The sequence below is a fragment of the Brienomyrus brachyistius genome, chromosome 11 (assembly GCF_023856365.1).
Source record: "Brienomyrus brachyistius isolate T26 chromosome 11, BBRACH_0.4, whole genome shotgun sequence".
NCBI classification, from domain to species: Eukaryota; Metazoa; Chordata; class Actinopteri; order Osteoglossiformes; family Mormyridae; genus Brienomyrus; species Brienomyrus brachyistius.
Genome location: NC_064543.1, coordinates 12,273,637 through 12,345,725, shown reverse-complemented (window position 1 = coordinate 12,345,725; position 72,089 = coordinate 12,273,637). Strand labels below are relative to the sequence as shown.

The 72,089-nt window shown below is 44.3% G+C and overlaps 1 protein-coding gene across 2 annotated transcripts; it reads right to left on the bottom strand.

Annotated features, from left to right (window-relative positions):
* Window positions 1-31,394: 31,394 nt before the first annotated feature.
* LOC125751603 (sal-like protein 1) lies at window positions 31,395-56,879 on the bottom strand. 2 transcript variants are annotated; one of them, XM_049030642.1, is made up of 3 exons: window positions 55,718-56,879; window positions 33,196-36,596; window positions 31,395-31,888 (listed from the first exon to the last, which is right to left on the bottom strand). In XM_049030642.1, the coding sequence occupies exons 1-3, from the start codon at window positions 55,785-55,787 to the stop codon at window positions 31,448-31,450; spliced, it is 3,912 nt and encodes a 1,303-aa protein (XP_048886599.1). In that variant the 5' UTR covers window positions 55,788-56,879; the 3' UTR covers window positions 31,395-31,447. The 2 variants fall into 2 exon arrangements, with proteins under 2 accessions (XP_048886599.1, XP_048886598.1); XM_049030641.1 differs by lacking the exon at window positions 55,718-56,879 and adding an exon at window positions 43,616-44,497.
* Window positions 56,880-72,089: the final 15,210 nt, after the last annotated feature.

Sequence of the window (72,089 nt, the reverse complement as noted above, 5' to 3'; positions counted from 1 at the left end):
CGGGGGCTGCACGGGGGCCGGGGAGCGGGCGTGAAATATTACGGAGATTGTTCTTTAAAGTGATCACTTTATCATCATTTGTCTGCAGCCGTGCCGATCTTATCCCGTCCGGGCGTTCCTCCCGGGCCTGCTGTCATAACTCAATCAGCCAAGTAATGGTGCCTGCCCCCCCCATTCCCCCCCGAGCCTTTCATGGCAAAGAGCATCCAGCGAGCCCATCATCACCCCCGCTGACAGTTCCCTGCTCGTGCGTGTGTGTGCAGGGGGGGTGAGCCAGTCATCCTGCCTTGCTGACAGCCTCCATAAGGGGGGTGGGCAGGGGGGCAAAGGGAAGGGGGGGGACTGGTTTATGTCACCAGCTTGGTGTGTAACTGTTGGTAAGTGTTGCTGTCAAAATGCATAACTGCGGGTTTCTGTTACTGTCTCGGTGTGTGGCTAGGTTATGTCACGCTCTGAGTGTGTGTCTGTGTGTGTGTATGTGAGAGAGAGGTGGGGGGGCGGGAGAGAGAGACGGAGAGAGAGAGGCCCGTGGTTACTGGTACTGAATGTGTTACTACTAGTGCATGTCCTAGGTCATGCATGTGTGTATCACTGTCAGATATGTTCTTCTCCTACAAAATGACCACTGTAATTAATTTTGTGGTTGTACAGTCCTTTGCTATACTATACCACTTCAGATCCCAGGGGGGATATTGCAGTTGTACCTTTAGACTGGCCCCTGGGCTTAAAATTCCTGACGGGTGACAATAGAGCATAATTTATCAGTTATGTTCCTGTTTACATGTTTATACCCCACAAAAACTAAAACATCATTTCACTTCCTCATGCCGTGCCACCCCAGGGCGGTCACATGACAGACAGAGCCTCATTGCTCCGGTCCCAGAGAGGTTCCCTGCTGCTCAGAAACACGGCATGTGAGGATGCCTGACTGTGAGCCTGGAAGCGCTCTTCCATCTCTATCGGGGCATCTTTGCCAGACGCTGCCTGCCAGAGGGAGGCTGAGCGCATCACATAAAGGGCATGAGAGCATATCATTAAAGTCAGAGATCCTGGCATCCCACAATCCTCTGTTTTTCAGAGCGTTTGTGCATGTCTAACTGCCGTAGCATGAGTGAGCGTTCCGTAGCGGGGCGTGTTTATCTATCAACAAACCACAGTATTATGCCGACTCAGTCTCCGCAGAGCTGTCCGCTGAATGGACAGACGGATGAAAAGCAAAGCCAGGGACTGCGGCATCACAGAGTGACCACAGACAGACAGACGGATGGTCGGCGGTTACCCAGGACCTGCCCTCTTGCTGCATGCAACGCTACAGCTCGACTGATCATAAAGCTGATTTATGGCCAGCTGACGTCTGAGGGCCCGTGCATTGGAAGATGATGAGGAAAAGAATCCCCAAAATGAGGCAGTGAGAGACAGCGAGAGACACTAAGGTGTTTATGTGTGTTTGACTAGGATGAGAGGCGTGTGTGTGTGTGTGTGTGGTCACATAGTTTTACAGATCCTGAGCACAGACCTTAGCAGGTTAATCCTGAAAACAATGTGAAGCACTTTCCCTGAAGGCGGAGCTGAAATTCTTCCTAAAACAGACTGCATTGCCAGCGTAAATTTCCCAAAAAACAAGCTATCTGCTAAGGACATGACACATATCAGCTGAGCCCTCAGTCCTTCCCCAGCACTAGGATTCATTGGTTACATGTTGTGGTTGGACTGGTCCTATGCAACTCATGATCACCCTGAGCAGAACATGCTGTTACCAGCTGACTTAGGATCAGTTCGTGAATAGCTGCAGCATGGGCCGAGGGAGTTAGAGTGACACTAAATCAGGACAGACACTCAGGCAGACCCATAGGGGGGAGAATCAGCCTTCTGCCTTTTTTGGAGACTCTGCAGCCACCGACAGCCCATCAACTCTCACTTTCCAGTCCTCATAAATCCAACCCCTGATCTTGCTCTGCTATCTAGTCCCTTATTAAACTACACCTTTCAAAGGGAGGGTTTTTATAGCTCTGGTTCCTTTACGTCAAATTGTATCCACATGCCCCTGTGCGTGTACACAAACACACACACACACACACACACACACACACACACACACACACACACACACACGCACGCGCACACACACACACACAGGTTTGTAATTATATCTTTGTGGGGACTCTCCACTCATTTCTATGTGGAAAACTGTAATCCCAACATGACAACTTTAACCCCTACCCAGTCCTAACCTTAACCATAAGTAGCCAAACGAAACATAAATAACCAAATTTCTTTTTTTACTATTTTAATTGCATTCACAGATCTTTGTGGGAACCTGAAAAATGGTCCCCAAAATGTGGAAAAAAAAAACAGTGGGGGACATTTGCTCCCCACAATGCGATATAACCCTAATCCACACAGACATACACACGTGCACGCACATACAAACTGACACGGCCGCGCGCGCATACAAACTGACACGGCCGCGCGCGCATGCAAACTGACACGGCCGCGTATGCAAATCCAGGCCCAGAATCCTCCAGTACTGCATTACAGCTGTTTCGCTTTAGCTCTGGGCTCGGCTGGTTTACTCTGGCAGCCCGTCCGGAAGCAGAGCCAAGCCAAACCGCGGAGCCGACACTCACCAGCCGGAAAGGCGCTATATTTAGTCTCGGACGATCGTCCGGGGCTGAGGCTCTTAAGATAGGCTGCAGTACGCAAGACAGAAATCCCACTCGTTCCAGATGGGCTCTACACAAACAGCTGCCTGGTGCAGGCGACACCTGGGTGGTTTTCCCACCCGGACCAGGTCCTCGGATCCCGTCACAGGAAATACTTTTTAGCATGCCCGTTTCCCTTCTGGGCTGTTCCTCTAATTCCACTGGGCCTCGATCGCTGGAGGAAAGGAGAGCAGTTCAGGTCACAAGCAAAGGGTTTCAGATAAACTATGACAAGCAATCAGAAAATGTCTGTTTGCTTTCCGATATGACTGCGAACCACGAAGATGGTCTCGCCTCATCCTGCCATTTGCAAACCACTTTTCAGCCACAAAAACAACAGTAATTAACACATTGGTCACCTTAGCAGTTCTGTGTCATGTCACCCAGCCCTTTCTGTGTATTTGAGCCATACCTCACAGTACAGGATGCAGTGGTGAGCAGGGATGTAGCTAGAAATCCTGGGCCCCTGACAAAATATCACCTTGAGCGCCCCCTCTCCACATCATTATATCATTTATAAATTTTATGCATTTTTGTATTCAAGGGGGGCGGCATGGTGGTGCAGTGGTTAGCACTGTTGCCTCACACCTCTGGGTCCCAGGTTTGAGTCTCCACCTGGGTTACATGTGTGTGGAGTTTGCATGTTCTCCCCATGTCGTCGTGGGGTTTCCCCCGGGTACTCCGGTTTCCCCCCACAGTCCAAAAACATGCTGAGGCTAATTGGAGTTGCTACATTATCTGTAGGAGTGCATGTGTGAGTGAATGGTGTGTGAGTGTGCCCTGCGATGGGCTGGCCCCCCATCCTGGGTTGTTCCCTGCCTCGTGCCCATTGCTTCTGGGATAGGCTCCGGCCCCCCCGCGACCCAGTAGGATAAACGGTTTGGAAAATGGATGGATGGATGGATGTATTCAAGGGTCCCTGAAACTGATACGGTATCCATCCATATCCCCACTGCAGCCCTGGTGATGAGTATCTGGATATGATTCCCTCCAAATTCAGACTCCTGAGCACATGGACACCACACACACACACACGCACACGCACACACACACAGTTTGTTATTGAGGACTCTGAGAAAGGCTGGGATCTGCTGGCTATTATCAGGCTACGATAACAGTATGGAAAGAGTGAGACTCACAAGAGAGAGATTGTTCTCCTATCACAGGAAAAAGCGAGCTGTGTATCTGGTGGCTGAAGCTCCCCAGGGGCTGGGCTAACCTTTCACAGGCTTCCCCACTGAGCAGGCCTCACAGGGCAGACCCCAAAGAGCAGGCCCCACAGAGCAGGCCTCACAGGGCAGACCCCAAAGAGCAGGCCCCACAGAGCAGGCCTCACACGGCAGACTCCAAAGAGCAGGCCCCACAGAACAGGCCTCACAGAGCAGGCCCCATAGAGCAGCCCCCACAGAGCAGGCCTCACAGGGCAGGCCCCACAGAGCAGGCCTCACAGGGCAGGCCCCACAGAGCAGGCCTCACAGGACAGGCCCCACTGAGCAGGCTTCATAGGGCAGGCCCCACAGAGCAGGCCTCACAGGGCAGGCCCCACAGAGCAGGCCTCACAGGGCAGGCCCCACAGAGCGGCAGATGTGGTTTGGTCAGCAGTGTGAGCAAAGAAAACAGTTGCAGGGAAGGGTCAAAGGTCAGCGAGCTGACCGCTGGGTCACAGGTGACGCTAATCTAACTGAATAGTTTTCTCATTGGCCTTGGGAAGACCCCCGTTGTTACAGGTCCGTGTCTGTAGCCTCCTCTGGCGGTTTGGTACAGAATCACTCATTTAAAGGATGGGGATAAAATAACTAGCATGAAAAATCTGCACCTTCCATCAGGGAACGCCAACCTCATGTTTGTCCTCCTGATTCTCGTTAGTCTGTTTCCTAAAAATCACAAAACACAGGCAGCTCCCAATCTCGAGACAATGGAAATTACAACGTCATCTTCAGCGGAACAATGAAGACATTTTAATCTTAACATGTTGTTTTCATTATAGTGTAATGTTTCCATGGACACATATCTAGACGTTGCTGGTCACTGTGAGCAACAAAATAGGTCAAAATAATAATGATGGCAGTCATAATATATAGCATGTCATCGCCGTCTGAAGAACACCGTGTCTGTCCACTTCTTGATGAGTGTGACTTTTTACTCTGCGTTTTTAATACATCTCCTCAGTCTACTGCCAGCGTTTGACATCTAACTTACCAATGAAAAGATGTTTTATGAAGTCTTCTATGTAACTAGTATTTATATTTGTACTAGTTAACATTTCGGTTTATGATGGTCGTTTGTACAGATTGTTTTAAAATAATGAGTTTCAATAACAATATCGATAAGTAGATAGCTAGCAAATTAACATTGTTAATTTCCAATATAACTTGATGGACCATTTAAAATGGAAAACCATTCACTGGCAGCTGTGTAGTTTCTATTTGTGGTACTAAGGGTGTCTCATCATGTTTTAGATTTATTTTGTAAAGTACTGAGAAAATGGTTTTTTTTCATGCTTCTGAAATAACAGATTTGCGAAGATACATGTTTTTCATAGGACAGCAACGACATAAAACTTGCGTCCATAGGCTTCTGAAAATATTAGCCTATTGAGTAAACATCTTGAGTAAATACGAGTAAATATGCACTAAACATATGTCCAACGTATGTTTAGTGTAAAGAACTCTAAATTTCAGCACTGAAACTCATGTAAGCCCTAAGCTGGCATCTGCTGCTACCTACTACTCATTTTACAGTTTCACCGCTGAAGGATCAGAATGCAGAGGGTTTCAGCAGAGCAGCAGGAGATTTGTCAACTGTTACTCAATACTGTCCGTGTCCACAGATCGCCAGAGAACCTCCCATCCCAGCCAAGCACAGATGCACACATGCCCCTCTCAGTCTGCCCCAAAGAAAGTTTATAGACAATTGTGCCTTGGATTTTACACTCATCCACTTAAGCTGGATACCTGACCTGAGGTGCCCTAATAAAACACCCTGCTGTGGCTGAAGCTGTAAGCTCATAAATGACAAAAGTTGCCTCGGGGAACCTGAAAGTGTACGTTTGAGAATCAAAGGTGCGAACACAAAGAATGGAAAACGAGGGGGGGGGGGGGCAGCACATGCCTTTCATATTGAGTCATTCTGAGGAAGGTTAAGGTTCTACCAATTCAGCAGCCCATCATTCCAATTACCTAAAATACCCCCCCGCCCACTTTCATTCAATTTAATTAAATGCCAGCAATTAGCAGGGTTAAGAACAACAGCTTTTAAAAGTGTCCATTTTCTTGATTAAAGTTACTTGATTAGAGTGGGGCAAAGTAAAACCAATACCTCTACGTAACACCGGTCACTGTTTTCGATACACAGCAGAACTGTGTGCTGCAAAAAGCCCATTTAGAAGGCCAGTGTACATACTCTGGCAGGGTGACGGCGTGCCACCCGCTGGGGGGGCCTGCTCACGGTTCTGTCACTGCGATGCCGGCCGAGGGTCTGACGGCTTTGCCCCTGACACTGGGCTTGATGCAGTCAGAACTTTGCAAAAACAGAACCTCTAATATCCCAACGTAACCCTGTCCTTGTCCTCCGTGTATGACCGACATACAGTGCCTTATTTAACAAGCTACACAAACTCTGAGGCGGCCGGGAGGCCTGAACACTGGGGGAGGCCATCGCAGCCGTCGGACCTTGATTGGCAGCACCACCGATAAGTCGGCTGGGCTCACTTGCCCTCCTGACCCGACACTTGAAGCGAACTCTGCATGTCGTTGCTAGCAACTTGCATACGCTCCATACGTCTGGCACAGGGGGACTCCAGGGGGACTCCTGAGGGACGCTGCTGGCTGGCAGGCACTTTCGAGCTGTGACACCTGCCCATGAGCCCATGGTGGCCGTGAAACCATCATTCATAACAGTAGCGGCTCTGGAGCTATTTTCCTCGGTGTCCCTAGGGAGTCATATACCCGAGGCCAGCCAGGGGAGCTGTCCCCTCTAAGTAATAATTAGCTGGATTTGATCTCCTGCACCCTCCTCCCCAAAAAAAAACTGCTTTCCTCCATTCTTTTTCCTTTTTACATCCCCTTCCATTCCTGATATGAATAATGAGGAAGGGGGTTAACGGCAGGTCACTGACTGCCCCCCCCCCCAGCCACCCACTGCAATAATTTTTCCTGCAAAATGAGAAATTGATCACATTATTGCGTTAAGAAGAATCTGATTCATTATCATTGGCTGCCTATTGGCAGGCTGGGCTCCAGGCCGCCTCGTGTACGTAGGCTTGCTTCGGAGGGTGTAGGTCGTGACCTCCCGGGCCATTTTACAACTCCGCCATCACCTCGGCGACCTCTTGATGACCACTTTACAAAATGGAGGGGTGGAGGTAAAGGGAGCAGGGCTTTCAGAGCGGGGGTGGGGGGCAGCTCTGAGACATCAACAGCCGGCGACTGGGGGTCCCAAGTAGCAGAGATCTTTGAAACGGCAGGAGCCAAACTGTCAGCAGATAAAGAGCAGAACAATAACATCTTCCCTAACATTTCCTGTTTGGTCTTTGGGGTGCAGCAGGTTCATAATGACAGACACTAAGGCTGCTGATTGGACCTTAACTTCCATCATCTCTAAGGCGAAGACAAAAGGACCAGTCGGCGGTACTAGCAAGGAGGAACAATCGTGACCTTTCCTGCAGAGCCCAAAACCGGACAAAATAACAATATTGCATTGAAGAAATTTCAGCTTGCTTCTGTTACCAGTTAACCAATATGTTAATGACCTGTGATCCAACAGTGGATCGATAGGAAGAACCGATTTTTTTTGAGGAATAGATTGCCTTTAATGACTGAACAAGTCAGTCTTCTGAGTAAGTTGCTCAAGCTGTCTGTCGTAAACTCGCGATAATTATTCAAAAGGAGAGGAAGACCACAGCAAAACTGCAGCAAACCACAATCAAATGAGAAAGTCAAATGACCACTATTTGCTGAGCGAAAGAGACCATCTCCATGTTCATGGGCATCTGTGGAGTAAACATCACAACAATATTTCAGTAGCAGACCATAGTGATCCTCTAACGTCACTGGGCTTTAAATCAGCACTGTCTGCTGGGACAATTTTCATTTGTGTTAGTAAACCGGACAGTCGACAGGTCATGGGGGTCAACAGGCGAACCAGGCGCAAATGATATCCACCCTGCATGCTGCTTTTGTTCCTCGATCACCCCCACCCCACCCGCTCCCCCCACAGGGCACACAGTGTCTGCGTATGCTTGTTTACAGTGAGAAACATCTGCATCTCAATTATTCTGGCTCCCCGGGCCTGTATGAAGGCGTCTCTCCTCAGCAAAACAACAACAGGAAGGGGGTCATTTTTACAATAGCTGCACTTAAAAACATGCAAGAATTCAGGCACCCCCGGTGCACAGATAAACACCTTGTGAAAGAAGCCTGGCATGTTCCTGAAATAATCCCTGTCACGATGCTAATGGGAACGTGTATAAGAACGAGAGGTTCATATTTCATAGGATAATAGCCAATTTAATGTCTGAGATCTCAAAAATGCTGTACATGAGCTAATAGCAGCAGCAGTGATTGGTCTAAATGGACGATGCCCATGTGAGTAGATGAGTGTGTTTGGCTGATGCCTTGCAGTTTCCATCTCCAGCTTATGCACCAGCCTGTGTGGCTTGTCCTCCCCCCCCCCCCACCCCCCCAGCCCGATAACATTCAGCCTTTCGCTGTGACATCATGTCTACTCCCCCCGCCCCCACCCTCGTCTGATGGGTGGCCCCATCCTCTCTCCGACAGATCTCTGTGCCAGTCATGTGCTCGCTGTGCTGGGAATCGCATGCTGTTATCAAGATGTTAGCAGAACATGCGAATCCCAAGCCATCGTGGGCCTGGGGTCACTGCTGTCCCGACTTGTACCCCAGTGCTGATAATGGCCAATCGGTCCTGCTCAGAGTTTTTTTTTTCCCCGCGACATTAATCAGACACTTTCTGTAGAAGAGCACCCCCCCCCCTCCCCAAATCCATCCCCCACCCCCTACTCCCCATCCAGTTTTTCCACCATCTTGCAAACAGACACGGGTGAAAACATTGACTGGTCAATCATTAGCTAGGCCAGCCTTGCCCAGGGCTGTTTAAAACACACAAGGGTCATGCGCTGAGCTTCATGCTGCTGACCGTCAGCCTTGGAAAACTATGATAGGATAAAGAGGTCAGCTTCCTTGAAAGTGTTACGCTATCAGCCTCACGAGGTTCAAGAGTTTATGTTTGTTTTCACGTTTTGTCCTATTTTGCGTATATGAACAAACCGTTGGCTTTTGAAATGAGGTTATTAAAATAAAATCTGAGGGGGTTATCCGGGTAATGAAGTCCTCGGTGTGACGGATAAGGGGGTTACACTAAGGACAGCTGCTTCAGGACAACCTGGTGGCATCAACCGAGATTCCATCATGATCCCCAACAAGAAAGATAATAATAATAATAATAATAATAATAATAATAATAATAATAATAAATCCAAAAAGGAAATAAGGAAAAAAACGAACGATTAGTAAGCCATGTATTAATGTATTTCATACTTTGGATTTGTGATTAAAAATCTATGAAAGGTGAAAATGAACAAATTTCCAGAACTCTTGTGAGGACATTTCTGTGGAACGTTCTGGTTTCCAATACCGTAGCACATAATGAAGAAAGCTGATTTTGTCATTTGTCTCGTCTCAAAAACAACAAAAGGTTCAGAATTTCCATTGTGAGTTACACATAAAACTGGAACCAAAGTAGAAGCTTTAGAGAAGAGTGCGGACATTGGAAGGATGGGGCATTTACTCAAAGTAAACTGTCAATATTTGGGATTTCGAGGGAACTGGGATGCAACCTGTACAGGACATTAACACAAATGGACCATGTTCATTTAACTAAACCAGTACTTTGATAAAGCAACTCTGCAGCTTAATGGATCTGACACAAAAATATACATTTTATTTAAAGCAATGTTTTTAAAAAGGCTATCTAACGTTATTGCATGGATGGTCAGACACAATGAAGCACAGTAACCATGTGACCTTAGTGGAATTGGGCGTGAGATCCTTGTTAGACAAAAAAACAATGTGTGATGCCTTCCCTCCACCCCATAATAGCAGAGCTCATGGGAAGTGCTTCCAATATATATTTCCCTCTATTCCCCTAAACCTGTAGTACTGGCAGAGTGGCAGGTACAGGAAGCTGCCCCCCTGGACCCTATACTACCCTCCCCTGCTGAGGGGTCAGACAGTTTCCTACCATCTCTTCCAAACACGTCCTTTAAAATTTGACTTTAACTCAATATGACCCTCCAGCTGTGAGTGTGGAATACAAATATCACTTAAAAAAAAAAAAACGACCCACCTAATGCCTGCAGCAGAAAATGCTCTAAAAATTCAGCAGAGACTAATATACCTTTTCAATCGGCTAAATCCTGGTTTTAAACATTTTACAAGATATTAACTGTGTTTTCACCTTGTTAGCCCATCCTGACTGCTTGCTATTTCACCCCCATTGCCCAGGGCTACATCGGTGTAAAAAAGACGTTTGTGCCTGTTTACGACTGCCCACTCCAGTAAACGAGGAGCCTGCCTCTGTGTGGTGCGTGCAATGAAGAGTCTTCAGATCCCGATTCACGGAGGGACGCAGTCCCAAAGGCAGGCCGGGCGTTGCAGATCGAGCGACGAGTGCCACCAGCCCGCTCGTCGGGTCGGCGCAGGTCAAGGGATTGTTTGAGGCTCTTAAGACTTTGAATAATGAAAGGAAACGCGAGAAGCATCAAACGGCCCAAAATTGCACCAACATCACCGCTCGCTGGTCTAAGGAAAGATGAAACGGATGCAAAGCGATCAAAATGAGGCAGATCACAGGAACAGACGCGAGGATGCTAACGGGTGGTTTGCTACTAATCTGCATTTACGAAAAAAAAAAGAAGAAAGAAAAATACAATCCTGCAAAGGGATGGGGGAGGGGGACAGGGGGCTCTCTGGGGCCCGAAGCACTGTCACTCTAAGCCCCAGAAAGACAGGACAGCTTTATGATCCGATATGATCTGAACCATCAGAGCGAAGAGGCAGAGGACCATGCTTACACTCACCTCACAATGTTATCAAAGTCGGGGTTTGGAGCAGATTTGGCAGCACCTCTTATTTTCCTTCATTTCCATTGTCGATGCAACAAAAGTGTGACGACCGTCATTAGAGGCCTACAAAGGAAGGTTTCCCGCACTAATGGCGTGCTGACGTTGGCAGTTTGGGAGCAGAAATATGCGGCTGTGATCAGCTCTAGTGAGAGAGCGGTCAGTTAAAACACTGGTCCTGCACAGAACTACCACCCCCACACTGCTGTAGGGGAAGTTCTGTTGGATCATGTGGGTTAATGTCCGACAATCTGGGGGCACCCACCACATACAGGGGGCTACTGGAACAAGATGAGCCCCCACCAGGCCGGCCGGCAGGCCCCCTCAAACCAGTGCCACCTCCCTCAGATAACAACTTTTGCTGTTGCCACCCCAACTTTTCTTGGTCCCCCCCCCCCCATCCAAATTCCTCAGCTTGGCCATCGCATTGGTTCTGGCATCGACACCGGCCCCCACCCTTTTGAAAAGAACTGGCATGTGAGGGACTTGCCCCCACCCCTCTCTTCTGAAAGCGATGTCCATAATGAGAGGGACATGCTGTAACGCGGAGGCTGCGCACATGTGACAGATCGCTCCGTTCTGCAGAATACCTGGGGGGGGGGACTGCTCTGCCAGTCAGCACCATGCCGGCTCACGGGGGGCAATTAGGCAGAAGACATGGGAGTCAAAATGTAATTCAGGCTTGGTGAAGGGGGGCACGTCTCTGAGATGCCTTCCGGCCCCTGAGATGGCAATCATGGGTCACTGGGTGCTAGCTTTAATCACTGCTGTTGGACACAATCGGCAGGCAGACATGCGGGGGCCGACGGAGCTCTTATTGTTTGGGCTGCTTGTTTTCAAGCCATGGGGGCCTCGTCGTCCACTGCCGATTATCGAATTAACACTGGGGTGGAAATGATAACTCCTCAAACGTTTTTCACGAGGAGTTTGGTGAAGCTGGGAAGGTTGCAGTTGCCCCCCCCCCACCCTGTGAATCACTGTCACCAAAAAAAATACCCTGGCAGGAAATCCTGCTTTTTTCACACTGCGGCATGCCGGCGACATCAGACATCGCAACCAGGGACCCCAAATAGCCAAGTGATAGGATCAGTACGCCTCGGCTACCGGTGTCTCTCGACTGAAATCGGCATCTGGGGAGGAGTGGGAGCTGCTGGAATGAGACACGCCGCAGACTCGTACCACAGCACCACCTCACCTTCAAAGTGGCAGATTCACACAGCAGTTTACCAGGGTCACTGGCACAATACAAAGTGTGATTCTGAAATTCTGAATCAGTAAACATTTCAAAGGCCAACCGTGATGATGGGGAACTGCGTAACTGTGCCAGACACTTCTTGTGTCGTACCCTGGCACGGGGGGGGGGTGTACACTAGTGCCCCAGGTCTCAATGATACATACCATTAAACCAGGTCAGAGTTAATTATGGCAAATCGTTTGCTCCTCAGCAAAGGGGTTTATTGGCTCAGCACCTTGACGCACCTCGACACACCTCAATCCTTGGGGATTTTTACAGCTGGAGTCGCCCTGAAACTAATGAAATGGGGGAACAGCAGCGTCTCGAACCTGACGCTGGGGAACTGGGCGCCCTGGCATCATAACAACAAACGTCGGCAGTTACCTTTCAGCCTAATTAATTCATTAATGTCTGCATAAACTGATTATTCCAAAGAAACATAAATGTACATGCTGGCATAGTCCCGGTAACACTCTCTATTTGTAATAAATAACAGTGTAACAGTGTTAACATTTGGTGAAAATGTGATACAGCCATGCAAAGCAGGCCGGGGGCTGGGATACGCGGACCTGTCCAATTACAGGCCGCGAAAATCACAGCACGCACTTTTAATAACTGCCCACTAATGCCACCTGAGCATAGTGCCACCAACCCTTTGCTTTGCAAAGTGCATCTACCATAATAACAATGAGAGTGAGGGACTGATTTCTGTTATTCTGGTATCAAGAAATTCTCACTATATATAATCATTAATTGTCAAAAATAAAAAAATAAGCACAGCCACATGTCAGCTCTACAGATGCACAAGCTTTCCTTACTAATAACTTATCAGTGCTAGTTGAACCCTGTCATTTATGCTATAACAATTTAACTTACAATAATAGCTAAATGCTGGACGTAATTATAAAACTCAAAGCAGCTACTACAGGGAAAAGGAATTCTAAACAGAATTTATGGCGCCTTAGTTATTGTGTTTGCAGCAGATCTATATGTATCTGTAAAGGTTTTCTAGGAGGCCCCATCTCTGCCGTCGCCCCCCCCCCCCCCCCCCATTCCATCTGATCGCTCATTTTATAATGGTAATGACAGAACCCCAGTTAGGGTTTGCTTCTGTCAGCTGGGGGGAAAAGCACTGGAATATACTTAATGGGTTTTGACAGCACAGGGATCGGATCCCATTCAGAGGGGATTTGATATGAGGGCCCAATGCAGGGGCCCACAATGGCCATATTAATGACCATTATCTCTCAAAGCCTTTGTGCGTTTGCCACTGCCGCTACACTGGTCCAGCACCCTGTGTGTCAGAGCTGTTTAACTGCCGCTTTTGCAAACAAGGGACTCGGGGAAAATCAGTGACGTGCTGGGAGAAATCATCTTGTAATTGTGGTGATGTATTTTTCAGTTACAAGCTGCTCAGCAAATATGTAAACATGTACGCTGGGTACACATTCTGTGTTTTCAGAAGGTAGGAAAAAATGCCGGTTTTATCAACTATTTTTTTTAAATCTTCCCTTAGCTCTAACCATTCAGCCAGTGTAGGGAATCTTGAGCAGTGTAGGGTGCAAGGCAGGGGTACACCCTAGACAGGATAGCGGTCCACTACAGGGAGTGGTGAGGGGCTCAGTAGGTTCGGTCTCTGTGCCTGTGAAGTTTGTTCAAATCCTGTCAGTGCAAGGTAAAGGACCTGATCTGGTGTTCAGACCCCAAGCTTTTCTATCAGAGCAAACCTGGACACATACACAGAGCAAACCTGAACACACACAAAGCAAACCTTCACACAAATACGCAAAGCAGACCTGAACACATGCAGGCCATAATGAGAGGGACATACTGTAATGTGGAGGCCGCACAAACCTGAACACACACACGGAGCAAACCTGCACACAGAGAACAAACCTGAACACACACAGAGCAAACTTGCACACAGAGGCAACATGACTTGAATTTTACCCATTGAGCCATCTTTCCACCTTTCAAACCTTGCAGCTCCCATTAATTACAATGAGATAATTGTGAGATTAAAGACATTTGTCTTGTGCATTTCATCTTGTTTCAACAGATAAGCGTGTTACAATTTAGACTGAACAAAAAAAAAAATTTGGGTGATCATTTTCTTCATTTATGCCTTGCTGTCTGCTCGGTTTAAAAATATGACTGATATCTCAGCCAAAAATATTTCTGAACTAAAATCATCTTAAATGACAAAAACACACCAGCACCTTCACAGTCCACACAAATAACTGCCCGCGTCATTTTACAAAATTCAAGGAATAGAAAATCCATCTTCTAATCCTCTTATCCAGGTGAGGCCCAGATAAAACGAACATTTGTACACTTTTAATGTACGTTAAAGATAGATGTTTGTGCTGACTATATTACAGATATACTTGACATTGTAACAATAACAATCACATCATTATCACCATCATTAGTCAGTCCTCATTATTAATAAATCCAGGCACAGTCATCTGAAAGTGATCTTTCCGGCCCCATTCTGCAGCACCTTGCTGTGTCGTCTCACAGCCCCAGCCCAGAGGAAAACCAAAATAACAAAATAGAATCTCACTAATTTTGCACTGTTTGTGCTCCATTCACACATCATGTACAGTGTTTACTGCAAGCCAGCTTGTAAACATGAATATCTGACGCTGTGGCAAGGAGAAAAGTCACAAAAAAAGCCCTAATTTTGGAAGAAAGCGACACATGGGCAAAATGCCAGAATGATGTAATGTAAACATTTTTGTTGACTGCGAAAGTTAAAGCAGACATATTTCTATTTCATTTTTAAGGAAAGACTCCCATTTCTCTGCCTTGTGTCATTACGTATAAAACACACGGGAATTGATGCTATAACATTAAGTAATACTGACTTTGGAAAACTGTTCTTAAGAACACAATAAAGAATAATATGACATCAAACAAATGACTGGCCACAACAGGGTAGCAAGGAGATAAGAACTGAATATATTTGTTATTCTATGTAAATGTCTAAAGCTTCTGTCATGTATATGGTTTTATTTTGCATAGGAGCCAAACAGAAACAATACAGAACATTATTTGCACTCAACGTTTCTTGAAAGAAACGGCGCTTCGGGAAGAAATGTATCCGATGCATTGAATGGCCTGCATCACTTTCAATAAATTGAAAACAGCATTCGTTCAATTTTAATGCATCCTTTTCTCACTGACCTGCTTATCAGCTGTAATGGATTGTGATCTATCAAACAGAAGCGTTACAAGAAGTCAGATTGTAGAGTAAGCGGAGCGCAGCGATTTCCTGGGATTAGCAGCACCGACACGCAGCCTCCCACCGACCGAAGAGGAAACTCAGGAAAGCGGCAATCTTGGTAGCACTTCCTCTGGGTGGGGAGGTGTTGCTTGGGTGTTGTATGGAAAATGGGAGGAGGTGTAAAGTGCCCTGCATTCCCGATCGCAGCAGCGGAGGCATCCCGCGCGCTGGCTCTGGCCCTCACTCGATGCTCCTCCTGCCGTCTTGCACCCTCCGCATGCCTGTTCATTACCATAAGGTATTCATTAAAAGGCCCCTGCATTTCCACAGGCCTCATGAATGACTGCATGCAATTATTGTTATCATTATAAGTGTAAAGCAAAGGGGGAGAGGGCATCTGTGGCCGTTGCATCTCGATTATGGAACTCTCTTCCCAAATTTATCGAGGAATCTTCATCGACTGAACTGACTTTTACTCTATAGCCTTTTGTGGCCTTCGCTGTCGCTCCCTCTTGACAATATGCTGTGCTTCTATCATGCTACGGGTTTTTGTTTTTATTTGCGTTTCTTTCTTTAAATTGTATTTCAATGGTGTTTTTCATTGTTATATAATTTGTTACGTTGTGATTTTATTTCATTTTCTATGTTGCTGCCTGTGAAGCACTTTCGCTGTGACACTATGGCTGCCGTTTGTAAATGTGCTACATAAATACATCGGCATTCCCATTTACATTATTATGACTATTGTTACATGGATATAGAAGGACAGAGCGACTGCGGAGAAACCTGGGAACAGAATTAAGAAGAAAAGGAATATTTAAAAAATCTGTTGTTCATCAAACTAACAAGCATATATTTAAACTGGACAAATGATTATATTTTAAATAAAGGGAAGACCGCAGCCTGACTGCCTTAATTGTTGGTATAACAGTTGGTTACTTTAGGAGTGGCGGGAAAATGGAAAGTTACAAGTGTTAGGAGTTCAATTGGATTAATTTTATATCCGGTTTCTTTGAAAATGCCTATCTGAGGATTTTAAAGTGACGAAAATGTGCTGCTGCAGTTTTCAGAATCATAATATAGGGGGGGGGGCACTTCACAGATCCCTATTTGCCAAAAAGAGGAATGTGTTTAAAACTACACAGATTAACAGAAGACAGAAGACACACAGCGCAAGACGTCTTAAGACATTTAATTAAACATTAGAACTAGTGCAAGAACCATTTTGATCAGTCTTACCTCTTCCCACTTTGCCCAGCAAATTAATCTAATTTAAATTAGTGCCACAGACTGTCCAAAACACCCCTGTCCAAAAAGCACCAAATATATAGTCAGGAACAAACCAATTTTACAATAATGAAAAACATGAAAAATAATAATAATAACAACAACAACAATTATTATTATTATTACTGGACCAAATTATTGTGTGACTGTACTGTGATACAGAAAAATTGCATGCATGTACTTAATTACAAATGCAATACATTTTGGAAATTTAGCAAATATAGATTAGCCCAGAATTAAATATATAAAAAGAGTTACAGATTCTCCGAATGCTTTTGCTTTTGAAGTAGCGCTCTTCCGTGTCTGCGGTCTGATCGTATAGAAGGTTTTCCTGGGGGGCCCAGCAAAGGAGAGGCAGCTCCGGTGGCCTGGAACCCGCCCCCCCCCGCCATCACACATCCCTGACTGCCAGCCCCGCCCCCTGACACTTCACAGCCCGCCGATCAAACCCCACCGACCCCCAAAACCCCCGTTTCCAGGGAGCAAACGCCTGAGCCTCCGGACAGCAGGAACACAGACATAACGCTGACAGGAAACTGGAGCAGTGAGGTGTAGCACCAATTACGGGCAGGGCTGGGGCTTGGGGGGGGGGGGGCTTACAAACAGCGCTCTTTGTGCACAGCCCTGTGACACATGATTAACTTTCATTAAAAAGCCCCTCGGCCCCCAGTCACCCAGCACTGTTGGTGGCACTCCAAGCACAGAGCCTCCGGACAGGAAGTAGGGATGCTGAGCTTGCCAGGCAAGCATCTTCGGCGGCCGCCATACCTCCACATTCTTGGGGAGTTTTATTCCCAATCTCTGACCCCATTATGAGTGGCTAAATTACTTGGGGTGGGGGGAGACCGGATATGTGCTTTTTGCAGCTGCCATGACATTCTCGAACATAAGTAGAATTTAAGTTGACTCATCCATATAAAAAACTTGGTAGGTGGTGTGGGGGTGGGGGGAGGGGTTGTGAGGAGGACTAGGGGATCAAAAAAAAAAGCTCTCTCATGCGTTTTTTTTGCCGTCAATGAAATTAGGTAATAACGTGGGCAAACTCCTTCAAATCCGCCCATCCCTAAAACAGGCACCATCACGTACAGGTGCTGTAATCGCTTTAGCAGTTCATCGTAAAACTTCCCTGCAGCTTGTTTTGGGGAACGGATGTAGCGGTTCGTACAACATACACTATGTATATGGCTTTGTTGGGGGTGGGGCTTCACATTAAACTGGGGGTCCTCTAATGACCCTGGCTGTTGGCCCCCTCCCTACCGATGCATCTGCCTTCTTTGTGCTCGCTAGAGAGATCTGTTTTATCTAAAAAGGTCAATTCATTCATCTGGCCACCAAACAGAACTGAATATAATTATCCTCATCTTCAGCGCGTACGATTCATGCTTGAATTCATTCAAAAAAAAAAAAAAAAAAATCCAGTTGGCAGACAAATGAACTCCAGGCAAATCTACTGAGGGTGATTCAGGTATTACACAGTTCCGCTCACAATACAACATTTTCATTTAATGACGTACATATTAACCCTAGTAAGCATCCAATTACTTTGAATAAGCGAATGCTCTGTTTTAGGAATGCCATTTGTGGGCACCTCCGTGCAGTCGGAGGCAAAGGCCTCCCTTTTCATTAATCTAACTCTCATTAAAGTGCAAGCCGGTGGGTTATTTCAAATACGCCTGCTTTTAAATACATGTGATTCCAATTTCAATTTGCAAAAGAGCAGGGGGAAAAAATGTAGAAGGCACTTGCTGTCAGGTGTTGCAGCTGGGTTTAGAATGACAGGAACAAAACTGACTTGATGAGCTTACTGTGCCAAACCGGGCGGCTGGGCTGCACAGGGCAGACTATTCATATTTAATTACACGTCTCGGGCGTCGGCCGCAGATTGTGTTACAGCACCAAGCCCCTGCAGCAGCGTGACCGTGATGCGTCACGTAAGCATGTCCTTATGAATCATGCCCCACTGCGAAAGTGCAGCATGTTTACCCACATGTGCAAGTCTGCAGCAAATGAGGCCAGAAAAATTGCACTAATGGATGAGATGGGCAGCGTAAAGTACAAACGCGCCCTGAGCTTCCCAGGGTACTGACTCAGCCACATCGATACAGGAAATGTAACTTCTTACTATTTGATACTAGTTAGTAATGTGTCTGACGGGAAATAAAAAGGGCAGCTTTGTCCTTTGAATGACACTTTAAACCAAACGCTCCCACAATTAACATGCCTGCTGAGTTTCTCCTGTGTTTCTGGAAGATTGTTAACTTGCTTTGTGCCTCCAGGGGTGGCCTTGAAATCAAAAACGTGACACGCTGTAGACTGGTGAGTTTGTCCCTCCTTTGTGGGGGGGGGGGGGTGGGCTGGCAGACCACCTGGCTTACCTGTGAACAAACACACTGCTGTCTGCAGAGAAACTTCCAAAAATAGGAGTTTGACCACGTCTGTAAGGACCTACCAAGGGCCACCAAGGGAGGGGCCCCCTGGACGTACCCCCCGAGTGTAAAGGTGCGTAAAATGCTGTAAAACCTGAGGCTGCTTTTCTATTTTCTATTTTTAACTGTACCAGATACTATACTTGTGATACAGTATTTTTCATACTTTCCCTTTCCCTTTACCTTCCAGTACCAAACAATACCAGTACGAATGGTTCCAGTACCTAAAGCACCAAACCAGCTGGGGTACTTTTTTGGTTCCTTCTGGACCTGCAAATGCTTTCTTTGTTGATTGGTTATACATACATCCTGCCTCTGAAACGCAATACGACCGCCATGTTGAAAAAGATGTTTTTAAGCCCCCCCCCCCCCCCCAAAAAAAAAGACAAACTCAGAACACAATAATAAACGAAGGAAAGACATTTTAAGTAATAATAATATATATGTGGACAAATTAAGAAATCGATGTTTTTTTTTTGCGATGTGGTTGGAAAAACCGATACAAAAACATAAGGATGGGATAACAAAATAAAGACGTGTTAAGAAAATATAGGAACGGAAAGAAATACATGAAGTCAGGACTTACCTTGGATAAAAGTTTCTGCTAAATAAGCGAATGGAAAGGTTAACAGGTAAGGCAGTCTGGGCTAAATGCAAGTGAAGAACGATATAGTCAATTTAAGCTGGAGTACCTTAAATTTGACAAGCTATCTATATCATCCGACAAACTATCGATATCATCCGACAAACTATCGATATCATCCGACAAACTATGTCATACAGTAGCTAACCAACAAATCTCGCTTTGTGATCCAGGCCCCACACAAAACAGCCAACACGGACCACGACCGCATGCAATGCTGCCTGGTCCGCCATATTTTTTAAAGTAAGGGCTAACGACCCATTCTGAGGTAGTGGTGGCTGGTTCAGAGGCAATGACAAACAGCACAGTAAGTATGTGTGCCAGAGGCTGCCACAGGGCTTAAGGGGCGGTGAACGTGGGTAATCCCCCCCTCCCCCCTTCAGGTCGAATCTGAAAGGTTTAGAATAATTAAACGATAAGATTTTAGAAAGTCAAAATTTAATATGTGTTTTTGAATCGATAAACAGGCAAAAATCCTGCAATGCTGAAGTCTGCTCACATAACTAGCTTTACAGCTGTTATAAACAGACTTTCAGTACGCCCAAATTCCTTAATAGATTAACAATCATGTGTTTTTGCAACTCCAAACCAAACTCTCTCTCTAACAGAAAAAAATGTATATATGCAACAGGTCACATATGAGGCGGAACAGGTTTGGTTACAGTACCACCTGAAAACAAAGCTTTTGCATGTGGCATTTTCCCACAATCCACTACATTTTTTTTCTCAAAACAAACGGGCATTCTCTGGCAAGGGCCGAAAGGGATCCTTTCAATGCTGAGCATTAAATTAGTATGGGTAATTCCTAGCCATTGTCAGGCACTGGGAAGCCAGTCCATATAGGAGTGCCTGTACTGAATTACAAGGCTGATTCGCTGACCCCCAAGATGTGTGGCCCCGTCTTTGAATGAAGGAGCTTTTTCATTTACAGAGTAAGAGGAGGTATCATTTTTCCCCAGACAGGAGTCATTCAGCATTAACACAATGTGTTATTACTGGTTTTTAATTGAAATGTAAATTCTGGGAACACTGTGACCCACATTAATCTGAGGGAAAAGGGCACGACTCATTTTGCAGTCCGTGGAAACAGGCCTCCTTCATGTTAATAGTTAACCCCAGACAACCCGGGGGTATAATTCAAGAAAGGCCTGGTCCACCAAGCCCACCCCCCCCCAGTTAAAAATAAACACAAACTGTAAGGTAGTTCATCTGAAACACCACAGTATGCATAAGATAGACCAATACAATAATGACAGCTCTTGCATTGTGCTTCTTTGATGTTCCATAGAAACAGCACATCCCCCAGAACCATGTCTTTACAACGCGTACGCTACCGACATGCATAAATGAGATATGCAATTTTATACGACTGCCTACACATTTGCAAATTCAAAACATTTTTGCAGACATTTCCAGTGGAACCTTCTTATAAACAAATACGAAAATGCTTTTGATAAACAGCAACAGTACCAGACACCTGCAAAAGGCTGAACAAAAGTCTACTGTGCAAACCAAAGATTTGCCCTTAGGATTTGTGGTTTGTTTTGTTTAAAGGTAGGTGACAAACGCAAATCCATATTTTCAAAAATAAACAATCTTCTATATATGTCCAGCAGAAATTTCTTTATGGTTATTCTTTATATTTATTTATATCACTTAGGGTTGAGATTAGCCGAAATATGAATTGCAGAAACAAACATCCATCGATCCATTGATAATTCCAAAAACTATCCACTGCAGGCACAGATAGTCTGGCAGTGCTTGTAATTTAAAGATGTCCATCAGACAGTCTGAGTGGAAACAGACCGTTAAACTGTCACGAAAAAAAGACTAGTTTGTACCTTTGTTTGTCACTGGGTCTGTTCCCTCAAGGGTAAATGTACCATTCAAGATTCAGAAATGGACTGCAAAGATACATTTTTGTACAATTGGGTTACATTGATGCTGTTTGTAGATCGGGGATGTTCCTCAGAGTTCATTTCTGTCCCTGAATTTGGACTAAAAGATAAATTTACCTACATCTGGAGTATAATTGTCAGACCCTTAAGGGTACAACCCTAGTGACAAGCAAAGGTACAAATTGGTAGCCTTTTTTCCTGACAGTGTAGGTGATCCTCAAACCTGTCCTGACATGTAGTATCTCCTCAGCCCTCCACCATCTCCTCCAACCAAACAATAGGGAGAAACCCCTGTAGCCAAATCCCAGTCATAACTAATGTCGATTAATAGCATATCAATGGCCTGTGACAAGGGCCTTCCTGGCCAATGTAGCTCGGTCAAGCGGCTGAAATAATTAAGTGCATAACGCCCCGGCGATTTAATCTAATGTTTTTCATGTGGATTGATTATTTAATGTGAAGATCAGGCTAGTGGGGGCAATTAATGTGGGAACTCCGGGATACATTTATGATCGGCCTGAAGATGTCCTCCTGATCTTGGATGACATATGTCAACTGATGTGCATGGAACTGCAGAACAAGCAGGAATATAACAAGAGCAGGGAGATGCGTGAAGATTACCTGACATGTGACCTGGATCTAAGTTGGCTCTATGACGGCTGCATGATGTATTATCTGCCCCTCATGAATGTCACTTTGGACAAAAGCATTAGCTATGAAATAAATGTAAATGTGGGAGCAAAAGGAGCCCAGAAACTGGTCAATCTGATTGGATCCAGTAGCTCTCCTGTGGGCAAAAATGAATCAGAAAGAAATGTGAATCTTTTTTTTGTTTATAAGGCCTTTACACTGCATTCATAGAACAGTCAGTGCACCTTCATAATGCATTCATAGAACATTTAGTGCACCTTCATAAATGCATTCATAGAACATTTAGTGCACCTTCATAAATGCATTCATAGAACATTCAGTGCACCTTCATAATGCGTTCATAGAATATTCAGTGCACCTCCATAATGCATTCATAGAACATTCAGTGCACCTTTGTAATGCATTCATAAAACACCATGTAAGCATACCTTAACATCCTAACATGGTAATGTATAACAAAGCTGTTAAGGATGTTAAGGTATACTTAAATGCTACTTATGAATGTTCTATTAATGTATTATAAATGCATTTTGAAGGTGCAATTAATGTAAAGTGTTACCTAGTTTTGGGTAACATAGAACCTGCAAAAATACTTGTTTCATATGAATGCTTGCTCTCGACGGAATAAAAACAGGTGAATATATATGTCCCTTTAAGAGTAAAAACTACTTCAATTTGCCTGTGGTTTTTGCAATAGCCTTCCAGCTGGACTGTTTTTATGTTAAGTTACGGGATGTGGGGTGTTCATGGAGCAGAATTGGCCTTGGAGGTGACATCACAGTTGGAAAATGCCAATTAGCTTCCGCCAATCAAATGGAGCATGCCATTTTGGCTGGCGAGCACATGGCTGACATGGGGGTTGGGGGGGGAGGGTGAAGGGAAGTTAAGCCATCTCTGTACACAGCCATTTGACACTCCTGCTTTTGGGTTGTGCCATGTGGAAGGGCAGCAGGTAGCTGAACCACCACGCACTTCCAGAAACTTCTGTCCCGTGATCCCGCCTGAGTCATTATCAGTTCATTGCTTGGCTTGTGCTTTTGTGCAGAGCGACATAAGATTTTACCGATTTACGCAGTTGGACACTGCACTGGAGCAATTCATATTAATTACCTCACTCAGTGGCACAACTGCAGGGCCCTGCTTAGGGAAACCAAACTTCAGAATAAAAGCCTCTGCCCTTAACCATACAATACTTGCTTACTTGCTGCTACACTGGACACAAACACCCTGGTGCAGTAGCATTTGCCAGCAGCCGTACCACTGGTAGTAGATACTAGGCAATCGATCTGAGGCTAAGCAGGTTTGAGCCTGGCTGCTACTTGGATAGGAGACCAACCAGGAAAGCTGGGTAGCTGCTGGAAGAGGTGTTGCTGTGGCCAACAGGGGAGTGAAAATGGTGCCATCCTTTGGATGAGAAGTAAAACCGAGGATCCTTGGCATCTTTCGAAAGAGTAAGGGTGATACCCCGATATCCTGGCTAAAATTGAAACCTTTCCTTCCCTTTCACCACCTTAGCTACTGTGTGAGCGTACTGGTGCAGTATGGCTGCTGTCACATCATCCAGGTGGGGGCTACAGAATGATGGTGGTTGAAGTGGCTCCCCATTGGTTCTGTAAAGTGCTTTGGTAAGGATAGTCACTTCCACCGAAAAACTTAAATGAACACATTTGGAGTTTCCTGCGTAAGACCTACGCTTGTTTGCAGATTTATTCAGTGCAGTGAGTCACTTTTACGTGTCGGTCTGATGAGTCGATCCACCAACTGCAGCACTATACCGGCGAAATATGTCACAGATCTTGTCACAATAATAATGCAATGGATTTTGCTGACAACCTAAAGAGTGTTTGCAGCTACGTGGGTAAGTATGTAAAGAGGACGGCTGAGTGAGGAGTAATTTAGGCTTTTCATCATGAGCGCCGCTGCTCACATCTGATCCGCCTGTCCAGAGCGACTTCGATCTTTTTGCCTCGGAGCTGAAGTGAGCAGGAGGAGACGTCAGGGGGAGACTTTTCAGACGGCGGGGGGCAAGACACGCCATTATTGGGCCCGTCGCTGCCAAACTTCAAGAGCCCCTGGGGGAACAGCGGTGCCTCAGCTGGTGTCCAAAGAGGTGGCACGGAGAGGGGGGTGGGGGGGACACAGAGTATCGACCTCTGGACAGGTGCTCTTTTCATTCCTGGCCCACAAATGACAGATTCAATAAACTCGCGGCATCACGGGATAACGGGCAGACAGAGCGGCCAGACCCACTCAGGTGGCCCCGACATCCCAGAGGAGCTCCGGAGAAAAGAGGAAAAAAAAAATATTCTAATAACCCCCACGTCTTTACTTTCTCACAATCTTTGTGTAACAGAATATTCCTCCAAAGCCCAAATCCCACCATCTTAAAGGCCCGGCTACACGGAGAGGAATAACAACGACTAAAACCACGGCATAAATTAAAGTTAGATTGGGATGGGGAAATTTAATCTTCAAAATGGCATTAAAACGGAGTGTCCTGTGGTCTCCAAGGCTTGCAATAGACAAGAGCTGGCTAGAGTTACCTTTGTAATTGTTATGGTGAAAGGGACACAATCTACCTACTTAATCTTGAAGCAGGTCCCTTGGAAGGACGGAAAAGCGATCCGCCCATATTACTGTACGGCAGAAAAAGCAGGAGAGATGCATTTACGAATGGAGACGCATGTTTGAAAAGAGACTTAAACACAGGTCAGGCAGCTCACCACCTTTTCCTAAACCCTCTCTATCGCTGTCCGTTTATTAATGTGCTGCATGTAAATTTGGAAAATGCGAACATCAAGCTGCACCAGTTTGACACATTCGGCAGAAGCGGCATGACAACGGAATGACCGTCCTGAAATGACTGCAATGAAACCCATCTGATCGCACAATGGGAGATATGTTAGGCGTAATGAGTGGATGATGAGAAGCCAACAGTGGAGTCACCAGATAGGTTCCCATTTGGGAAATCGCTGGGTCTGGCTGTCTGACAGAGCTGCTTGCCTTGTTAAAGTCGGCAAAAACTGGCATGCAAATCTTGGATCATAAGCTCTAAGGTGAAGGGGTCCAGCTTGCTTTAGTTGTCAACCATTTACTTTCTTTTATTCATTCACTGCAGTTAACCCCCCCCCCCTGCAAAAAAAATAAAAACTCCAAAATCTAATCTCCTTCTTTCCACCAGGAAAAGTAAATGAGGGTCACAGACTGGAAGAGAAATTTTATTTCACTCAAGACTGTCATGTGTACAGAGCGAGATCACAGAACACTGATCTGTTATCACACTATATGCTGAAGAGGATATCAGCAAGGTCTTTATCTTTTGAAAGCATTGATTGATCGCAAAGAGGAGAAACTCCAGTTTATTATCTCTTTGGTCACAACAAATTTTGGCCGAGAGGCTGAAATGAGAGGGATAGAAGCAGGGATTCAAATCGACAAAACAACAAAGTAATGTGTCCTGACGCTGGCATGAGAAAGGCATCAGTGAAGGGCCATGTTACTCATGCTTAGCTTGGGTTTGCCCACGGACGGCAACCGCAGGTGTGACCGGGGGCTTCCGGAAGGATCGTCGGTGGTCACCATTATCCACGGCAGGCCTTTGATCTCACCACAGAAAGCAAGGGAAACGGCAGGGGTCCACTTAGGGCTCCATGCTTCTGCCGGCACTAAATCGAGAGCAACGGCACGGGGGGAGGGGCAAAGCTACCAACAGTGTCTGTACCGCTAATCCACACTTTGCAAAGTGGTCATTAATTCAAGGAACTGGGCGGGCAGGGAATGGGCCAGATGCACCAGGGTCGACCGGTGTGCTTCACTTTCCAGCAGCACTAATATTCAAACCGAATTACCCCAGTGGCTGATCTAATCTGAGGAACCGCCTTTTCGGCCTCCCATTCTGGGCCTTCAGCAGTAAGAAACTTCTGAGAACAAGTCAATTTGCATCAAACTCCCCCAAACAAACCCTTTGAAGCATTTTGCGCAGGCATCATTCCTCAGATTTCTATTGCTGATCGCAGCGAAATCAGATGTAATTAAGATAAAGCGCGGCATTCTTGGAGGCCTTGCTGATGAAAACCATGCTGGAAATGCCAGTAGGGAGCAGCAGTTTCTATTTGCAGAGAATGTGTTATTTTTTTTTTAGGCCCATCAAGTGTAAAACCAACAGCCTACCGGCGCCGTAAGCTCAGCCACTCCAGCGTCAGAGGTGCTGGGCAGGCACGCGTCTCGTATCGCCCACTATTAAATGGCAGTGCTAGAAAAGTCGTGTTTACAAAGACAGTAACACACTGCTGCTGTGGGCAGGAAGGCGGGCCCGTGTGAGCCCCAGATGTGGGCCAGTGTGATGGACAGACAGGCCCCCGATCGACACGCGTAAGCGCTGGTCAATGCAGACTCAGGCTCCACACATTGTACACAGTGAGCTGTGAGCGAGAGACTCTTACAAGCCTCTCTTCCTTTCCCTGACGTCCTTCTTAACTGCAGTGTCTGCGTTGAGTAAACAGCCTCGCAGGGTCACTCAGGAAGTGATCAATTTTGGTGTATTTTTGCCACCTGAGCTTCAAGTGTTTTTGTATTACTCCACAGTGCAATCAATACCTGGTCAAATATGTGGTGCTGGAGGGGGAAAAAGGCAGGAACTAGGAGGATCTGGGCAAATAGTCTTTTCACAATTATCAGCTCGTGTTTATTCGCATAGGTTCATTTATATTGTTTCTCCTTGTAGTCTCTTCATTTTCAAAAGAAAACAAAATTGCATAAGCACCTACCGGACTCCTCTCTTAAATGTAATTTTCAGTTCACTCCGTTTCCTAACCAAATCACAAACAGCAGTGCAGGTCATTTTTATGATTATGTGTGTTCAGTAATCACTGGCCGTTTGCTGTGTCTGGCCTTACTGAGCTTTGATTTGATCGACTTTAAATAGTGGTATTAAAAGGAACTACTCGCGTAATTAAATAAACACATCTCACCAGGCCATATTATTCCTTCGAGTTAAGCTATTGCATCATTTTAAATTTTCCATGTATCGGAGGCCCCACACTTGCTCTGCATCAATAGGATGCCAAGATTCTTTTAAGGAATAGACGGCTTGTGTTTGTTTCAGCGTACCCATCACACGAAGTTTAATTAATGCGAGCATAACAAAGCGTTGAAGTCTTCGCTCGGTTCTCTGATCCCAGTTCTTTAGGTAAAATTATTGTCAGCCGAATACGTCGTGTGAAATGTTTAAACAACACGCTTGCTTTAAAGTAGGCTACAAAAACGTTTGTGTGCATCGATCTAAGGCATTCATTATTTAAACAATAATGCAGGACATCAAATACGTACTGTCTTCACTTTAAATGAATATGTTATACGATATTAAGACGTGGAACCTTTTAAAACAACTTTTATCTTTCTTGTTTATTCCTAATACGGGTGTAAAATGGAGGCTGAAGCTCTTTACCTCACCTGCACGTATGTACGCGATCAGTCGTTTGTTGCTGTAGCTTAAAATACGAGGTCAATACGATCTCCATTTATACCTATGCGACGGCCATACTATTCTTTTTTCAGAGATTTCGTGTGCCCTTTTGCCTTTTACGTTCAGCTCAGTGACATGGATAAAGCTTTTCATCTTTGCCCGGTTTCCTCAAACAGATTTCACGGCCCTATGATGGTAGTAGCCTAATTGGGCGCAAGTTTGCTTTTCACAACAGCTTTAGCCAGAACCGAGTTAGGTCATGTAATGAGTTTAATATTGCGAAAACATTACGTCTGTTTTGACTTGTGATGTGGCCAAAATAATATCTGGAGACCTTTACAAACACGTGATAATAAATATACATGGAATAAAATCGATAAAAGATGATGCATGAATAACATCCATAATAACAACCGCTGTTTCGATAAAAGATGCCCTCGTATTAATTTATTGTCGAAACCTTTTCTTCACTTAGGTTTCTTTAAACAGATGAATAAATAAAAAAACAGCGATCCATTTAAATTATCTTTCAACTGAAAGTACTTTGCATATGCCTAATATATCAAATCAATGACAATATCTCTATTTGCACACTTTGCTTTAGTTACGTTACACCGTTGCGTTAAAGTTTTTATTTTTGTGGTGATTGTTATTCTTTGTAATAGGAATATAAGTTCCTGCAACATAAGAATTACAATAATAAATCATACATTCTGTAAGGAAACGAAAATCTAACGCCGTATATAATTATTCTCTTGAGGTTGATAAAACACCTATAACGCTTAGACAAATAGCAAAGAAAACAGAACTGTGTACTGTTGAAATCTTGAAAATGAAAACTTTTTTTTTCGTATTTTCTACAGAAAGCCAGCCATTTTCATTCGGGTTATTCTAATTTAATAACGTACACCTCGCATCTTAAATGAAAAAAGATTATCAATATAGGATATTAACGTTAAATTAATTAAAATGAAATACAACATTTTACTCGATTAATATTCAAATAAATTCTAAAACGATTTATTGGAACCTCAGAAGTGTAAAACAAACAACCCGGAATTGCCAAAAGGCTGCAACAACCTATTTATGTATGTGTTTAATAAACGTAAGGGTTTTATATGTTTTTCACCTCCCGTCACTCAGTTAAATTTCCGTGCTCTCTGTCCCCCAAGGCATTCCACAAATAAACACCTGAGTGCGAAAATTTGAAAACTTCTATATACTTTCAGTCACTAGTCTGACCTAAGTAAACCAAATTCAGCTTTCCGTAATAAAAGGACCGGAAGCCGATGCTGCGCTCAAACAAAACCCGATCCGCAGACCAGATGTGATCGCCGAAGTACCTGGGGAGAGAGGCGGGAATCTATCGGCAAACCCGGCCCATTGCAAGGATCATTTAGCATCTAGATCTTGTAAATATTAGGGAATTTGGCCAACTATAAACCCAGAGAGACTGGAGGGGGGAGGAGGTTAGGAGAAAGCTGGGCTTAAATTAACAGATCCTATATTGCAGGAAGTGCAATGGTGTGTAAAATTAAATGCAGCTGTTTTAAAGCCGGGGTAAATAATTTCAAATCATTATTCATTTTATTAATAAAATTTCAGAGGTATTACTGTTAATTTTATCTGTTAAATTTCCGTGTGGTTTTACGAGATCATATCGACATTTCAAAGTTGAATGTATGTATACTAAACCGTAGCTGTCTTATCTATTAATTCGTTTTAACATTTTCCATGAAACGTACGATCCTGTTTAAGCATGCAACAGCCACAATGTTGTGATGATTTATTGTTTTCAGTATTTGAAACATAGTAAGTGAAAATCATTTTAATTTTAAAAATATATATTTTAAGAAACGTTCTAAAACATTGATCATTGTCCAAACAGAAACAGAAATGAAATTGAGCACTCAAGTAGCACGATGCTTTAAAAACATTTAATGAACCAACGTATGATAGACTTGCATATTTTGAACTTCCCTTTCAATTTTTAAATTGAAGAAATGCATGCGTTCGCACCTTTAAGATAATGGACAATAATTTACAGTGTACCCTGGGACTTCAAATCGTCCCTGACTATTCTGCTAGGCTTCCTTTAACGATATTCATTTTGCATTGAAATAAAACAAACATTTATTTTTTTCGAAACAAACGTCGGCATTTCCGGGCCGCAGAAATAATCATGGATGGGACACGTAAGATTTCGTAGATTGACAAGAGCGGGAAAGGTGGACAAATCCGACAGTGTTTTTCTGTTATGCAATTGAGACGAACTCATTAATTTTGCCTCAGACAAATTGCTCAAGATCCACTGCAAAAGCCGTCTTTTATTTGTTCGCCGGTCAAAGCGAAGGGATTTTAACATTTAGTTTTTTGACGCAGCATGCGTGCAGAGAATGGCTGTTCACACTTGAGCGTAATTCTAGGAATGTAATGTAGTTTGCTTTCTGTGTTCATTTAATTAAATATTGATGCAAAAAGTAACAAAAGAAATGAGACGATAATAAAAGGAAAATGGTATGCGGCAGTGTTAAACCATAACACAGGAGGCGTATTCACATCACGTCTCACGTCAACTTGAATAAAATTACTTTAAGTAGAACATGCCTTCTTTTGGGAAAAAAACTGCTGTATTTCCTTATTAGGGTTAGGGACTATCTTGTTTGTTAGTTCGCCATTATGCTGTAGATGAATCGAATACTTAACTTTCAAGGAAAGTGCATGATATAGTTCAAGAGGTTTTCAAAACCTTCTTCGTATAATTTTATATTATAAAAATCACGTACTTGTCCTCTGGTCGACATGGACTATTATTTCAGGAATAGGTACATCTCTCGCAATGGACCAAATTGGAAAAGTTCGGATTATATACAGAAGCATCTACACTTACACTGCATATGTTGTGGAGAAAGATGCTGAAATGTAGCAGCAAGCTGCGATCCTGCACTTCCAATGCGCGACGAAATAAAGGAAAACGACAAAAAAAAAAAAAAAACCCGACGCAAAACTTTTCTGTTCGGCCAGGGAAGAGAAAAGGTTGGAAACTCCCTTCAAAGAGCAGTCATAGGTTTTAACTTAATACCTCATACCAACAGACAAATAAAAACACGCTACAAAAACAAAACAAGTCTTAGGTAAGAGTAAAGCACAATACCGTGAACAAAAAAATGGGTTAATTCTATGAAAAACTTAGACAGCCGTTTTATTTTATTTTTTTCCTTCAAGAGAAAAAAAAAACTCGACATGGCGGGGGATAAAGGACGATTTCGGCTTCGCAGTCACCCTCCTGCTGTCACTATTTTTTTCATAGAGGAAAGATTAAAAGATATAAAGCTAGTGGATCTTCCAGCACAGAAGTGTACATTATTTACAACCTTTGCTGTTTATTAGATCTAACACATTACAGGAACATCAAAGCCTATGTTATACATATATACTACATATATAAAATAATTTAATGCCAAGGTCATCTACCCAGATATGGTTGCGAATGCTAAGTTTCAAAAGCACGTTTTAAGCACTCATACAAACCCATCCTGGTCATAGAACAGAAAACTAACTGTTAATGTTTCGTCTGGATTCCAAGCAAGGTTATAATCACTAATAAATAAGCGTCTTAAAACTGTATCATGTTGTACATTGTACAAAAAGAGTCAGTTTTTCCCCCCCAGATAAAGTTCATAAAGTTTCAAACAGCTTTCTTTTTTGCCATGACCCCCCCCCCCCCCCCCCCCTTGTCTTGTTCCTCCCTTTGCATCATGGGAAGGTCGTTGGCTAGTTGGTGACTATTTCTTTATTATCCTCCATGAAGCGCGCAAAGCGGAAATGGGTCCCATTGTCAGCGCCAGCCATCTTCTCCAGCCCAGCAAGTGCGCTGCTCGCCTCGGAGACGGGCAGCTTCTCCATACTCCCCGTGCCGCCCCCCAGAGGGGAGCTGCCCCCGTGGCCCACACCCCCAGACAGAGGTGGCAGACCCCCGTTCTGGATGACCGAGATCTCGTTGGCCTTCATGGCCAGGCCGCTGGAAAAGGCTGCGGCGTACTGATTCCAGAAGCCAGTGGGGTCGCCGTTGCCGGCTCGCGACACCATGTCCTTCTGGAAGATCTCGGGAAACTTCACGGGGTTGGTGCCCAGAAAGGCCATGGGACCATCCACAGATAGCCTGCGGCCCCGCCTGGCAGGGGCACTGTTCCACATGTGAGTTCCCATATGAACCTGTACAGGGAATAAAATGCCCCCACAGAAAGATTAACAGGGCTAATTTGAAGGGGACATCAAACACACACCAACAGAAATGGCAGCAGTCATTTAATCCATCAAATTTGCCACCCACTGCCTCCCTACCAGTTCTCAGAATTCTAAATGCTCTGCAGCAGAGTTTCCCCAACTCAATCCTAGGGGACCCCCTAGACAGTCCATGATCTTACTCACTGCCAAAAATGTGGACTGTCTGGCAGGAAGCTGGGAGGGAGCAAAAACATGGAGTGTCTGGGGGTCCCCGAGGACCGGGTTGGGAAACAGTGCTTTACAGTACCGCGAGCTTTACGTGTACGTGTATAGCGTATAGGCAATAGGCAGCAATCAAGCATCAATCAGATGGTACAAAGACAGCTTAATGCCAAAGGTGACTGTAAGGTCAAAATGATGGATACAAGTAGGATAATGTTCAGCTGAGGAGAATGCTAAGAGTAATATTTGTATTTCATACATTCAGCAAGAATAACCTTTAGCGGCATGAAAAGCACTGCAGTAAAATATCGCTATTCACTAAAAGTGTATTTTTTTTTTTGCTTACATCTGAGCGAACGAGAACGAATCCTTAACATTTAAAACAAAGTTATTCTTCTTTTAAATTTTGCACATAAACATGGTGCAGCTTTTATGACACAATCCCAAGCTTTTTATTGCTGATCCTGTAAACTTAATACTGACTTGCATTCCATAGGATGTAGAATAAAAAAAAAGGTTTTTAAAAATCACGCATTCCATGCAAACTGCTAACCTGTTAGGTCTCAGCTAATGACTGCAAATCTGACACTGTTCATCATAAAAAGTGGCTGCGTCACAGATTTTCCACGATGGTTTTATTTCTGTTAGATGTAAAATGGGCACTTTAGCCAAGCTGCCCAAGACGTTTTAGTCACGTATTTAGTGGCAAGGAAGGTTAACCTGAGGAGAGATATTAATCACACCAGTACGCATGAAAAATCACATGAAAATGCCACACTACCACTATGTACCCATCCAGTCCAAACACCAGAGTACGTCAACTTCACATTTCTACTATTTCAACAAACAAAAAAATATATATTATATTTTTTATATATATTTAAATATATATAAAATAAATGTGACTTTCAGACATGCATGGTGTATGTAGAAAAATACTCCCTGTGACTGTTGTGAAGGAATATGGTGCTAATTAATGTCCATGTTGAGGAAAAAAATGCAGTTTGAGAAGTTAATGATTAGGAATGCAAAGAGGCAAAGGAGTCTCCGTTTACAACCATGACAGAACGTACCTTGAGATTGCCTTTGGTAGTGAAAGCTCGTCCACAGATAGTGCATGCGAATGGTTTCTCCCCAGTGTGCGTCCGTTCGTGGATCTGCAGGGCACTGGAAGAGGAGAAGGTCTTTCCACAGGAGTTGCAATTATGCTGCTTAGGTGTCCGCCGAGGGGGGGCCGAAGAGAGCACTGGGGGCGATGTGGCAGGCTGCGATGTCGCCAGGCTCACCACAGGGTCCTTGGCATCCTGGTAGGAGCCGTGGAGGAAGCCGTTAACCTCCGTCTTGATCATGGAGGCCAGGGAGCTGGTGGAGAGGAGTGAAGGACTGGGGCTCGGGGTGGAGGGTTCAAAGAGCTGTGAGGGCAGGTCTCGCATCTGGTGAGTAAGCATGTGCTGCTTGAGGTTGCCCTTGGTAGAGAAGCCCCGGTTGCAGGCTGTGCAAATGAACGGTCTCTCTTTGGTATGACTTCGGTAATGAATGTCCAAGGCACTCTGGCAGGCGAAGGTCTTGCCACAGATGTCACACGCCGTGTTCTTGAAGGTGCTGCGCTCACGGAAGGGAAACATCATGGTCAGGGCGTCCTTTGAGGAGTTACAGGATGTCAGATCTAGAGCCCCAGTGGCTGGGGGCTGCTTGGAACCCATATTAATATGGTCCAGTGACAAAGCCTTCAACTGTCGGTCCTCAAAGTTGGGGGACTTGCGGTGAACAGGGGCACTGTTGGTGGGAGACGGAGCCTGCATTGACGAGGTAGACTCGGAAAGAGTTGGGCTTCCAGCACTTTGGCTCTCGACATCACCCCCCAGGGATGAGGAGTCGTTGGTGAGGCGGTCCCCCTCCAAGGAGCCATTTTCCATGGATCTTGCTCTGCTGGCCTGCAGCTCCTCCAGTAGCTCTTGCTGGGTCACCTTGGTCTGGCCCTCCACACTTCCCCTCCCAATATGCTCAGGTTGACCCGGGGAGGAACAACGGCTGTCTTGGGAGGCTTCGGTAGATCTGGGCGTGTCTGGAATACTGCTGTCGGGGAAGTCTTCCATGCTTTCCATGTTGTCATCAGAGAAGTTCTCCAAATCATCGAAGTTTCTCTCATCGAAGGAGCCCGCATCTGACCCCATAGACTCAGGGTAAGTGTCAGGGAGGGGGGTATTGGGAATCTGCCCTCCCATATGCATACGGATGTGCTGCTGCAGGACCACAGCATTGGTGAACTTCTTCTGACAGATAGGGCAGGAGTGCTGGACCCGGAGTGGGGGCATGGCACGGTGGACACTGTAGTGCGTCTTCAGGTTGCCCTTGGTGGTGAACGCGCGGCCACACACCCTGCACTTGAAGGGCCTCTCACCAGTGTGTGTGCGGTAGTGCATCTTCAGCGCACTCTGGCAGCTGAGCACTCGGTGACAGATGACGCACTCGTTAGGGTCACTCCCCTTCCTGTCAATGTTCTCCACGAGCTGCTGCAGCTTGGAGGTCTCCGAGGTGTGAATGGGCTCCAGGAGCCCTGCGAAGGGGAACTTAGCCTTAAAGGGCTCAGACATGAGCGGCACCAGAGGATTGGTGGTCACAGGAGGGCTGCCGGTGGCACAGTCTCTGCTGCTCTCCATGGCAGAGCTTACACTGGTGAAGAAGTTGATGGGTTGAGTGCTCTCTTCGGTCTTCCCGTTTGAGGTAGGAAGGGTACCACCTTCGCCTTCTTCTGAGACACAATCGTTAGTCTTTGCAGAGAGCTCGGCCGCACCTGAGTCGCTTCTGATGGAGCTTGAGGGGCTCATAATGGCCACAGAATGGCTCTCCTCTTTCTTAATGAAAGGGGGCAGACTGTGGAGGGTTGGTGGAAGCAATAGGCCCACGGAGGAGGTCAGGGTAGACAGAACCGGCTTACTATCCAGCCAACTGGTTACTGGCTTTTCCGGTGGCATGGACATGCCATATGGAATGCCAGTACTGGTCGGAATGTTATCTAAATGTTCTGGAACGGGGTAAGGGTTCATCTGGATGTGAGGGTACTTCTCTTTATGCCTCTGGAAGTGGACTTTCAGGTTCCCACGGGTGGAGAAGCGGTTCCCGCAGATGTTACATTTGTACGGCCTCTCCCCAGTATGAGACCGCAGGTGGATCTGCAAGGCACTGTCACTCCCAAACACCTTGGCACAGAATCTGCATTTGTGTTTGAAGAAAGCCTCCTCTGGACTGCTCTTGGGCTCAAATGAGGTGATGCTGGGGGACTTGCCTTTCCTTTGCTGTGCCAGGGCAGCCAGTGAGCTCAAGTCTTCCACAGTTGTGCCCACACTGGGCAGTGAGTTAGGGAACATGGGATTGCTAGGAAGGGTCTGAGGTAGTAGCGGATTTGCTACAGGATTTAAAAGGTTCCCTATCCCAAAAGCAGCCGTGGATGTTTTCACCAGTGATGGATTGCCAAGGGGAGGCTGTGCAGGTTGCCTTTCTGAGGACAGGGTGCCCACAGTCGATGGCGTGCCAATGCTCTGAGACGACTCGCCCCCAGAGGGTGCCGCTGCACTGCCAGGGTCACCCTGAGGTAGCTGCACCACTGCCGCCGCTGCCGTCAAGTGTTTCAGATTGCTGATGCTGGCAGATTGGCTGGCAAGACTCTGAGCCAGCCCTGCGGCCGCAGCTAGCTGCTGGGAGAGGTGTGAGCTGAGGGCCGACAGCGGGCTGGTGCCCGTCCCCGACATCCTGGAGGGGCTTCTGGGTGCCTCGGCCGTCTCGGGGCTTTGTGATGCCAGCAGCAGGATCTGGTGGCGGATCTGCTCGATGAGCTGTAACTGGTGGACCTGCTGCTGCTGCAAAGCCAGAAGCTGCTCCATCAGGGCCGGTACCGCCACTTTGCAGCCAGTACCGCTGGAGCGGGTTCCCTGGGAGAACTGAGCCACAGCCACCTTGGTGCTTTGTAGGTTCTCGATGATGACGTTGCTGCTGATCATGGACAGACCGCCTAGATCGTTCAGATTGGCTAGCTGAGGTAGAGACGTGGATATGGCCGAGGCTCCGGTGGCCGGACCAGAACCAGTCCCGACATTGCCACTGTGGTCCAGGCTGCTCACGACAGAACCGTGGCTATTGGCACTGCCGCTACAGTGAGCTGGGGGCACGTCGACATCCATGGATTCCACTTCTTCCGGGCCGCTGCTCTCAGTGGGGCCGCTACACTCGATGCGATCAGCGCCTGCCGCCGAGTCGCCCACCAGCTCATCGGGGTCTTCGCTTGGCGAGCCCGGGGAGAACGGCTCGGGAGGGGAAGCCGGGCCGTCGTTCACGATCAGGACCAACGGGTTCTTAGTGCAGTTCTTCTGGTGCCGCTCCAGGTCGGCGAGGTCAAAAAACTCCGCGCAGCAGCTCCCGCAGACACGGGTGTCCGGCTCCGCTCTCGGGGAGCCCTCTGGACAAGGCCCAACGTCCCCTGAAATGCACAAGGACACGGGATTAGTAACCAAAACGCATTGTGGCAGAAGACGGCACTTTATCAGGCTCTAACTTCGTTAATCTGTCTCGCACTTATCTGCCTCTAGACTCACACAAAAAGCAGCAATGCTGTGCCACAATAAGGGGATAAGAGACCAAATCAATAACACACCTCAAGTATTGCTTAAAACTGATCTTTGTAAATGTGCAAGAGGGTTCCATCAATGCAGCTGTCTTAGATAATCATTTTCTTTAGATAATCCATCAAAATATAAAATACTCCCAACTGAAGATGTCGGGGCTTAATGCATTTTCATAGCGGAGTATTGATTCCCAATATTTCATACTCCTCAGTGTCTACTTGTCCGCCACGCGCAAATCAACCATATGAAGGATTTATTAGACTTTCAAATAGCTGTCAGGGCTGCTCATTTTCAGTCAGCCAGAGCTGTCCTGGGCAGATCCTACTTGCCACTAAGCTAATTTGTGGCCTTTTGTCCTGCCAGTGGTACCTGATAAACGGGGGGAACGCTGTGTAGCACATGGAGACAGAGCAAAATGGCAGCAAATTGTCAAAAAATAAAATAAAAAACAAAAAAGGTAGCAGGGCAACCGTTATAAAGGGCTGGAGTGTTTAAACAATAATAAAATAAAAAAATATGTACATATAGACATACACACACACACACACACATTTTTTTTTTCCCCAGGATTGAATAGCTGCATTACCTCTAACAGAATTTACATTTAAAATAAGGGCTGCATGTCTTTAGTTTTCAACATGAAATCTGCATTAAGTCAAAAGGAACATAGTTCTTTTCAAAAACTGCACTTGTTTCCCCATAAAAAAAAATACTGACTGGAATTAGTTTTTCTTTTAATGGTTCATTAGCATCACCCACAGACGAGTTTAAATAATAACCGATTCCCGATTCACCTTTTCCAGGAACAAAAACTACTCACAAAGAAGCATATCTGTCCAGCGTGGACACAAGTACAAATTTGTAACGGAGGAAGACAGCAGTACGAGCACACAGCAGCTTACAAACACACCCCTAATCACAAGGCCCAGGTCAATTAAGCAGCACCGGCCCACTCCCCAAAAAAAATTCCCGTCCGCTGTGCCAGCACCGCTGCGTTTAACACGTACGTTGATTTACAAATTACAATTTTCCATGAACCCCTTTCATCGCCTTTGTCACACCGTCTCACCGCATTATAAGTTAGCATGAGAATTCATTTGCAAATGTAGCCCCTCCCCCCCCCCAACCACCCACAACTCCCCCCTGCTGCCAAAAAAACTATGGTGACCCCGGTGTCATTGTAAAGCAGCATGGCATGCTATTGTCTTCACAGCATGGTAGCGGTGGGGCCAATCTGCGCGCCCATCTCAGTCAGATCCCCCAGCAGATCTTCAATTCAGGGATTATCTCCCTCCATGTTCCCCTGTACTGAAACATCAGATAACACTAAGTTGCCATGACAGTAAAACTTTCCGTCACACCTCAATACCATGCCAAGAAGAAAATAAAAAATTAATAAAAAAAAGGTGGGGCAGGGGAGGTTCTGGGGGACATACATGCATTATAATTTAAATATTAGACTTAAAGAAATTTAGACTCTAATGAAAGGGCTATGTAAAAAATAACCCCGGAGTAGTTTTAGTATATTAAATGTGTTAGCATATAAAATTACAGCAGATATTTAAGGAGTATGTCTGTGTGGGTATACACACACACACACACACACACACATTGTTATATGCAAGATTCTGATTGAGTTGAAACAAGTACTAATAAAAATATAACTGATTTATATATATATGAAATTTATGACACATATATGTGTGTGTGTGTATACAAGTAAGCTAGACGAAATAACTATAAGGGCAGTTAATACTAAAAGTGTATTTCACTTCAATTATTTGAGTAAAATAGTGTGATTCTTCCACAAAAATCCTTCGGAAACTCCTCTACAGCTGTTAGGCAGCGGACACTCTCTCTCTTTCTGCCCCCCCCCCCGAAATTAATGGCGGCTTTGACAAACAGCGGGCCTCAGGAGGCGGTGTGGGAGGGTGCGTGGGATGGGGTGCAGTGGCAGCACTAGCAGCCCAGAAGAAGAGCGCCGAGGATCAGCCCTCACTAGATGAAGGTGTTGCTGTGTGGAGGTTCTCCTGATATTCTGCCCTGCGCCCGGTCAGTCAGGCTGGGGCCCCAGATAAGTTTGTCAACAGGATTCTCCAGCATTCTTCATTTTTTTATAACTGAAGAGATACTACGCATTAGACAGTAGCCCCACAAGACAGAAGACTTCGTACACATATATTAATAAAACACCATTGCCTTCTTTGAACCTTTTACAGTCCCTGCATACAGACTCATTTTGACAAAAGAGGCAAAATTTCATAGGAAATGGTTTCATCTCTTTGAGTGGACGAGTTCATACTGGTGGACAGAAACTAATCTCTAAGCAGGAGTTCATCGGTCTGAGGATGTACAGCAGCTCAAACAAAGCAGTACGGAGCCATTCTTCCCTACAGCCCACTGTCTCTCCAGCATGGAGACCAAACTCAAATTCTGACACTTCCTAGATCAGCCGTCTATATATTTTATATATGTGTATATTACCGTTTTCAGTTTAACTTGGCTAACCGGTGTCACAAATAACGAGAAATTCTGCAACCTACAAAGCACAGGAACAATATATCATATAATAAAAGAAAGTTTGTCTGGGCAATGCTTGAGAACAAATAATATAGGGAGCTGCAGAATTGAATTATCTGGTAATTCCACATCTCTGTAATATTTTAAGTAATTGCACCTATGTGTTAAAAAAACGATTTGTTATCTAAAACAAAGTTCAACCAGTGAATGATAGATTAATGCAGTTCAGTTCAATTTTCCATACAAAAAAAATAATCACACAGTACTTTTATTTACTGGATTTATGAAAATATGCATTTAAAAATATACAATGAAATTTAGATCGAAACAGGACAAAACTGCATTAAAATTACCGATCCACCGAGACCATGCCCTCCCTTCAGCGGGGTGGAGTTGAAAAATTATTTAAAACAAAAAAACATAACCAGGTGCTGCAAATTACTCACGATATTCACATTCATAAGGCAATATTTCCAAATTGATTAATATGAACTACATTTTTTTCTTCTTCTTAATGGTTTAAACAGACCCTTTCACATTCTGAAAGCCGCTTCAAAAGTTACACCAGACACTTTAAAAAATCCCACACAGCCAAATCAACAGATTTCTGGTATTCCTTCAACACACACTGAAACTTTACCCTCTACTGGAATAACAAAGTCCAGCACTGTACAGAATCTGCATTTCGCAGCGTTAAGGTGGATTAACTCGGATTCATACGAGCGCCATTTCCTTACAAAAAAAAAAAAAAAAAAAAAGTCGGAGCTTCGGTTGTGTCATTGGTTCACGGCGGAGAAGCGGCGGATTAATAAACAGCCCCATCAAGGGAGAAAGTAGGTTGATGGGAAAAGAGGGACACTGCGGACTGGGGAGAGGAAGAGGGGGTTTGGAGCGGGAAGCCGTGCAGACCAAGCAGCGGGAAAGAAGAGAAACCAGGAGGAGAGAAGGGCGGAGGACAGGGATGGAAAGTTAGTTTCTAATCAGAAATTAGAAGTTTGGGAGCTTCTACATTACATATGCAGGACTGATGCCTCCTTGCCACACCTCGACGTGTCCAAGAACAGCACCTCTCCAAATGACCCCGTCAAGCCCCAAAATAAGTCCGACCAAACACTGAATGAGCTTCCATCTGAGCGACAGTGCCCCGGAGGAACTAGCCTCGACAGCTCTGCTGCACTGACACCAGATTTAAAGTGGGGGGGGGGGGGGGTGGTGGGTGGTGGTTGAAGAGAGAAAGAGAAAGCAGGTCCTTAGGGCTACATCGAACTTCTACTATATAAACATTGGCAAGATGTCAAGTAACTGAATCCTTGCCATTTTCTGGGCAGAGCTGTGTGAATGGACCACCCCGTCAATCTGCTTTCGGGGGGCTGCTCTGCGAAGGTGAAAAGGACCGTTAGAACAGCCATACTGATAAGCCCCCCCCCCCTCCAAAAAAGAAAAAAAATTAAAGGGCCAGAGTCCAGCCAGGGAGCCTGTGACTCAACTGTGGGGGTCAACCGTTGGATACGGAAGATCCTCTGCTCTGCCGAGCCTCAGCGCTTCGCCCCTCGGTGGGGTGCTGGCAAAGGTTAAAATAGCAGAGTGGCAGCAGTTGAGCTCAAGGGGCGAGAGGCTGACTCCTTCATCGCCGACCCCCCACCCCCCACACACGCCCACCCACATCCACACAAGCCAGGGGGTAAAATTTCTACAATTTCTACATTGCCGATTGTTAAAGACTCCGTTTTACACCCAGAATTATCAAGACACACACTGATGTTAAGTTTATTGTGCATTACCTTTACGTACATGCAATTTATACATGCAGGTGATAAGAGGCAGCGTCTGCAAGGTTTATTGCATTTCAGTCTGACGCAGTCCAGCAGCTTGCAGGAAACTTCTGAGATGCCTCAGCCGACAGATGAACAAGCACTGCTAATCAAGCCTTTGTCGAGCAACCAGTGAACTTTAGGAAAGCAGGACGAAGGCAGAGAAGACATTTGTTGACGGCCTAAGTCTGCTCTCGGTGCACATCACAGCGGAACAACACCAGACAACAACTGTTCAGTCCAGTGGAAATTTTAGGTGGAAGTTTTTGTTTGTTTGTTTTAACACGCCACAATAAAACATATTAATGTTAAATTCAGGCGACCATTTGTTCAAGAAAGACAGAATTTTGGGATCATACTTCACATGCATTATGGTTGGTGATACTGATTAGCATGGGCAGTTAAAATACTTTTTCTTCATTAGAGAAAATTTTAATTCACATAAAGTTAATCTCTCAAAACATTTAAATGTGACGTTTGGGGAAGGACCGTGGATGTTTCGGAAATTTTAAGAAGCCGCTAGTACAAAAAGATAACGCGTAAAGGAGAAATACTGGGAAATGCATTATGTAAAAATGTTTTCTGTTACCGATATGTATTCTTGTGACTTTAAAGTCTCACTTTGCTCCTGCTTTAATTACAGATACGGGATATGAGGTCACTCATTTACTTTTCCTTCATTTTCGCTACTATTAAGATGAAAATATCATTCCCCTTATGAAAGTTTAATTTATAAAGTCGTGTGGAGCACAGACTTTCCCTTCTTAGGCCCCATATTTTACATTTGGACACGAAACACAAAAATAGAACCAAAATGCTAAATTATCTAGAAAATTGCTTGATTTTGTTTATAAGGGACAAGACTGAACACACTCCACATGAAAGGCCCTTATCAAAAAAGCTTTATGGAGGGAGGCATACAGAAGGACAAGGAGGGGGAAATGGTGATAGTACTTCTTTGTACGGTTTTACCTAAGGACATAATTAGGCCACTTTAGAGACCTTGTGTAGATATACTTAAAAATATCTTAAACGTACCAAAAGTTCAACCAAGAGGTTATTTAACACAAGTGTCCGCCGAACATACAAATGGTTATATTTAATTTCTTTTTTTACTCTTCATGCGACCCATTAGAAACGTCTAATTGTCCAGATTTAAGTATATTAAGTAACATGTTATTTGTAATATTATTATTCCAGCTTTTAAGTAATGAAATAAAACATGAAGATTTTATGTTAGTCACGCGAAGCACTCGGGACAGGCCAGCTTCAACATAAACCTGCAAACTAAACATGGGCAAAACTACACTTTATAAAGTCTAGATAAAAGGTTACTCCGCAAAACGATCAAACCCTTTTATTACGTATTCGGTATTACTAAAAAGAGCTGAATTTACGGAGGAATAGAGAAAGTTTTGAACTCATTTTAATAATTCACTAGAAAAAAAAACTTTATTTTCGTCACATGTACTTTATATACATATGCACTAATTCCTGGCGTCTTGCCTTTTCGCATCTTTACCAACATTCCCACATCGAAACCTTTTGAAACGCATTTATTTTGCAATAGGATTTCCGGGACAATATTTTTTAAAAGTACACCAAATTACTTCATAATTCAGGATCCAAGCCAGTAACCCAACGTGGGTCTTGCCGGTTGCAATTTTTAAATATATACATTGTCAAAAGTCTGTACCTGATCAAAATGTCTGGACATTTACACGGAATAAGTTGCATCCTATTCCAGCAGACACACTACCTACGTCAGGATTTTACTAAATACCTCTCTTCGCATAATTGCTTAATATCATCTTGTGTAATGTTTTACAGAATATTACGGAATATAATACTGTAATTTGGTAGCGCGCAATAATCTAAAATAAGCTATTTGTGCCAGGTGCGTTTTAGGTAAATTCCCCCAGTATTTCTTAAACATGTTACTGGGAAGTGTGGTTAAAAAGACGTGATCCTTTTTTTCTTTGAGCGCGGTGAATTCAGCGAGGACCGACCTATAGACCGACCTCCGGCACAAGCAGCTTAACAGTTTAATACGCCGATGGATCACTTTTAATGCAGAAATTCGCTTGCGTGTAGCAAAGGTGTTATTGGTCATATTTTCATTAAAATGAAATTCATAAACCACAGCAGCAACTAAAACCATCGATCGCTATAGTGAATATGTAGATTTAACGCTGGACCATACTTCTAAACATGTTGCTCGTCAGAAAGATGGGTCGTATGAAAAAGTTTCTGAAGTAAAGATTACGAAACTCATGAAAAAGTAAATACCGAGAGCATCAAACCTTAAATTGGTCTGCTTGTGATTATTCTCGTTGTTATTACGATTAAAATTATTATAGCTATAATACAAGCAGGCAGTCATACGCTTTCAAAAAGTTGAGCGAGCGAATCGGAAATCGCATGAAATTCTGTGGGGAGAAGCGAGAGAGGAAAGTCCGGAAAGTGGACCGGGCTGGATTTAGTCTTGAGGCTCATAAGGATAAAGGTACATCGGTGTGATTCAAAGCTCAGCTTCAACTCACCATTGTGCTCCGATAAGGCCAAACGCGGGTCCGACTGGAAATGCTGCGGCTTCGCTTGTTTCCTCCGCGACATGGTGGCTCACACATCAGCCGGGACGGAATAGAAAATTGCTAAAAAATCTTCTCGGAATTACGGAAATCGAGCCCATCCACCGCGCATGTGTCCTGCTATAATTATGATTATCAATAATGCTTTGCGATTAATCATACGGGGGCTCTTTGAGGGGCGATTGGCACCTCGCCAGCCCCCTATTCAAATGAAGCCTCTTTAATCAATTAGCTCCTGATTTGCTGGGGACTCTTGTCTCTCTGTCAGCTCCCATCCAATGAGTTGATCCGTGTGGAGGAAAGGCTGGATTTTCCAACTCGCTTTAGATACAGTTTAACCCTTCTTAGTAACCATCTGGGAGTTGTGCGCAGTTTATCTTGGCTACTATAGGAATGTCAGAGTCCAACGCTCATACGTCCCCGGTATCGGTATTATTTATCAATCGTCAAACAAACCCACGAAGGTTTAAATAAATTCAAATGACCGCAGTGGTGTTACAATCCGTGCGGCCACATAAACATCTCGGCACCACATCTAACCTGCATTACTCCTGTGCATTAAGGTCGTAAACTCCGAGGTCTAGTATGATGGCAAACGCCGCTCCTACCGCTAGACAAATGTTCCTTCAGGCTAGAGAGAGAGAGGAAAAAAGTAAGTTGTCTAATCAAAATTAGTTTCGTGCCTAATCGCGATGGCAAGATCTCGGACGTCCACGGAATGTCTCGAATATCCAATTCAGGTTCATTTTAATTATCGCCGTACAAAGTAGCTAACACGTTTTCAGTACACAGCGCATTCGCCGAACAAACAAACTTTAAGGGCCCATGTAACGCTGTGAGAAACGCAGAGCCCGGCCCATCTATGATGCGATTGGCCGCGGCTCTATTCTATCATAGGCCAGCGGAGGTGCCAGATCCCCGTGTGTGTTGTAAGTGTGTGTGTGTGTGTGTGTGATCGCACATGTAGGGTAAGTACAAGTGGCGACGACATGAGAGAGAATAAGAAAACGTTTTGCCGCTTTCGGGAACACGATTTGTTAACTTCCTTCGAGATTTTATTTTGTTGCGTTTGCTTATCTCTCTGAAATTAAACGGCATTTGAGTTAGTGTGGACAGCATGAAAGCAGAGCCGCCACGACGTTAGTGAACGTTAGCAGAAATTAGCATTCTCGTATCATTTGCAACAGTAATTTTCAACTATCATTAAAATTCAGAGCGAATAATTTTAGAAACATGTATTTCATTTGTGTAAATAGCTAAGAGAGGCGCGATGAAGGCTACAAAACGTATATTTCTTTAGGTGAGTTATTTAATTTAAGTTGAATTGTAACCTGTAAGAAAAAGACAAAAAATACATATTTGCCATGTAATTTAGTAACTTATTACTTTCATACACATTTCATATAAGTATATTTTCATATATATATATATATTTTAAACGAATTTATGAAGCCGCAGAAGTCAGCATCAAACACGATATTGAAATAAATCGAACACTTAAAAACATTTTTTTAAAATCACATAACACCGGCGTGGCAATTTGTATGAATATTCCGTAACATGCCTCACGAGATGGCTCTGGTTATGCCCATCATAAAACTTTATGTTTAAAGTTATTTAAAGAGGCCCGACAACAAGAAAAATGACGCACAGTGTATGATATTAATAAGAATAACAACTCAAGCTAGAACTTTGACTACTGAAAACAAAAGTAATATAATAATAATAATAATAATAATAGTAATAATAATAATAATGCGCCCGTGTTATAAACCGTTTAATCAGGAAGCATTGGGAAGTGTGTAAATCCAAAGGGGGAGCAGAGATGTCCAGCGCTGCAGCTGATTTATTACACGCAAAAGACAAACGAAGCTATCAGCTGGGCTGATTTTGAAGAATGGAGATAATAACGTTACTATAGGTGATGCCTCGGATGCCATTATTTTTCACTGAATATTTAAAGAGCAGCTGCAGGCGAGATGAATCTAGTGCCTTCCTGCCTCGGCTACCTACTTAGGACGTCTGTTATTTATTTATTAATGAAAGAAAAGAGAGAAATGAAATCAGAAACACAAACCTTCTTGCGGTTTTTTTTTCCAGGCTGATTAATCACCAAGAGTTGGACGTAACAATAACCCACATGTATCTATCATAACTCTTATGCAAGTTGATGTAGCAAAACAAAAAAAAACGACATTTAACTGGCACAACGAGCTTCAGTAACTTTAATAAAACGGCAAAAATCGTGGCAATTAATTTATTAGTTAAACATTTACCGCTACATGGCGTAAGGAAGCATTTTAGGTGAAGTTCATACTGTTTTAAATAAGATTCAGCACTGCAAAGTCAAGAGTCCTGTCATCGAAATCATATCAGCAATAAATCCAGAAAGATATAGGAGGCATGTCTGCAATATTGTAATACCCCGAGCTAGAAAATCAATGGTCGGTTAATTGATGTGAGTGTTCGTGTGAGATTGTAAACAGGGTGATTTGCAGTCCAGTCGAGCGAGAGACATGCTAAACGAGATTCACATCAGACGGTCGGGCTACATTGTGTTAACAACACAAAACAGCAAAAAAAGGGGGGAAAGTTTGGGACTGATTTACTATAAGAAAAAGGATACAAAAAAAAAAAAACAGGAGGACTGGGGTTAAACGCCAGGGAGTCAAGAACGCAGCGTAGTCCTCCTCAAATCGGGGGTAAAATTGGACGTGAAAAGAAGTGCTTAGGAATGTTTTGTAGTGAAATACAGCTTAGGTACTGGAAATTAATTTAACGTGAAAATAAAATCGGATAAAACAGAAAGCACTTGATGCGAGGAAAAGGAACAGTTACTTCATTGAGCTTTGTTGTCTGTTTCACGTTTTCAAGGTAATCGTAATGTTTCTCCTCAAATGCGAGAGCTGTGCTGGAGAAAGTGATAGAAACCATTTCTGGTGCGCTCAAAGCGCACTGTTACCGGCTAATCAATACAACTGTGCGGAGCGGGGGAGGGGCTGGTATCGGCGATGGAGGGGCGGGGGTGGTCGCATAAGGCAATCATTCACTATTATTACTGGCAGCCAATAATTGACCGTGGCTCAGAAACACACCGCGTTTGACCGCATAATTGAATACCATAAGCCGTATGGGTCAGGGAACAAGTTGTCTGCAGAGCCACAAACTTCTTGTTTTTGAACGTTTTTATGAAAAGAGAACTTATTTTCTGCCCTAATACCTGACAAACTTTTTTATTGTGTTTATCAATGCCCACTAATTATGTTAGAAGAAAATTGACAAATGTTTTCTACTTCCAGATAAATTAATTAAATTAGTAGATTGACCTGTAACGCATCGGCTGAATTACGGAATTATTACCATTATTATTCAAGACTTTGAAAACGGCCGATCAGTTTGTCCCTCGAAGACATTTAGATGAGTAATTCAGCCGGCTGATATGAATTGTTCTTCAGTGATCTTCCCCGTTCATTAAACACATGGCGACGGGTAATCCTGGGGTTTATCTGTGTGATTTACTGTCGAACAGTTGGAATAACTTTGTTCTTTCTCAAGAACCCTGCACGGGTTTGAAGGCTGACGATGAAAAGGAAATGCAGAGAAAAAGTCAGAGCTGTTACAGAATAATAGATAATTACTCATTTCAGGTCAGGAATATAAAAAGAGTCACATCGATTTTGCATACAAATGTGGCATTTGTCACTAAACATGGTTTAGGACTGAAATATGCCTGACAATCATGCTGCATTGCAATACATATATATTATTCATAATTGTAGGCCTACTTATAAATAGAAAGAGTGTATTTGTTAATCATCTCTAGATCACTATTTCACCAAGTTAATGAAGTTTATGCTTCCAGGCCACCTTGTTGATATTAACCCTTTCCACTAATAGCATCTTCAGTTTTTCAATCCTGTCTGATAGAACAAACAAAATAGAAATGATTTTCCACTAGTAACGCTTTGATCTGTGTTTTATATACGATATAGCACCAATTTCAGCACCATTTAGGCCTACATATATTTCGCAAACATTAAAATTAACAATATCTGTCGTTTCGCATTTCCTTATTTACTTCCACGAACTCCCAAATATCTAAAGAAAAGCATAACTAGTACACAGAAGATACATATAAACATTTCTGCAAAAACTCGATCTGTCCGATCGCTATGAACACAACTTCATCCGTACATATGTCACGCGAAACTGTACTTTGTACAATTAAAAACATAATTGCTTCTTATATACCTAATTGGATCGACGATGGTAATAAATGGCATGTGTCTAGTCAGTTATAGTACTACATTTCTATAGGCCTGTATGCACAAAAAATACGTCTGAAATTTTCAGCCCCACCATCGTATTATCGTAAAGTATAAATTTTGTGTGTTTTTCTGGTTTCCTCAATAGTGCCATGTGGTGGGGGATTACATACGGACTATCAGTTACATTAAAACATATTACCTGTGCAAGAGGAGAATGATCTTAATTAATTAAGAGATTAAACCTCTGCTCTTTTCGTACTTCCTAAACACTGCATGTTTTTCTCTTATAATCCCTGACGATTTTATACAGATTGTCTAGGGGTCATATTTGTGTTTACACCCCCAAGACGTTTCCTTAAAGTAGCCCACTCTACTTCCTCTTTTTTTTCCACGAGGAAACATTAAAGAAGTAGGCAAATATGCAAAGGTGCCATTCGCTGTGTACAGAATCCAGTCTCCGCACACACACGTCCCTCGGGTGTTTGTTGTGCCTCGGAGTGTGTGTTTGCACATCGGCAGTGAGTCTCAAGAGTTCACAAGAAGCGGTGGTGAGAATTAAGGGGCTGGGCGGCTGAAGGAGCACCGGCTCCGCTTCGCTCCCCCAGTCGCTCTCAGTCACCAGGTGGGAGAGACTCTTTCCAGTGCGACTCCTGAAAATGGCCACGTAGGGATCGCGGCTTCGTACAGCGAAACGCCGAAACGTAACCCAGTGTGCCCGCCTTATATAATTACACAGGCGCTGCAAAACATTTGGCTGCTCGGAACAGCAGGTTTGCTTCTTCTGATTGAATTTAGACTCGGATGAGCGTGACGCGGACACTGGGGTCAGTGCCTGCAATTGAAGTTTTTTTTCTCCTTCGTATTAGTATTTATCACGTTTCAGAGGCGCGCTGCCCCCAGTCTGCCGTTTCGCAGTATCACTGCCTGCACTTACGCGGCATGTCAAACGACGTCATGACTTAATACAACGTAGCCTATTCTACCAGACCTCCTCCCGCCACCCTTTACTTTGCGGTGGTAATTCGCAGTCGACCGGGAATCTCGGGGAAGGGGGGGATCTTTGCTTCATCGAGGTATGTTTTTAGTCCCGGGCGGCCCACGTAACACGAGGGAACCTCAGTATACAAAACTACAAGTAGCCTGCAACATTAACGACAAGTAAATACAAGTAAAGAATGTGTACGGCTGGATACGAATGAAAAGCTTTAAGGGTTCGATAATGCACAATTGATAATGCACAATTGAATAAAAGTTTTAAAAATGTTATGAAAGTTCTGAAGTAGGTCGTGGAAATACATGTTTTGGTACACACGGACTCCACCACGGAGTTTGTGCAAAGTTATTTAACAGAAATTGTTAAACAAGTTGATTGAAGACGGATAAATGAGATACACAAAGACTATAACAAGGAGGACCTTGCAGTGTGCCATCTGTATTCCTCCTAAATGTGTTCTGCTTTCATGTGACTTTGATGAATGGTATTTTGAGAAAGAGATACTTAGTCTTAGCCCCGTGTGTTAGTTGTTGCTGTAAATACAGTGGGATTGCCCTGACAAAAGGCATAGCCAATGTGGGAGAGCAGGGAAGGAAGTACAAACACGTAAGACATCTTGAAGAAATCAGAATAAAAAATCAGAGAAAGGCAAAGTTAGTGTGTTTTAATCAGTGTTTGTGATATTTGTTCAATCAACATATATAATTTACAACTATTAACAGCACAAATGTACTATTTAAGGAACAAAAAAATCTTCAGGAACTATCTTTGTAAATAATCCACAAACAGCGACGCTAACCGAAAATAAACATGCAGTAAATGATGCTGCAAAGTTCCTAGACATCTAGTGGCTTATCTGCAGCCATACCGGACTCAAGCTGTTTCTCGGGTCCTAACAGACAGGCTGACATGCTGGCTTTGCCCACGATGGCCTCTTAATGCTGTCGATGATTTGGTGTCTGCGTCCCAACTGAGAAATGCTGCCAGGGCGGGAAGAGCAAACCTATCGGCCTGCCGTCTGTCCGGGACTCCTCGAGAGTCAGAGCCAAGGGGCATGTGGAGAGCCGAGCTCCTCCAAGCCCCTGTGTGTCCTGTGTGTATGAGCACCAGCCTGTTATGATGTAATGGCAATAATACATTTAACTTCGAAATGTGCTGATTTACGTAAATTTAAGTATGTAAGACAACTCTTTAGACTACATAACTGCTAATATGTTGTTTTCTTTTGATTTTGAACAGTGTAATAAGCATATATTACAAATTCTGCAAAAAAAAGCACAATATTACACACTTAAGAAGAAGGAGAAGAAGAAATCATTACACCATAAGTCATAAGTTCAGGCAACATCTGGCAAATTGTCAAACCAAAGAAGACCATTCTGTGGCTATAGAAAAATGATGTAGTCAAAAGACCGCGATGCTGAACTGTACATAAACTGACACAGAAGAACATCTCTGCATCATAATGACCTGTAATGCCCCCCCCTCCCCAACCCTGACCATCCCCATGCACTTTATAAGGATCAATACGAATACTGATTCAATATGTGCAGACAATAGACCAGTGTCCCGGCAGCACATATCCAATCGGGGGGGGCTGTTCATTCGAACGGACCGTACACAGAGTTCCAGGCCGATGTGGACACGCTGCACAGCTCTCATTCTGCTCTCTCACACATTCGAAGGAGCCTGTAGCTGGGCAGTGCGAGACGTCAGAAAGTCAGTAATGAATATAATTTTCTGTAATCATAGTCCTTATTCACTGCTCAGGCAAACCGTTTACGGCACTAATCTCCAGCGAAGTCTTTATATTCAGGACTTAATGCTTATCAAACCAATGAGTACCAAGTACGAATCGGTGAATCTCCAAGCGCTGCTCACAGAAATAAATAATTGTTTCTTCAACTTCATCATCTTCACATGAGGCTAATTTCTTTAATGGGAGAACTTCATGAAATCGAGAAGATCTTGATGTAAGTGCCTTCAATGAGGAACCATACTTCACGGATATATTTCGAGTGTTTACTATAAATCTAATCGGTTACAAGTGATGCTTTTATTTAAAAGTTGCGCACAGTTTCATCCGTTTATACAGCTGGAGAGTTTTAGTGAAGCAGCCGAGGTGGAGTAAATGTCTCCGGCCGGGGGATGTCACCAAGAGCCCTCGGGGGGTGAAGAGGCTTCATGTTACGACTCCGTTCCACGTTGCCTTTGAGGAAATTAGCTTGGCTCCGCAGCACTGTGTCAGTAAACAGCAGCCATGTGCTTGGGTGGTTAGTGTGAAATGACAAAAATAAAAATCCCTCCCTTTATCTTTGTCTCTTACTCACACAGACACACACAGGTTCTCCTTCAAAGAAGTTTTTTTTTATTACTTCCTTCCCTTTTCACCCTCCCAGTGCCCACAGTAAATGAGCATGCCCTATTATCCCTCAACACTCAAACCGGGCTTTGTTTTCTTCAGATAGCCTTCCCCTCGTCCCCTTTGCTCGTTAATATTCAAAGAAAGATCCGAGGCTTTTTACAAAGCAGCAAGGGTTCCCCACCTAAAAAACAAGTAAACATTTAAGAAGGACTGGGGGGGGGAGATGAACATTCAACTTCCCAGAGGACCTGTCACTTTAACACACCCCCCTCCAACTGAGTGCACATGGGAGGACGCAAGAGCTAAACGGTTAGCCTGACTGAGAAGCCCCAAGGTCCGTCCACCATCAGCACACATGGTATTTTGGCCCAACACTGATTTCTGCGTCTTTCTCCAAGGAGGGGAGAGCAGCATGAATCTCTACGACCGCATTTCCGAAACAGAGTGCCTCCATTTGTAAACAACATCCTGTTTTTCTTTACTTTATACAAAACAGGACAGTCAGTTTACTTATTTGCAAGTGAGATGCATTTAAAATATAACAACTGCCATATGTTTAAACTGTTTTCAATATAAGAAAATAATAATATATATATTTTACTCTGCTGTATATTACAGCTGTAAAATTGAATAATGTGAGTTTTATGGTTATTTCTCTTTTTTTATTCAGTAGTATTATGGCACTTTTCATACAATATGGTTTAATGTAATTACTACCTCTCTTCACAGTGAATTACGTACTTGTTTCAGGTACTGTAAAGGGTATCATTCCTTATAAGACACTTCACTTTGGAAGCTATTGTTTTGAAATCTATTCAGATTCAGTATTTACAGCCTTTTCAGAACAGTATCCCTTATAAACACATGATAAAGTGCATCTTTCAGCTTAGCAATGGGACAGACTGTTGTATTTCTTTGTCACTATTTAAATGTTATGACTCTGCTGAATGTATGCTAAGTATTAATACATTTTAAAATTGACTGGCTGTATGTATATATGTAAATATATATCTGTTCCCTTCATTTTCATTCACAGGCCTGATGTCTAAGTCTCTAAGTGACACAGACAAGCTATCTTCAGCATCACATGCTTACATCGGTAAACATTGAACACTGAAACGGCACAACTGTAATCACACATCATTTTAAAAATCAGCAGATGAATGGCTGTAATTCTTCGATCATAGCCAGTGACAATGCGTAATGAGCCCCGCCCACTGCGTACGCTTTTAGCCGAAGCGGCTCGCCGGCTGATCACTGCCTGTCATTATGTCACTTTAGCGGAAATGATGTCCCGTGTCAAGCATTCAGACCCTCCAAGCTGTAAAAATGCCTCTCTGCTTTTTCCAATTACACACCCATTTGTGTGAGGAAGCGACGATCGCTGTGTTTTTCAGCTTTTTATCTAAAATGACCCTGTCTCTAGAAAAGACCCGAAACCCCCGGTGTGTAAATAATACGTTGCTATTGTTGCAGGTACGAGTGCTCGCAAGGCACAGCTTAAGACAAGAAGCTGCACTTACATCTTAATTACTACTGTAATCCTGGTGATAAGGGGTAATGCTCTGACATCACTGTGATGGTGGCCTTTCATTTAGGGTATAAGAATAGTTCCCATAAGCATTGCTGGTAGGAAGCACACCTTCAGTGCATTCTGCAGGTGCCAGAGAGCCAAAGAGGGTACAGACGACCTGGTTCTGGACGTGAATGCAGGACGGTGACTCAGGGCAAATGGTGTTCTGGAACATGCCGTTCTCGGGGAAGGCTGCGTCCCAGCATTGAAAAAAATAAAAACGACAAGACAAGAATCGCTCCTGCGAGAAATATGTCGAAAATAAATGTCACGTCAAGAAGATCCCCATGATTCAAACGGCAAGTGATTGAAATGTAGCCTCACATTAAAGGTTTATTGATCCCCCTGGTGGTTCAGTAATTATTGATATGTCCATAAAGAATTGGAAACTCAAACCAATATGTTGCGAGAGATCACAGCACAGCGTGAGGAGTGAAAACGGGCAATACCTTGGTAAGAAAGTGTGTTTATTGCATCTCCTGGAAGCGGATGATCTCAACAGCCATTAAACGTGTCTTGAAGGAGAAGGAAGGACAAAGTTTAGCAGTGGAGGCCTCAGCACCCATGGAATGATGACGCAACAGGTCAGGGAAGCAGAGGTTAGGCAGACATCGCCTTCCCAAGTCTATGTTGGCACCAGACGCTGTGGGCATTTTCTTGGAGGATGCCTTGGCATCAGAAACACCCAGCATAATAGTGGGACTAAGACCTAATTGGGCTATCTTCAGTGAATCTTGAGAGGCTATTCTGAGCCACGCGCGGCTTCTCTCTTATATGATGGATTGAGATGCTGATGAGACTGGATGCTTGGTCCATCCACTTGTCTCTGATTTTGGTGGGGATTGTAGAAGCGAATCAGCGTTTTTATGCCGGCGATGAATGTAAAAACCAAGAACTATTTAGCCACTGAGCGCTTTTCTGAATCGAGACGACCACAGCCAACAAGGACATCGGTGTAAACGGGCTCCTCTCAGATGCCTTAAAACAACAACAAAGTTGCAATTTGAACCATAAAACATAACATAACACAGGGTACCTACATACAGCTACTATCCATAAACCAGAGTTTTACACAATGTAGATACTTAATTTCGGTTTTGTGGTAGAATCGTAGGTAAAAGTCACACCATTACCCTTCCAGAAAGGCTACTCCTCAAGTCTACTGTATAACCTGCTCTGGAAGCAGAGTGGAAGCTCATTTCATTCCTGGTAAAGATAAAATCAACCTGCAATCCCCAACCTTTCTGCTAGGCTGGCCTTTGCTTGTCCTTATCTGCCAAGGGGGCGGGGGGAGAGCAAGACTGTCCCAGAGGTGACAGGAAAGCTGTGTGGGGACTCTCAGAAGCCTCCCACCCCCCTACCCCGACCCCCAAGCTCACTGGCTTGTATCACATCTCTTATTGATCTATCTGCTATCCACTTTGCCAGCTGTTTACTTTTACAAACGGCCTGACAGGAAGAATGCAAGCTGCGGTATTTCTGTGCCATAATAACATAAGAAACTGAAACGGGGACACAGTAACAGTGAGAGTCGCCACCGAGACCCCAGGGGACACATGAGTGGGGGCTTTGCGCTGCTTGTTGACAGAGACCCCTCTAACACCCGCTGAATAGGGGGCAAGCGTTCAGGTCTATATGTGGCTTCAGTACCCATTTAGAGTAAAGCCTAGAGCCCAACCCAGGAGGCATTTGGTTTATCACCAAGCACACACAACCGCACACTAAGGGCAAGTTAAAGGAAGGGCACTAATTACACACACAGCGGGGGTGGGAAGTGAACCCATAACCTTGAACATGTGAGGCTACAGCATTACCTCTTGAGCAGCAATCCCATCCACATTTAATCCCCCCCCCCACTCCACTTTTTTTGTAGAACAGAGTGGTTAAACACACAATCTTTTAACCTGAAGGTTGCTAGTTCAGGTCCCCCAGGGGCATTTTGCATTTTTGGTGAATTGCTTATGCAAAATATTCCACTGTGTGAATTGCAAAGTGCAAAAATTGTTAAAGGGGTTTGGGAAAACACTGGGGAAGTGATAATAATGATAGCATATATAGGTCTGACAGGGTAATTCTTCGTACATGTGCTGCCTGTGACCCTTTCCGTGCAGCACCTGCTAAATCCCTATAACCTCTGCCTGTTCGACTCATTTGGAAGGTCCCATTTACCCGGGAGATTAAAGAGAAAAGTCTGCTTTGCTTTTGATAGAATTAGGCCTTGTTTATTGTACGAGTCTGAGAGCAACTTTAAGCACAGGCAAGCATGATAATGGCATTTACTTTATCAGCAGATGATTTCGCCCTGAACACATCTCTAGACCTGAATGGGTGTTGGAAAGCATCCATTCACAGCCATAATTTTCACACCCAAACAAATTTTAGTTTAGTTCTCTCATTCATTTACACCGTATTAATGCATGTCCACAAATGGATGAAAAAATATAGTTATTACACCCAGAGTACTGGAAGTACTCAGTATTTTATAATTACTACGTTCAGGTGTTACCAGATCATTTTTGGCAAAAAATTGTCAGTAACTTTATCAAACTGAAAACAGAAAATGCTAGTATAACAAACCATGAAATTCAGGTCTTCATACATTGTACATTAAGTAGATTATGAACACTTCACTAATATTATATGTTTTCGCTGTTGTCATTAGCCTAGACTTGCCTGTGGATGCAGTACAGATGAACGATGAAGGTATAAAGCAGTGTATCACTTTGGCAAGTGAGATAAAAACAATTTAGATATATAATAATCCATCTGTAATAGGAACCTCAAAATCTATGTGACACTTTTTGATATGTAAGCAGAGAACAAGTATACTGTATGATAAAGTAAATAAAAGTACCAGAGATAGAAGAAGTTGTATAGCCATGAGCCAAGGGAGGGTGGGTAAATGGAGAACAGCAGGGGGCCATGTGCTGAGCCCTGATGCACTCCCTTCAGGTGAGGATAAGGAGATGACACTTGACCATCTTCAGGAGACTCTGCAGGATTAAGGGTTGACAAAACAGCCAAGTCTACGACAATTGTTCCTTTCATCTTAAGCCCTAAGAAAGAACTGAGTACTATATAGACTTTGAAATCATGGGAATGTAACTTTCAAATAAGAAGCTAAATCTGCTTAGCTAAATAAAAAAAAGTTCCTTATTGCATTATTAAAGGCAAACCTGATTGAAATAAATTCCTCTGGAGCAGCAGTAGAAATCCAACTTTTAAGCATTGGCAGTCACGATTTTTTTTTATAGCGAGGACTATTCAATGCAGGATTCTCATCAGCAAAAATGCTATAAATTCCTCCATCCCCTACAGTTTCATCTTTACACCTTGACTGAAAAAGTTGTGGACACCAGACTTTGGAATTTCCTGTAATTCAATCAGTAGATTCAATCGAAATCTAGAAAATTTAATTTGCTAAACCTCAACAAATTGTCCAATTGGAGACATTCTAAAAATATATATTTTTAATCTCTGATAAATAAATAAAACTCCAACAATTTCAGAGATTTACGAAAAGCCGAAAAGTACAAAATAATATCAGATGTAACATAGTTTAAGGATTAATCAGAGTAGAGGTTAGATTGACATTACATGACAAATAGTCTTTATTTTCAACACATGGTGTCTTTGAACCACTTTTTGTTCTGATGATTGGATATTTTTAATCATCTTTTGGCCAAAGTCCCCTCAGAGAGCTGCTTATAAGTAAATGGAAGTCCTCAATTTTGCAAATTTTGCTAGAAGAAGCAAAAAAAGTGATAATCAGTGAAATGACTGTATTGATTGTGATACATGACCTACTCTATCTCTTAAGCATATGGAGTCGATACTCCCACAACCAGGACGAAGATGGAAAATTCAAGAATCTACTGGTTTAACACCAAAATAAGAAGGATCATTACCCTCAAAGTTAAATAACAGTAAACCAAAAAGTCGCGGGAGGTTAATTTTACCCATGTGGACTGGACCCATCCATTTGGGTGAGCATAAATATCTCAGACAGAAATGATTATTTGAAAATATGGCATCCAGGAATATAAATCAGTTCTCCTGGACAAATTAATATAGTTCTCTTTTTCGATAGTATGAGCGTATCATAAATCGCGCCCAGGGTATGTAAATCATGGGTCATTTTTTATGACAACGCCACCTTGGAATCACACTAACAGAGGTGCTGAGCATGTTACCCCTTTCCTGGAAAATGAAGAGCTTCCTTGCGATGGCTGGACACAAAGCGATCGCGTTTGGGGTAGCAGAAACATCTACGGCTCCTCACATATCTCCCGGTGTGAAAATGGGCTAAAGTAATACAGGATATGCTGGGTGTGTGTGTGTGCAGGGGGGTGACAGCATGACGGAGTGAGCGAGCGAGGGAAGGGAGCAGGAGGAGAAGGGGGGTGGGAGGGAGAGGATACTGAGGTAGCAAGCAATTCCTCTTTGTTATCAAGCGAAATGACTCCGCAAATATGACAATAAATCACAGAGAAAATCAATCTGAGGGGAGGCAACTGCTAGCCACTGATAATGCATCAATCAATATTTAATGTTTAGCCTTTAATTAATCCACAAGCTGGAAGCATTCTTTCAGTGACAAAAAGGAGAGTGAGGAAAGGCTTAAGCAGAGAATAGTGTTTATATCTAAAAGGGCCTCATTTCTTTATAGGTGTACACTGATGGAAGCATCACCAATCTTTTTTGATTCTTCTCTATTTATTTTAAAGCAAATCCGACATTTGGGCCCTGGATGAAATAAGGATTTGGCAAGATGACAATATATCAAATGTGAAAGTCGACGACTGGAGCATCAGACGCAAGATAAGGCCGAAAGACTTTGGTTTGTGGCCCAAATGTGACCCCTGTCCCTCGTTTGAAAGTCGTGGGGAATCTCCTCTCACATGAGGGTTCTTGACCCCAACCCCCCCCCCCCAGTTTAACAGGTGTTTTGCGTCTGTGGAGGGTCGCACACTCCCTGACAGCTGGGAGGGTCATCCATGACGTTCTCATGGCTCCCACGACAGGCGAGGAAAGTGTGCTTGATCACACCCACGTGGGCGGTCTCAGCTTCAGGCGTTTCTCCGGAGCAGTCCCGTGCTTCGTTCCCCTGCGACTCGAGCTCTGGCGGAACCCCGGAAGCGCCACCCCCGCGACATCACGCCGGAAAGCTGCGAAGACCTTCAGCATGGTGAGCTGGCAGAAAAGCCGCTTGTAACCTGAAAGCGTCTGCTTAGGTGGTTTTGGGAAATGAAGCGCTAATTATTTCACAGCAAAGACATGCCCCCCCCCACCCCCTCCCCCCACCAGAGCAGCTGGCACCATAATGCTAATACAACTATATTTGTGACCAAAAGTTCACTGCTACTCCCAGGAGTACCAACTCCCAAGAGTGGCCTTAATGGTGTGTTATTTACTCAAATTACTACGGTAAAGAAACCCAGCTATATAATTGCATTTAGAGTGAGACCTGCAAGCTCTGTTGCTTCATTTGAATTCGTATGTCTTCTGAGCACTGCAGAGATACAAACAGCCTACTCCAGCCCCAGACCCACGCGAAGGCCCCCCAAGTTCATCAGACAGCAGCCCCCGAACGAATCTGAGACATGCTGGGGAAAAGGCCATTTGAACTGGGAGGCGTATTTACCGTGAGCTCCTGGATTACTGGGATGCATCCCAGTGGTGCTAATTACTATGTTCTCCAGGGGAAGCAACTGTGGGATATCAGATGAGGGGGTGCTTGACACTTGGCTACCTGGAGTAAGATTGTGCTCAGATAATTGGTACACTATTACATGCTGAGTGGGAGACCCACAAGGTTTATTTAAAGACCTAATGAACAAGAGTCTGCAAAAATAAGGGTATCTACTTACTCCTCGCAAATTCCCATTCGTGGCTCACCAATACGACACCGATCCAAGCACCAATCGATCTTATCGAGCAGATATCAAACGTTTAAGCTTTATCAATGACAGGAGACTGATACAACGTGCTACCATTATTAGACATTTAACACCATATTATTTTTATTATTGCATGATATTTATTTTGAAATTTATCTCAGGTGGAATAAAATGGGTGACTGCAACATTTACAGACACTGAGCCTGGAACCTTCCATAGGAAGCACAGGGGATGCAGGAGATGCCCTCAACAGGCAAGATGAAGCTGAGGACGCCCTCAACAAGCAGGATGAGGCAGGGGACACCCTCAACAGGTAGGATGAGGCAGGGGACACCCTCAACAGGTAGGATGAGGCAGGGGACACCCTCAACAGGCAGGATGAGGCAGGGGACACCCTCAACAGGCAGGATGAGGCAGGGGACATCCTCAACAGGCAAGATGAGGCAGGGGACACCCTCAACAAGCAGGATGAGCCAGGGGACACCCTCAACAGGCAGGATGAGGCAGGGGACATCCTCAACAGGCAGGATGAGGCAGAGGATGCCCTTAACACCCTTTCTTTCTTTCTTTCTTTCTTTCTTTCTTTCTTTCTTTCTTTCTTTCTTTCTTTCTTTCTATCTATCTATCTATCTATCTATCTCTCTGTAGTCCATGTTAGCACAACTGAAGGTGAAATGACATGCATAGGAATGTTTTGGACTCTGCCTTGAAATACAACTTTAGTATTCTAAATTACTTTAATACAAAGGTAAAACGGGATCAAATAAAAACAGAGACATCCATATATCTTACACAACCACTTGTCCAGCTTAAACAGAGTCACAGTGTGAGCCCAGAGTCCATGCCAGATTGGGGCTGGGGACACTCTGGATGCGATGCCAGTCCATTGCATGAACTAGACTTGATATTTACAAATGAGCAGCTGTTTCATTGTGGTGTACAGGACTTCCTGGTTGTGTATTTTACTTTTTGATATTAATCAAACACAACCATCTGCCTGTCAGTCCAGCATTTCCAAATTAGCGTCTTCTGTCTGTCAAGTCAAACACGAAATGGGACAGACCCATTAGCAGGACCAGACAAAGGAGGACAGCATATTAAAGGCATTCAGCCTGACAGGTCTTTTATCTTAAGCAAACTAGGAACAGCTCATGGAAGCTCTATATTCTCCTATAGGAGATAATCTTGGCCTTCAAGGGCCCCTCATTTGCATTCAGAGAAAAAGGTTTCGATTTTTAAACATGAGACAATAACTCTGATCCCCAGAAGTTCTTAGTGTCCTTTTTAAACTCCTCATTTGGTATGAAACTGGAACAGAGGGAGGCAGGGCTGAGACCAGAGAACCGTTTCAAAAAAACAGCGCGAGATATCATTTTGAAATAGTTTATCATGTTGAAACACAGAATGAATAACTGCTGAGAGGGTTTTCAGGAAGAGTGTAATTTTGCAAAATGTGTTTATGAAACTCATGACGGTTTGTCGCGTGGGACATTTCCTTAAGACTGGATCTCGTGCTGCGTGTAACATCCCCCACAAGTGATGTAACGAGGGTGAGAGAGGTCAGGTCCTGACAGGTCTGCAGTCTGACTTTTTTTAAAAACACTCTTTAAAGTTTGCCATTGCAAAATAGGAAGTAAAATCTTGGGTCATAAATGAACCTTTTGAAACGCATGAAATATTTGCATACTGTAAAATTCAGGTTTTGGCAAAGAGTAAGGACTGCAGACGATGAAGTTATTCTTTGAATGGAAAATTCATGAGCATTAATGAGTGTTTCAGGTTGAAGTTCTCTCTGGTATTAATCAAGTCAGGAAAATCTGCTAGTGAAATGTACAGTTGGTATGGCGCATTTGGTATTTATGTACAGCCAGTGGCACGGCTGCTTCTGGGCAGCGAAATGGCTTTGCTGTTGTACCTTTGAACGAAGCGCTTAACTCAAATTCCCATGAGAATGTCGCTCTTTAAAAACTTGGTTGGAAGCAGCAGGTAACTGCATTCACACCCAAGGACACATTCAGGCACACGGATGGGAAGCAATGCAAGGGCGAGATGGATGGCCTACTGGCCTCTGTGCTGCAGGACCCCGGACTGAGAGTGCTAAGGGCGGCCAGTGGGCTGCCTGTTTCATTGTGACAACAATGGCAAGGTTGATTATAGAGCTGATTTAATTCATGTTGTGGGGCAGTGGGAGAGTCTGTTGATGGGTTAGTGGAAAGGTGGTTGGTCGTGATTGAAAGCCGGGGCTACCTCCATTCTAATGCCACGTTCTATTTACCTCAGAGGTCAGAATGACGTCCAGCACAAGTCGGAAATCAGTACCAGGGACCTGCTTCAAAAAGCAAGATGTCTTGCTTAGTCAGACAACTTGCAGAATTGAAGGTACCCCAGTTTAAACTGGCTTTATCTTCACTCACTTACATTTAACCCAGACTAGCTTGAATCTGATAAGTTATCCAGCTAAGCAAGAATTCCTGCTTTCTGAAACAGGCCACAATTCTATCCAGGTTCATCGTTATCCATCATTAGAAAAATCAGCTGATAACAACACATTAAGCACTAATGTATTTTGCAGATACAAACACCGTAGCGACATGTCCACAAATACGGAATTCTGGCTTCAGGGGGATTTCTGGTTGAAATATCCAACCAAATATTCTGACTTCCCAGTTCAAACAGAACACAGCATAAGGCCCATTCTATAATATTCAGCAGCATATTCCAGCTTCATCCTGCTCTGGGCCCAGAAGAGACCGCTCTGCTTGGTGCCCCCTGCAGGACCCCCTCCAGCATTGGCTTCTGCCTACCAATGTGGGCCTTAGTTAGCTGGTACATAACAGACCACAGCCAGAATCCCAGCATCCACCATAACTGCAGAGCCGCTCCTTCTCGTACCCGCGTCGCCCTTCGCTGGCCTTGGCCCACTGCCGCCAGCCTCTTCTCCTCATCCAGCAAGGGCAAACATTTATTAGGCGTGAGACGAATTCACAGGCCCTGGAGACTCCGCGCCCCCTTGCTGGGTTTACAGCTGCCCGTCCATCCCATGAAGCGGTCTGTCCCGGGGGCGGCCACGGGGCCCCTGGGGGCGAGGACGCCTCGCTGGTCGTAACGCTCATCTTCGCCGGCCAGTCACTCGCCCGGCTTTAAGAGCTGTCTGATGATGTCAGCGCTTTTACGGGCCATTTGATGAATTTGCTCCATGATTCGAAACCCAAATTTGCCACAGGCTTCGTTCAAACTCGGCCCGGTGACGGAAAACCTAGCGGGACACAGGGCCGGCGGCCATCTTGGGGAGCGACTGGTCGTTGGAACTTCAGGAATGTGCCGCTGTGTTTTACTAGGATGCTTTCATTTCACTGCAGTCTCCCGTTTAAAAACATTCCCACTAATTCTAGTTCTGCGCCCTAATTCCACTGTTTTCCTCCTAAGAATGTACATTTCTCTGGTGCTGGTCTTTAAACAGATGCAAATAAAAACTGCATGGGAAAACAGATCTAATCTGACATGAGTGCATCAGATCGCAGCCCAGATTGAGCAGAGTTCTCATTATTGTCCAGATGAGAAAAACAGGAGGTCTTTAAGTCAGTCAGTTATGGGCGAAACACAGGGGATATAATCTGAACACACACACACACACACACACACACACTGGTTTGTCATTATATCTTTGTGGGGACTCTCCATTCATTTCTATGGGCAAAACTCTATTCTCAACATGACGACCTGAACCCCTACCCAGCCCTAACCTTAACCATAAGTAACCAAAGTATGAGATGGGTTTTGGCATTTTTAGGTGTTTGATTGCATTAACCGATCTTTGTGGGGACCTAAAAAATGGTCCCCGCAATGTGAAAATAACATTTGGTCCTCACAATATAATATAAACCACACACACACACACACACACACAATTATCTGGCTGTTAATTTAAGTTACTTATAATTATAAGAAGTACATGCATTTGTTTTAAAAATAAAAGTTGAGTGGATTATTTAGAAAAACACACATGGTCATTTTAAATGGTATCAATTCATTAAACTCGCTCTCAGCCAGACCGCTCCCCCCCCGCCCCCCCCCCCCCGTTCAGCAGATACCCGGGAAGGCCTGGGAACTTATCTCCTCAGTTACTCGCTCCTGTTATTGTCCTATAAAAATGCAATTTTGCCGGGAGACAATTACACAATTGTTGCTCCTCAGCTAATTGATGGCAAAGCGGTAAAAGCATTCGGCTGCCGATCCATCTCGCCACTGGTTTCAGGCCACTAACTGCCCCCCTCCCCCATCATGAATCAGAGCCACTTACCCGACCCCCAGCCACGCCGTTCTTCTTTTATCACTTTGCATTTTCATAAATCTCAGGTGGCAATATCTTAATGTGTCTCTCCCACACAGACAAATTCCCCAGGATGTATATAAAGCGGTACGCCACACCAACAATGCCGGATCCTTCTAGCGTCATCCCCAGAATACTGATGCCAAAAGCAGCCAATCCCAGTTTTGAGGTCTCTACTCACCAGAACCCCCGAACTGCTCTCATTTTGCACACCTAAAAGCGAGTCACCTCTGTTCACTCGCTGCATGCAGATCACACTCTGAAATGCATTAGCAGTCTCTCTGCATCAGGGCTGTTCAAATCTGGACCTCGATTCCAAATCCAGGCCTTGTTTTTAGTTCTCCCCGATAGTTAGTTTAATAATTACTGATTGGCCAGAGGCTTCACACCTGGCTCACAGGTGAAGGAAGGCTGGAAAGTCAGCAGGGACTTGGACCTGGAGGAGCAGGATTTGAATAGCCCGGCTCTATACATTAATCATGCCAAAAATCCTTAGCATCACATCACTTAAGTTTATAAAAAAAATATTCAGTGCTGCAAAAACAGACCTGGTGATGATACAGCTGCTTTTTGCATTTGCATTATTTAGATGTAAATAATGGATTCTTGTTTAAAGAGATTTCCCATTTAAGGATTAAAAACCTCTTCATCTGGACAGGCGTAAACTGGGACTCGGCTAGATTAGAGAGGGCCCTGCTCATCTTATCTGAGCGAGAGCTTATGTTTGGGAGAATCGATGCCACTCCAACAAGTTGTTCATTAAAATCTGAATGACAGCGTTTAATTCCTGGTATTACAACAGTGTGTTGGCGCTTGCTCTCGCCGTACTGGTATAAAGGAATTAGACTGACAACCAGAACCAAAACACAAGGCAAGAGATTGATTACTCAGCCCTCCTGGACCGACACTCTGAACCTCTTAAAATTCAAGTGGAATATCGAAAAATACTGACGTCAGCAAGGGTGCTGTTTGTGCTTAAGGGATCCGCGCTGAAACGCAGCAACATCTGTGATACAGGGCCTATTCAGCTTCCCACTCTAATAAGAGGTATCACATTCTGTTTATCCCACACTGCTGTAGGACATCTTGATTGCTTCGCTAACGGCAGAGAACGTGATTGTTCCGACTTCTTAAAGAGGCGATCCTGCAAGGACAGTGGGGCCCACCGGATCTGGTTCCTGCACAAGATTACCCAGCACTGGTATGGAAACTAATAAGACCAGCAAAGAGGTTTTATTACTAGGGAGATATGCTGGTCCTGGATGATCTTATGTCTGCAGCTTTCCATTGTTTGTTAAGCTACATGATTCCATAACTCGGCTCATTTAGCTGGGCAGCACAGAGACTAGCGTGGCAGCCTCAGACCTCAAGGGATTGTGGAATTGATTCCCACCTCCAGCTCTTGGTATTCAGACTGTGTGTGTCATACCATGGACTTTTATCGCGTCCAGGATGTCCCCTGCCTCATGCCCAATGCTTTCTGGGGAAGGCTGTAGGCTCAGAGCCGTGCTGCACTGGATAAGAAGCTATCAAAGACGGAGGAAAATCATATCACCACTGTGGAAAAACTGGAACATGTTACAGCCCTCGAGGACCAAAGTCAGCTGAGGTCTACAGGGAATAAGTGTTAAAGGTTTTTAAAGCATCCGGCCAAGAATGCTGATTAGAGTCGAATACTAGCTTTGAGGTCCCACTAACAATGAAAAGAGAAACGAAAGAGTGCAGCTATGTGAACCATTTCAAATAATACAGCATTTATCAAAGGCTGTATAGTGATGGAAAGAGTTGGTGTTCTTGTGCTGATGGAAGCAGGGTTTGGATTGGCTGAGGGATCTTGACTCGCCACTATGTCAGCCTGTTAGGTACCCGGAAGCTCTTCATTGCCAGCAATGGTGGCTCGCTCTCCCAATCAGAATTCAGCTCTCCAGCCATGTGAAACAATGTTTTAAAGTTCAAAGCAGTGGGCAGAATGGACAATGCATGGACAGTGATCTACAGTGGACCACCACTGTCAGGCCCGGTGGGGAACCAGGTCTGACGGAGCTAGAAAACAACTAAGGCAGGGGAGAAAAAGTCTTGGACCTTCTGATGGTGTTTCAGTCCAAACCCCAATGATTTATCTGCAGGAGGCCGAACGTCTAACCAAGCAGCCATATGCTTGCTATCCCTGCAAGACTCTGCACCAGTCGTTCAGGCTCCGATCTATAATTCATGAGCCACACTAACCCCCCCTCCCCACTTGAGACTCCAGTAAAACAGCAGTGTGAAGTATAAACTTGCCTAATGCCAATATCTTGTCATGCTCAGAATCACAATAGGCCCACTCTCCTTCTATCCATCACGAGGCGGCGACACCCAGAGCCACGATATTATCCAAATATTATTAAAACTTTGACCTCCCATGTCCATAAATTCAACCCAAATGGCCGTAATGCCATTATATGGGGTAAAATGTATGGTCTTGCGTTGTCGCGGAGTAATTATGCTTAAAAGGAAGCATGGCCGGGCATTCTGTGACACGCTGTGGAGGGGAGCGAGGCGGCCAGCAGATGCCTTCCTTTGCCGTCATGGGTCGCTGTGCCAGCTTTCGTGAATTCTGCATTATTCATGCTCTGGCCCAACCTGACTGCCGGGCCGTTATCTGGTCCCAAGGTGCCAAACATCTGTTACGGAGTGCGTGAGCACAACCCGGTGACATGTTCGCAATTTCGGCATCCTCAGATGTTTGGCTTGTGGTGGTACACTTCAAATGGTTGGCCCTGGCTGGCCCACTGGCGGCCCGTCTCTCCCCTGGGGAGGGCTGTGGCTGGTGCGTCCCCCTCATTGCTTCCTAGACTTCTCCGCTGCCTTCCTTCTCAGTAACACCTTATCTCTGTGCCCGCTGGGTCCTTCCTTCCTGCTCTTCTGATTTGATCCTCTGCATCTCTGACACTGTGATACTGGACCTAACCCCCCCCCCCCCCCCCCGCCATTAACTGTGATACCACGGCCATGAAGAGGGCGGATTGGTGGTACTGGAGGCTGCACACAGGCACCAGGCTAATGGGTGGTAGGTATACCATCCATATTCAGACATACAATGGCAGAAAATGGCGTTCCCCCCAGGACTATGGCGAAACACACAACGGCATTGGCAGGTGAGGGTTTTCACAATTCTGATGGTGCAAAAACACAGGACAGTGTAAAATCAAGGGTTTATATACGTAGAGCAATGTGATTGTAAACCATTTGAATCCTGGTCTGATCCTGTATGTCCGTGCTGCTGTGTAGCTCCTCCAAGTGGTCTGGGGGGAGAAGAAGCGAACTGGGCCATCTCTGTCAGTGTTAGAAGAGCAGAGGTACTTAGTGGCTTTGGGGGGGGGGGGGTACCAATGTGTGTGTGTGTGTGTGTGTGTGTGTGCGTTTGGGATGGGTGTGGTGTGGGGGGGTGAAATGACAGAACATCTGGAGAGCTGCAGGTGTCTTCTCCTCTGTTACTCACCCCTGCCAAGTGACATGGACTTCCTGTCCCCCCAGCAGTACTGAGGTGACAGATAGGGGGCGTAGGTGTGCGGCCCCCACACGGAACATCTTAGTGTCTGCCTAGAACTTATGCTGGTGTTTATATTCCTGAAGGATGGGACAAAAAAAAACTTGGTAACACTTTACTAATGACCATGTTTTGAGTTATTTATAAACATATTCATAACAAATAATAATGCACTCATAAAGCATTATAAATATTTATCAAAAGGCATAACACATTATAGCCATGTTTATAATGCTTTATGAGTGCATTATAATGCATTATAAAGGTGTTTATAAAGTATTACCAAAACATTCTAAAAGTCCAAGCATTGTTTCGATGCCTAATGACCAAATAGCATGCAAGGTATGGCTTTACAAGTCAAACAAATAGCAAAGAATCAAGAAACAATACATTTCCACCCCTAAGTGTGAACAAGGGGAATGGTTTATGGCCACACCTTAACTGACAACACTGGCGGCATATTCAAGTACTTTGGCATTTTAAAGATTTTAAAACATGATGCAAAATAGTACCAAACACAATAATGTATGAGTAATGTATGCTGCAGGTGAAAAAAACATTTTGAAAGCGTTGGACAGAATGGAGGCCAACAGAATTAAACCTCAAAAAATGACTTTGGCTGGTACACAATAGCACAAACCAGCAAGTGTTTGGTTCTAGAGAACATTATTTTTTTTGCCTGATTTACTTTATAGAACAATACAGGGAACAAAGAAAGGGATCAAAAAATCCTCCTGCTGTCAGACTGAGAACCAGCCTCCAAAAAAATGTAAATAGGTCACTAAGCCAAATGATATCACCATCACTTAAGATATTTGAATGCTAAGCTTATTCCCAGTCTTGGGCCACATTGCGCAAAAATTCTGTTCACCATTTATTGTGTAGCGATACTATATTGCTTAAGTCCAACAACAAGGACAGCCATTGCCAAACAGAGGCTTCTTCAGTCTGTTCCCTGGTATTACAGATCTGAACTCAATCTGTGGCACGTTTTTCCATCAGCGGATAACTAATGTGTCTATGTTCCTGTCTAATGGGGCCTGCCTTCCAGTACAACACACACTCCCACCACTTCAAGAAAGTTGCGCAGAAATGATATTTTCCGTGCCGGATTTTAATTTAATTACAGCAGACCTGGAAATTGCCAGATAATAAGGAAAACGGAGGAATGAAAGTGCTTCGTGGAAGAAAAAGAAAATGACGATGGGTTTCAAAGAGCGGATAGTTCGTCGTGACCAGATCGTTTCCCCTCCCTGGCTAAAATAACAGATGCCAAGATGCTTTGGTATGGTGCCCTAAAAGTGGAGCACAAGATGAAAACAAAAGGGCAGGAATTCGACATTTCTCAGCCCTTTGATTGCTATCTCGGGGCTATACCGGGCAATTACTTGTTGGACCCATTAGCGCACTCAATTGCACACATGGCAACCTTCGTGGAACATGTGCGGGCAGACGTCTTCTCTGTCCCGGGCCAGTTCCAGGCCAGATCCCCTTCTTGCTGTCCTTTGGTCACATGGGGCCTTTCCCAGGGTGAGAAATCACCCTCGCGCAGCCATTCAGTGCCAAAAACAAGACATTAATTCTCAGGCGAGACATGTGGAGCTATGGAGCCGATACCGTGCCCACGCCTCCCGTCGCAAGGCCCGCCGCCTGTCATTGTCTCCTGCTCTCCCGACCCATCAGAGACCACATCGCTAACGCGTCTTATTTTAAGAGAGATCAACAGTCTGAAACTTATTTTCTTGTTTGACTTAAAGCCTAAACAACACATTTGCACATTTTCAGCTAGAATTAAAAAATAAATTCGAAAAGCAAAAGTCGACCGAGTAAAACAAAAAAATTATTCCCGGGCTCCTAGAAAACAGTAAGAGTGTAAAACTTAGAAAAACATTGGCAGAAATTCAGCCAATTACAGCATTAGTTAGTGGATTCGAACAGTGACGCTACTCACTGTGTGGTTACAGGTAGTTATTTCAATACAAACAATCCCTGTGCTGTAGTCTGTATGAAACCACAAGAAATGAACTTTATCAAACTTTTTGATCAGTTTTATCAGTTATTAATAGCCTATTTGCTCTTGTTCAAAGATTCAGTGCGCCTTCATAACACATTCATAGAACATTCATAAGCAGCATGTAAGTATTCCTTATCATTCAAATATACTTTAACAGCATTAATATACATTAATAACAAACATATGATAATAACAAACATTATAATCATACAATCTTGTAATGTTTTTCATTAATGTATATTAAAGTTGTTAAGGTGAAGGTGCACTCAATATTCTATAAATGCATTATTGAGGCATTATAAATGTAAAGCATTACCAAATTGTGAAATGAAATAAACAAAATAAAAATAAATGTCTTACTGAAAAGACATTTAGTTAAATATATAAGCCCTTAGTTAATACGAACACTGAACGCTTGTTTTGCAAAATTTTAGGATTTTGACAAAAAGGTAGTTAATAAACCTGGTCATGAAGCACATTTAATAATATTTAAACTATTTTCTAACTCACGTTCACAACACGCCTCGTCTCCTAGGCGACTGACTGGATCAGCATACGCATCATTGCAAACGCGGTAGGCCGACGCCCCTCACCGTGAGATACTGATCTACCTGCGATTCAGTCAGTGCCTATGCTGCCCCCAGTCCCCTGACAGGAGTGGCTGAGCGGGCTGCTGAGTGGAGGGAGCAGGGAAGGGATGAAGGCAGGGGGAGGGGAGTCATTTGTTTCCATTTTTCTCACAGCTTCAGGCCTGGGGCTCCCCACTTCTGCTGATTTACTGCCCTCCCCAGCAAACCACATCTGAGCAGGCGAATAATTAGAAGCCTTAAAACAGGGCTGTTTAAAGATGTTGTAATGAAATTTTTTTGGACTGCTTTGGGGTGAACGGTGGGGGGGGGGGGGGGGGGGGGAGGGGTGGTGTTGGGTTGCATGCTGGGAGAATGGCACGGCAATCTGGCTTCTATGGGTGCCATCATTGGTCCACCTTCACAAGGTCATTTCTCGCCTCTAGTGGCATCAGAAGTGGCCTGGAGGGTCCTGGCTCAGGAAGGGAAATTTTGTCTCTGCTGCTTTGGGAACAGCAGCTCTGGATTGATCTGGGCCTAGAAATCCTTTATTGCACTAAGAACAGTAATGATGTGCTGATCTGAGATCAGCAAACTTGTGCTCCATCCATCCATCCATCCATCCATCGATATCCTAGCAGCCTATCCTGATTAGGCACGCTTGAGGGCCTGGAGCCTGTCCCAGGCAGACCTGAGATATACTGCATATCGAGCTGAGACTGACTATACTGAACAGCCCTGTAATACACAACAGCTTCATACACACCTGAGAAACATTCTCAAAGGTAAATACTCTAAGTTTCAAGTGGTATCGCCTTTGTTTGGTAGATTTGGTAGATTTTCCCCGTTATTTTTCATGTGCTGTCCCCTGTCCTGGAGTGTAAATGTACCTCTACGATCGGTGAGCCCCAGACACGGTGAGCCCACACAGGCGAACCTGGCCCCGCCCGCACGGAGGCAGCGGCCGCTCCGGGTCTGCCCTTTCCCAACGGCACTGGGGGGGTCAGCACGCGCCATTTACCACGAGGCAGACACTCTTTGTGCGCCTGTCACCCAGCCACTTCCGTCACAGTAGAGCAACTCACACCTGATTGCGGGGGGGAGGGGGGGTTGGAGCTGAGGGTGGGGTTGAAAATAAACATGTGCAGTGACTCTGCCCCTGGGGGCATGGTTTCTGCCACGGGGGCCCGACTTCCCTGATCCTCAGGTAGGGAGTCAAGGACCACACCGGAGAGACTGCATTAAAAGAGAAGAAAAGGAAAGGAAAGAATAATACATTGTAAAACAACAAAGAAATGAGAGCCACCCTGCTTGCCGCACTTTCAAACCCCTGACATACCAGGATGTGTCCGGAAAGATTTGTTTACATGCAATAATTGAAGAGCAAATTTCCAAAATTCACTCAGTCCATGTTATAGAAGCCAATAATGTAATAACTGCCAATAATGTAATATTTTTTCCAGTCTTGATGTAATAAAAGTCGATAATGTAATAACTGGCCAATAATGTAATATATTTCTTGAACCAATTACGTAATAACTTTTTGCCAATAATGTAATAAGTTAATATTTTATTGGACAGTTATTACATTATCGACTTTATTACATTAAGAATGGAGAAATTTGTTTTGTTATAGGCATGTTATTTCATTATTGGCAGTTATTGTACCTAGTTGGCTGCTACACATGTAGTTTTTGAGATGAGACCGTTGATGATCTAAAATCATAGCATATGTTACATCTATTACATCATATGTTACAGCACTGGGAAGCAATCTCGCACAGTTTACATGAAATCCAGTGAAGAACTTTTGTTATAGTTCCAAAACTCACTAAAGTCCATAGACATGTTCACAAAAACATATACTGTGGACTGAGATTTGGAGTTTTGGATGAGAGTGATCATCTCGAAGACAGCGGCCCACAGACGTAAAAAAGGATTGTGGATTGAAAGGGTGCCTGAAAAGTAGCAGAGAAAATGTATGGCTATGCTGACATGAAAGCCACTCAAGCAGCCTCAGACGAAGATGCGAGCGAACGGCCAGGACCCAAACCTAACGGGGGGAGCCTCTCAGCTGAGGTGACTGGACTGTGTGACGCGTCAGGGCATGCAGACCTAGGAGTGCTCCTAGGTGGAAACGAGAGGTCCCAGAAGGCCCCTTGGCTGGCTTTTGTTTCAGCAAACACACAAATCTCGTACAAACAAAAAGGGCACGCTGGGTGAGTTGCAGGTGTGCCTCAGTCTTTCGGGCACGACCCACAGCCAGAGAAAAGCAGAGAGGGACAAACAAACAGAGGCAAACGTGCAGGATCATGATACTTCCCAGGAATATTGTAACAGGCTCTCATTCCGTTTAATCTAAAAACACGGCACCTCGGGGTACTGTCCTGCATTTTCATAAAAAAGATGAGGCTGGTAGATTTTAGGTGACAGGTGGATCTATTACTGTCTTTCCTTTGGTTTGTATGCCATTAACATTTTACCTCAAGCTGTCATCTATAATGCATTATAGACAACTTCATAAATCATTATAATTGTCGGTATAAGAATTAATAAAGCATGTATTACAGCATACGCTACTGACAGTCATAAGTCATTATAGTGTTGATTATAATACTTCATAAGCTCCAGTGAAGCTCTCATCTATATGAATGTACTATTGCACTATTGATTCCATCGTAATGTAATACGAATCAACCTTAATTCTAATACTGACAATTATAATGCGTTATGAAGGTACCTACAGATTATAGATAAGCTTCATTGGAGCTTATTAAGTATTATAATCAACATTATAATGCCTTATGACTGTCAATAGAAGATGCTGCAATGTTTTATTAATACTTATACCGAGCATTATGATGCATTATAGATGCTTTATAATGTA

What these genes read in the sequence shown, in the direction of transcription:
- LOC125751603 (XM_049030641.1), bottom strand. Translation starts at nt 43,688, where the DNA reads ATGTCGCGGAGGAAACAAGCGAAGCCGCAGCATTTCCAGTCGGACCCG. An exon ending in GGCCTTATCGGAGCACAATG is followed by an intron (nt 36,597 to 43,615) that starts GTGAGTTGAAGC and finishes TGTGCATTTCAG; the next exon opens with GGGACGTTGGGCCTTGTCCA. An exon ending in CTACCAAAGGCAATCTCAAG is followed by an intron (nt 31,889 to 33,195) that starts GTACGTTCTGTC and finishes TTCCCTGTACAG; the next exon opens with GTTCATATGGGAACTCACAT.